The following is a 60,948-nucleotide window of genomic DNA, read 5'->3' on the forward strand; positions in this document are numbered from 1 at the left end:
CCTTCAAGTGTGTTTCCTGAATTTGGCAGGACTCTCAGAGCACCAGGCCTACATCTGTCACTTATCCACCTGTCACTGATCAATGTTCAAGCTAAAAATACTGGTCCAAACCCTGTCCCAGGCTCTGTCCCATTTATCCATGCTGCGCAATTATACTATTCGTACTCTGGATCAGTTGAGCGGTTGGAGAGTTGTGATGTGGGGGGAAACGAGGATAATTGGGGTGCCCCCTTTGAGGACTCTACTGTGTGTGATGTTAAGGTGGAGGAAAAGGAGAGGCCACTTGATGCAGTGCTTGCCATCCACTGGAACACATGATCTTTCTGGCCCTCATCTACAAGACATACCACTGGGAGGCTGCCAAAGAAAGGGAGTTGAAAAGCCTGTCCAGTAACATAAATGATCAGTTATCTTTGAATAGGACGAGCCAGTGTTTGTTCAGTAGAGCTTTCAGAAACATTACGACCAGTGGTGTAACTTGAAACTCATGGGCCCTGATGCGAAAGCTCCAACGGGGTCTGTCACGATATGGTATGAAATATCATAAGTTTAGTTCTCTTGTCAGCCCAGGATGTGGGCTAAGAAACCCCCCTTCTCTTTTACTTCAGAGTTGAGCTTGCTTGCCAATGTAGATGGGGGAAGAGAGTTTTATTGACGAAAGGTATTTACGACGGGCATAGCTGCAAGGGAAATTTGTACTAGCAGGAACTGTTAGAGAAACTTCTAGAACCATGCGGTCCTTTGTTCTGTTATTGTGAGATATTAGACAAACTATTTAGGATAGTAGAATGATAAATACATATTCTTGATCTCCATCGAAGCATCTACCCATCACTCTAAACACAGTCGTCTAACTCCATCGGGGAAAGAAGTAGGGATTGCTCTGTAAATAATACGACATATTTGATCTCATAAGAAAGCTCGTGTTAATACAAGCTGAATGCTGGGTGTGATATGATTCTGATATGTACTGGAACGGAGTTATAAGCATTAGACCAATTTGTATTCAAAGTACTCAGACTGAAAGGTAGGAGGATCTGGAAAAGCCAGCCCTTTCTGTGATGTCACTAGCTGTAGGTCTTAAGTTTGTGGCCAGATCCCCAGCTCACGCTTCTTGTCTTTTCCTGTGAGGCCTGAGCAGCACGACCAATGAGCTGGGATGTCTGGTTGCCTGCAATGCAATGATCTGAGAATATGTGAGTGTTATCTTTTCTTCATTTAATCCTTTTAGTTTCATAATTACCTTGTACATATTTGCAATTGTCTCATTTGTAACATCTTTGTAAAATATTTTATAAACACTGCCTAAAAATCATTTATGGGGTATCATATTTAATACTAGTTCGTTCTTCCTGCTCTAAATACGTACCCTGTCTCTGAAGGGAATTACGCTACTATTTTGGGGGTTAGCTCCGGACCTGTTTGATCGGAGCTGGTGGCAGCTTACCGTGTGCCGGCTTTTTGGGGGGGTCACTGTAGCGACTGCGGCTTGATAATTATTGTTCCTGCCTGAGTGGGAGTAGTTATCGCGTTGCTGCAGTGCGCCCAATAGCCAGTACATAGCAGGCAGCCTTTCTGGCGACTAATTACCCCAGGTGCAGTACCTAATCTGACCTGAGAGTAAGGGGGGCGCCAGAGAGCTGCAAGTGTTAAGTGGAACTGTAAGCGGGATAGACACAAATCCCTGCAGTTCATGGTATACTGAAGAGCAGTGGGATACCTAAAATAAGCCCCTGCTGTAAACTAAGAGGTCAATAGCCTCGTGTGTGTTTTTTTCATCACATTGTGGCAGTGGAGGGATAACTAGGATAAGCCCCCTGCACATGTGATAGCCGTCTGCTGGTCTCAAGTCACCCCAATCCGTGACATATTGTAGGCAGCGGCTAAGGGATCTTGACAATTGGTGACAGTCACGGTGTGAATCGTGACATATTGGTGGCAGCGGTGGGATATTAGAGCATTAGTGATTTGGTTTGAGCAATCATTCCTCTCACTAAAAACTTGCAGAAAGTTCTTGCGAGAACTCTGCGCAAATAAGTTTGGAGAACGAACTCAGTGTTTATTAGTTGTGAGACAATTGCAAATATGTACAAGGTAATTCCCCAAATAATTTAAATCTTTAATAGCATTAGTCTTTTTCTATAGGCCAAAGGGACTTTTAGAGCCCCCTAGACTCCAGGGCCCGGGTACGAATGCAACCCATGTGCTGTTGTAGTTACAACCCTGATTACTACCTACCCCACGTACACCTCGAACACCAAGCCAATTCCCCCTTTCACCAAAACTTCACTTTTTACCACTCTTATTGGATGTACCCTTCACCTCTTGTAACCAGCTGTTTCACAACTCTAGGCTCACACCTGTCAGCACATTAACAATCTGTATTTATTTACTGAGATAGTGTGGCTGGACCACACAATTAGCTAAAAGATTTAGATGCTGAAATGTGGACTGATGTCTGGATCACACAATTAGCACAAAGGATTTAGGTGCTGAAATGTATACTGCTTGCTGGTCACACAATTTGCACAAAGAATTTAGATTCTGAAATGTGGACTCTTGGCTGGACCACACAATTAACAGAAATCATTTAGATTCAGAAATGTGGCCTGGTGTCTGGACCACACTATTAGCAGAAAGAATATAGATTCTGAAATGTGGCCTGGTGTCTGGACCACACTGTTAGCAGAAAGGATTTAGATTCAGAATTGTTCCTGGTGTTTTGACCACACGATTATCAGAAAGAATTTAGATTCAGAAATGTAGACTCCTGGCTGGACCACACTATTAGCACCAACTATTAGGTTCTGAAATGTGGACTGCTAGCTGACCCACACTATTAGCACAAAGTATTTAGATTCTGAAATGTGGACTCTTGGATAGACCACACTATTAGCACAAAGTATTTAGATTCTGAAATGTGGACTCCTGGCCGCACCACACTATTAGCAGAAAGGATTTAGATTTGAAATGTGGACTCCTGGCTGAACCACACTATTAGCACAAAATATTTAGATTCTGAAATGTGGACTCTTGGATGGACCACACTATTAGCACAAACTATTTAGATTCTGAAATGTGGACTCCTGGCTGCACCGAACTATTAGCACAAACGATTTCGATTCTCAAATGTGGACTTCTGACTGCACCAAACTATAAGCCCAAACGATTTAGACTCTCAAATGTGGACTTCTGGCTGCACCAAACTATAAGCACAAGCTATTTAGATGCTGGAAGGTCAATTGACACAGGATCCTATCTAGCTGAACTAGCTGACAGTAAATTGCCTAGCTAGCTATCTGACTACTTGCAGCAGCAGGAGCAGTCTTTCTGTGCTATTACACTGACAAAATGGCAGAAAAACAACAAGTTCGCTTTTAATATGGAGAGGGACATGTGACTTTGGCAGCCAATGACAAAAGCCCTTGTGTCTGGACATTGTGGATGGTTTCTGTGCCCTGATTGGCTGCCGAAATCTTCACACATTAAGTTAATTAAAAAAAAAAATACAGTGTGCCGCTACTCTGACATCTCCCCACCCCCTGCTCATCATACAGCTCCACTATCCTAACAAAAGTATTAATGGCCACTCGATGATTTACCAAGCACTGGTCAAATTTTACCGATTTTGAGGAAAATGCTTGGGAATCCAAATACAAATCCGAATGTGCAATGTTCGTGCCGAATTTGAGATTGGCGAATATTTTCTGAACAAATTCGCTCATCTCTAGCCCATGCCCTCCAACCCAACAGCACTAACTATGTAGGACTAAATTCCCAGCCTAACCAGCCTTTTATAAAGTTATTCAGTGAAAACAAGGTTTAAAAAAAGGATTTATAATGTCTCTGTTTACTATGCTAATTAGGGCTTTGACAAGTGGATGGGCCGTTGTTTTCCCCAGACTAGTCGGCCCTTTTTCTATGATATCGCACCCCTCTGGGTGTGATAACATAATTTGCAGGAGCTGACATCATCGCCAGCTCCTGCAAATCTCACACATGCACCGCTCATTTCGCCAGCGTCACTGCACCTCTGTAACTGGGTGTACGCTTCCTGGCTTCCCGCTAAGAAAATATAATGTCCTGTCTTTCGTGTGGTTCATGTATAGTGCACAACACTCACTTTTGGATTGGACATCTCCACGGGTTCCACGGTCCCGGTGCAGATGCCACCACACAATGACTGACAGACTCCAAGTCCATTTTAAACATATTAACTTTACTCAACAATTTCAGTTCAGTCACAGATATTGCTCAATAATTTTCATTGGCCACAGTTTCTTCCACCTGTGCTGTCCCTTGCTTTCCTGGCAGTCCTTGCCCTCAAAACGTACAATTCGATACTGCAGCTTTCCAATTTTCCGACTCAGCTTTTGCTTGGGCATCCCCACCCATTTTCCACTCTGAGGGCGAGATTAAGGATGGCTCTTCCATATCTTTTCCAGACTGTCTTGCATATCCCATTGAACCTAGGCGCTGCCGTTCTCATGCTGTTCCTGTTTCCTCATATTAGTGTGACTTTTAGCCCTTTGGCCCTGAACTGTTGCTCTTTCTGAATTCATTTCTGGAAAAAGTGTTCCTACTATAACTACTCCTTCCACTCCCAAATGGGAAATTCCCTATAGCTTAACTATTTCTGTCCTGAACTTAGCTAATTTCCTAAACTGCAGTACCCTCCACTGTACTAATCTCAATTCTAACCATTCTTACTGCTTTAACTAATTCCTACACTTGTACTCTAGTCTTATAAAAACACACAACTGTACATTACATATATGGGGACAGAGGGCAGAATGGAGACACAGGGGGCAGGATGGAGACACAGGGGGCAGAAATGGAAACACAGGGGGCAGGATGGAGACACGGGGGTAGGATGGAGCCCCGGGGGTAGGAATGGAAACACGGGGGCAGGAATGGAAACAGGGGGCAGGATGGGGACACAGGGGACAGGATGGAGACATTGGGCTGGAATATGGGACAGGATGGAGACAGATGGGGCAGGATGGAGATACATGATGCAGCATCATGGGGCAGGATGGAGACACATGGTGCAGAATCATGGGGCAGGATGGATACGATGGAGACAGATGGGGCAGGATCATGGGACAGATGGGGCAGGATCATGGGACAGATGGGGTGGATACTCATGAGGGCAGGATGGACGAAAATATGGCTGGAACCAGGAATGAGACACATGGAGGCCAGGATGGGGGATATTATTATCATAAGGGCTTATTAAGGGATAGTATTACTGCAGTTATGTATTTATTTTATTTTTTGAGGATACTGTTTTAAATGGGGGGCGGTCCTGTTACTGTGCAGAGCAACACTATGTCACCTTTTTTTCTTCATCTGGTGTAGTGTAGAAGTTGGGAAAAAATTAAGAAATGTGTTCTGCAAGCAGTGCTCTAGATAACTGTGTTATTTCCTGCAGAAACAAGCCCTGGCTGAAAGACGTGATTTTGGTCTGTGCTGGATGAAGATGAAAAATTAAGATGAAGGACTTCAACTAGAGACATCACAGGTGAGTTAGTGTGTTACCTGTACACTGACACTATACACTGTATACTATATACAGAGGTCCTGCGTGCAATGTCACCAGTGATCACTGTATTACCTTTACACTGACACTATATAAAGTGCTCCGGTGTATAAAGTCATTCATCACTGTATAATGTGTACACTGATACTGTATACAGAGCTCCTGTGTATAATGTCACCGGTAATCACTGTATTACCTGTACCAGGACACTGCATACTAAGTACAGTACAGTGTTTTTTTTTATTATTAATGATCAGTATTGTAGTAGACTGTGGAGACCTGGGTGTCGTAACCAGTGCCTTCCCCCCTCCCATCACTCCCGTAATGAAACACACACAGTCCTAGGTGGGTTGAACAGGTTGGTCACAGTTTATTAATTAAATAAGCAGAGAAAGGCAATTACATATCGTAACGGGCGCTCGCGCCGAGCTCCTGTCTGTGATCGACAGGGGAATCGGCCCAAAGAGTGGTTACGACCTTTGCCCTCCTCCGCTTCTTCCGCTGTGACTTAATAAAGATTACTAAGGTTAGTTATATCAACATACGTATATACATTTATTTTTTTTTGTATCTTGCAATAAAATTTACAAATTTACATTATCCCGTGGGTTAGTATCGCCATTAGCCTTTAAAAGGGAGGGAGGGTGGGACAAAAGCTTCCAGGTGTCCGCCGGGAGGAAAAGAGGAAGTTCCCGGCCGGACACCTGGATTTAACCCCCGTAGGAGTGGCCGTAGGACCCCACCCCTCTAGTGACCACTGGCCGGCCGGGGGTCTCCTAATTAGTGCATCACTAAGGGGAGTGATTCTAGGGGGGAACTGGCACTGACATCATTTTACTTATGCTTTCTCTGTGTGCTCCCCAGTTAGAGACGCGCACCTTATTCAGTACCGTGCCTGCCATTCAGTCACTATATGGTGGTAATATGTTGTCCGGTCATGGTGTGGCAGTATTTGTTCCTTGCATGTGCTGTTATTTGGTCACTGTGTGGTGGTATTTGTTCCTTGTATGTGGTATTATTGGTCACCATGTGGTGGTAATATGTGGTCTGGTCATGGTGCAATGGTATTTGTCCCTTGTTTGTGATATTATTGGTCATTTTAAAAATTTTAAAATAAATAAAAATATACCTAAATTGTATTGCATATTTTAACAAATGTTTAATAGGTTAGAGTAGAGTAGAGCTTGGCCAAAAGAGTCTACTTTGTTGTGGTGGCGGCTTAAAAAATCTTTTGGCCAAAACAAAAGCTGCTGGCTATATGTGTGATCTGGTGATGGGAACTGTAAATGTGTGATTGGTCAGGACGTGGTGCAGATGTGGAGTTTTTCCATGAGTGGGCGGTGAGACTGTGGAAGGTTTGAGGGGCGAGGGCGGGGCTGGGTGTAGCCTGGGTGGAGTCTCAAGGGAGCCCTCAAAATTTTGCCAGTATGGGGCCACGGAATTCCTAGTGGCAGTCCTGTATGTCATTACATAATAAACCATGTTACAATTAAAATGTACCCGTTTATCAGTAAGGGATGCAGGGTATGAATTGATCCTGACACACCCTTATATTGGCTTCAGCGGTGCTGTGCGCATGTTCAAAACATCCATGGAGGAGCCAAAGAACAGCCGGAAACAGCAGGAACAAGAGGAAAAGCTGGCAGTGGCACAATGATGTGAGTGAAAAAAGCTGCAAGCATGCAAATTATGTTATCACACCTACAGGGGCGATCACTTGTTTTATAGTCATAACATTACCTAATAAAGACTGCTCAACACAAGTTCCTCATGGAGCCACCCATTTGGGGGTCTGTTGCCTTATATTGTACTAGATGGTGGCCCGATTCTAACGCATCGGGTATTCTAGAATATGTATCCGCATAGGCAGCATCAATAGTAAAAAATTGGGGACACACAGGGTTAATAGCAGCGGTTACGGAGTGCGTTACCCACGGCATAACGCGGTCCGTTACCGCCGGCATTAACCCTGTGTGAGCGGTGACCGGAGGGGAGTATGCTGGCGCCGGGCAATGAGTGCAGGGAGTAAGAAGCGGCCATTTTCTTCCGGACTGTGCGCGTCACTGATTGGTCGTGGCAATGGTCGTGGGCGTTTTGACCAATCAGCGACTTGGATTCCATGACAGACAGAGGCCGCGACCAATGAATATTCGTGACAGACAGAAGGACAGACAGACAGAAAGACGGAAGTGACCCTTAGACAATTATATAGTAGATTATAAAAGAATTTGATGGTGATTTTAAAAGAATAAATAAAAATATAAAACCTTTGACATATTATGGTCAGTGTTTAATAGTTTACCTTATGTTTGCTCACCCCAGAAGAGAGCGCTGGCAAAGAGGACACCAGAGTCCTTGGCTATGTGGGTGCTGTATGCCCCGACAGTGAATCTGGAGGACAGGGAACTGCAAGCTCCTTGGCCACACTGAATGCCTGGAGGCACCGCAGCAGACCAAGAGCCGGGGCTGCCAGTGAAAAGGCAGTGCCCGTGATAGGCTCAAGCTGTCTGCCATACAGGTTAAAAGCAACTTGAGAGGAACTTGAGCAGAGCTTAAAGCAGCAAGGACCTAGAGAATAGCGCAGAAGGAAGATTTCCAAACCCACCTGGCTAGGTGGATCCAAAGTTGCTTCCAGGCTGCCCAGACCCCATCATCATGTTTCCCGTTCCCCCGACTGCACCTGCACTAACAAGTAAAGGTAAAAGAAACTGCAATCCTTGTGTCCTCCAGTCATTTCCCGCACCCTCAGTCCTGCACGCCATCGTCTACGATCCCTTACCAACTATACCGGTAGCCCTGGGGCCTCGCTCCACCTGTGAGGGCAGAACCATCCCAGCTGCATCACCATCGGCCCCAGCAGTGCCCTTAGGCAGCATCGGCCATCCATTGCCGAACACCACAGGTGGTGTCACAAACTAATCCCCCATAAACTTTATTCCCGTTGCATTTTTATTGCATGTCCAGGGCCACAGACCCGGTCGCTGCTGCTGTGACAACCACCTTAAGAACCGTCCGACCCGGCCTGAGTATCCCACAACCCTGGTGGGCATCGCATCTGCACCCATCCCCACTCACCATACTGTGTCTGCACCCATCCCCTATACTGTTTCCTTATATATGCCCCCTTTCCCTCATACTGTTTCCTCGTACATGCCCCCCATTCTCCAGTAGTGTTTCATCATGCCCTCATTCCCCATACTGTTTCCTCGTACATGCCCCCCATTCCCCCATACGTTTTTCTCTTACATGCCCCCCATTCCCCGTACTGTTTCCTCATACATGCCCTCCATTTCCCCGTACTATTTCCTCATACATGCCCCCATTTCCCGTACTGTTTCCTCATACATGCCCCCCCGTACCCTGTACTGATTCCTCATACATGCCCCCATCTCCCCCTTTGCTCTTCATTTTGTGTCCTCAAATCTCCCCCACACATTAAATCCCCCCATCCCCACTACAAATCTCCCCACGCACAATAAATAACCCCATCTCCACTACAAATCTCCCCCCACATTAAATCCCCATCCTCACTTCAAATCTCCTCCCACACATTAAATCCACCATCCCCACTCCAAATCTACCCCCACACAATAAATCCCCCGTCCCCACTCCAAATCTCCCCCCACACAATACATCCCCCCATCCCCACTCCCATTCTCCCCCACACATTAAACACCCCCATTCCCACTCCAATTCACCCCACACATAATAAATCCCCCCATCCCACTCAAATTCTCCCCACACACATTAAATCCCCCCATCCCCATGTAGGGTTCTAGCAGGAACGCGGGATGCAGTGACGAACAGGAGGCAGAGCAAGAGTTAATGGATTTTATCTCATGTACAGCACCATGGAATTAATGGCGCTATAGAAATAAATAATAATAATATATATGATTTTCTCAGCAGTAAATGCTCCACGCAGGGAGTGAGGGGTTGTAAATATATAGGCTCATAAAGTGTATATAACAATGAGGTAACTATAACGGGTGAAATACTAGGTTAACTTATCAGTCTTTGCTTCCTGGATGATGGTGGCTGGAAAATCCCATGATGGCGCCGCAGGTTGCCCAAGAAGTCCCTGAGCCGGTTTTGAAGGAATCGTTCACTTTTCACGTCTTTTTCATTTGGCCCAGACCGACATGAGAGTTTCTTCAAGCCAGGACATGGCTGCAGAGAATGCAGCAAATACTTATAGGGCAGAACAGTGGCTCAGTGGATAGCACTGCAGCGCTGGGGTCCTGGGTTCTAATCCCACCTTGGACAACATCTGCAAGGGGTTTGTATGTTCTCACCATGTTTGCGTGGGTGTTCTCCGGTTTCCGCCCACATTCCAAAGACATAGTGATAGGGAATGTAGATTGCGAGCCCCATCGGGGACAGTAATGATAATGTGTGCTAAACTGTAAAGCGCTGCAGAATATGTTAGCGCTATATAAAAATAAATATTATTATTATTTCACGTCTCACATTTTCAGCACTGTCCCCAATGGGACTATTCCCAACCTGCAGAAACTCCTCATCCTGCTGATATCCCAATACTGAGCCGTTGCTGCCATATGTGACCCTGTTACTGCACCTACTGTGTGGTTCTCTGTGCCCTCTAAATTCTAAAGCAACCCTCTAGAATATAGTAATTCCAAGTGCAAGTGCCCTAGAAAACAGTGCCCACATTTTTCCCCTAGAAAGTAATAATGCCGTGTGCTCCTTCACAGTAACCTGAAAGTTCCCCTATAACAATAAGCGCCCACTTTACATTTAATAATGTCCTGAGTCTCCCCCCTTTAAAGCTCCCCTCTATACAGTACAATATGAAGTTCTCTTATACAGTCTAATGCCCCTCACTACACATATATATATATATATATACAGTTAGGTCCATATATATTTGGACAGAGACAACATTTTTCTAATTTTGGTTATAGACATTACCACAATGAATTTTAAACAAAACAATTTAGATGCAGTTGAAGTTCAGACTTTCAGCTGACCCTTTAGTATTCTCCAGTTTGATAGCTCTAACACTAATCTCCACACTGTTTGACCCCCTAGATAGCCTCCATATAGTATAAGGCACCAGACAATCCTCAATATAGTATAATGCACTCCCCATATACCTCCTGTGAAGAAACCAGATTGTATCTTAATTTCCCAGACAACCATGTTTTTGCAAACCAAAAGAACTGGCTTTTTATCGGTATATTGGCTTGTGAATTTAAGTGTTTATGTCTGGTGGGTCAAGAAGACAGACTTGCCAACTGATAGTACCCTGACACAGTATGTTAGATAGTATGTCACACAGTGGCACTTTGATCGCTACGACGGTACGATCTGTGACGTTCCAGCGATATCCATACGATATCGCTGTGTCTGACACGCAGCAGCGATCAGGGACCCTGCTGAGAATCGTACGTCGTAGCAGATCGTTTGGAACTTTCTTTCGTCGCTGGATCTCCCGCTGTCATCGCTGGATCGTTGTGTGTGACAGCGATCCAGCGATGCGTTCGCTTGTAACCAGGGTAAACAACGGGTTACTAAGCGCAGGGCCGCGCTTAGTAACCCGATGTTTACCGTGGTTACCAGCGTAAAAGTTAAAAAAAAAACGTACATACTCACATTCCGGTGTCCTTCAGGTCCCTTGCCGTCTGCTTCCCGCTCTGACTGTCTGCCGGCTGGAAAGTAAGAGCAGAGCACTGTGATCTGCTTTCACTTTACGGCGGCACTCAGTCAGAGCGGGAAGCAGACGGCAAGGGACCTGACGGACACCGAAATGTGAGTATGTGCGGTTTGTTTTTTTTTACTTTTACGCTGGTAACCACGGTAAACATCGGGTTACTAAGCGCGGCCCTGCGCTTAGTAACCCGATGTTTACCCTGGTTACCCGGGACCTCGGCATCGTTGGTCGCTGGAGAGCGGTCTGTGTGACAGCTCCCCAGCGACCACACATCGACTTTCCAACGATCACGGCCAGGTCGTATCGCTGGTCGTGATCGTTGGAAAGTTGCAGAGTGTGACAGTACCCTAAGTCTGTAATAGTGACTGTACATAGAGTGTGTTAAGCTTTGTTTATTGATGTGTGCTGATATGCTAATAGTGCTACCTTGATCCCATCACCATTGTTTACCTTATCTTGATGTTGGACTGAAGGACCCTGGGTAATTCTAAAAATAGCTTACATGCCTTGGGTATAAAAAGACTCAGAGATCACATCCTGGGAGACTGAAGTAACACAGAGCTATCAGCCAGACATTCTGCAAACCACCCAAGACAAGAGAAAGGACTGCAGCCAATTCATCATGGCGCCATCACGAGGGACACTGATCTATGATTCTGTTGAGGGAGGATCTAAATTGATCCTTCACGGTTGACTCAGTGATTTCCAAATTAATCTACAGGGCGTTGCCGGCAACTGAAAATGACCAGACGGAGACGTGTGCCTCTGTATGGGGGATCGAGCAGATCTCTGGACCCCGTTTTATTGTGTATCGCTTTTCATAATCATAGAAATTATACTTCAACCAATCAGCATAAGAACACGCTCACAGTTCTTAACCTATAAGAATGCAGGAAAAACTTAACCCATGAGTATACAGAAAAACCGGAAACTACATATATGGTCATATCTTCTTGGCATAGAAATCACATACTAACAATTGCCTCAGTCTTGTATAGCAATACACCCCCGAATCTATTATCTGGCTCGAGTCAGAAGACTCAAGGTCTTTATACCAATTATGAACAATAGCCTAGTTGAATAACAGGCTTGTGAACAACAAGATAAAGTTACTTCATGGCAGCTATAACCTTTTTACCTAATTAAATAACAGAATTTATCTTTAAGCAACAGGAAAATGGAGTCGAAAAGCACAAAATGGAGAATCTTTCTTAATTTGTCCCTTCACATTCCCCCCTAGATAAATTTTGTTAATTAATGTCCGGCATCAGAGGTACTATCCCAAGCTCTAAGATCGAGGGGTGCTGGTCTTCACATGACTGGTGCCATGTTACCAGCCATGGCTGTTGCGGCGTACCCGTCCCCCCTGTATACTAGAATTTTTTTTTTTTACGAATAACAATTATTGATAACAGTAGGGGGGATCTTTTGAAAATAGCCATGCGCTTGGCTTCAACATCTTCATCAGGTAACTTTGTGAAATCGGTGTAGAGAAGAGCAGGGGTGGCAACGCTTTTGGTATCATCATTAGTTGTCTTAGTGCAGAGTTTCCTAATACATACAGAAATACACCAAAGAACAAGTTTTAGTAGTACATACATGACAAGGATAAAGGCAACAATATATAACAAACTTTGAAAGATTTCAGCTATCCAGCCCACAGGTCCCTCAAACCAATTGGCTGAATTAAGAAAGGAGAAGGTGTCTACCCACCAACTGTTCTTATTACGATCATTGTCTTTATCATATTATTCTCTGAGTCTTTGAATATCCTCTAACTTTAACTTCATAGTGCTATTGGGATCTATATAATAACAGCATGCGGGTCCAATAACCAGACACATACCGCCCTGTGCTGCTGTTAAGTAATACAGTATATTGATTAGTGACTATGATAAGTTGGTTTTGGACAGCAACAGTAGTATTAAGCATATCCAATATATCCCAAATTTGATCATCTAGATAATCTGTTGCCCTAACCAATTTATCCCACATTTGTGTAATCATAGGGTAAATGGAAATAGAACTGACAATTTTATTGGCTATACCCATCTGTACTACTAATCTTTCATGAAATTGTACAAACTTATTATTCAATTATATTGGGGAATTTAGGCTGTCCCATGCGGTTACCAATATTATTTTATAGAAATACAAAAAAAACAAACATTATGTCCCCTTATTTGCTACTAGCCTGTTTGACAAGCGTGCATCGCGATGCGTAGATCCACGTCGGCCTTCCTTCCAGCTTTACTGACATAGGAGTAATGAGGAGGACTTGGTAGGGACCGTCATACAAGGGTTCTAGTCCATGTTTTCTGACATGCCTTTTCACGACCACAAAATCACCAGACTTCAAGTTGTGACAAGTGTCGGTTTCTGCAGAATCTGGAAGGGAAGAAAAAAACTAAAACATGGGTGTTAGCAAGATTTTTACTAAGCAGAATAACATATTGAACAGCACGGTCAGTTTCCTCTGATAACTACTGAGGCTGGAAATTTGCAACTGAGGGCCTAGCACCAAATAATATCTCATATGGGGACAGGCCATGTTATGCCTTAGGGGTAGTACGAATGTGGTACAGTGCAATGGGTAGGAGCTCTGGCCATGGAGCCGTAGTCTCCTGCATCATTTTGGTCAATTGTCCCTTCAGTGTGCCGTTCAGCCTCTCAACTTTCCCACTGGATTGTGGATGGTACGGAGTATGGAGGGCTAAGTGGATCCAAACCTTGTCAAAACCTCGTGATACACATAAGAAGAACAGGCCGGGCCTTGGTCACTTTCGACGACTTCTGGAACACCATATCTGCATATAACTTCTATCACCAGTTTCTTCGCTGTGGTTTTTGCAGTCATGTTGGTAACGGGGAATGGCCAACTGGAGAACATGTCGACAACCACCAGACAATATTCATACCTTCCAGACTTAGGCAACGTGATGTGGTCCACTTGGAGCCTTTGGAAAGGATAGTCGAGCTTAGCAAGGTGCTTTGGGGGTACACGTTGAAATTGACCGGGATTGCAGGTCTGACAGATGTTACATGCATGGTTGAGTGCTGTCAGGACTGTAGAAATACCTGGAGCCCAGTAGAATGTTTGTACATTTTTTTCCTCAATGTGTGGGCCCATGTGCCCACGTGGCAATAGCAGGGTACATCCGCTTAGGGAGACACACAAGTTGGTCCTTCTTCCAGAGACCATGTCCAAACGTGCTCCATCAGCCTTCCACTGCTTCACTTCTTCCTTTAGAGACATTCTCTGCATCGTCATTAAGCGGTCTCGCGGGGTCCGAGAGAAAACCTCAGTCTGTCGTGGATCATCAGGTTCCTGTAGAGTCAGTGTTTCTTGTAACTGTTTACGCTGAGAGCGTGTGGTCACCATAGTTGGTATGGTCAGTTCAACGGGTAGGAAAGCAGCAGCTTTTGCTTGCATATCCGCAAAGGCGTTACCAACAGTGTATGGACTTTTCCTAGGACCGTGCGCCTTAATTTTGATAATGGCCACCTGGGTAGGTAATTTGATTGAGTCCATGAGGGTTTTAACAGCTTCAGCATTCTTCACTGGAGTCCCGGCGGTGGTAATAAACCCTCGATTGACCCATAGGGCTCCGAAATCATGAGCAATACCAAATGCATACTGTGAGTCCGTGTATATATTAGCCCGCCTGTCTTTGGCCAGAACACATGCAGTAGACAGAGCCTGAAGTTCTACTTCTTGTGCTGACAGTGAGGGAGGGAGTGCAGCTCCGTGCACTACAGTATCTTCCGTAGTAACAGCGTATCCGGTGTGGAATCTGCCAAAATCATCAGCATATCTTGAACCGTCTTTCAGGGTATCGTAGAGAAGTTGCATTATGCGGGATGCGTCCGGTATCCACTGACGACAATAAGTACATAGTCCAAGAAAACGCTGGAGTTCAGTCTCATCTTTTGGAAAAGGAAGGGAGCTGATGGCTATTTTTCTTTCTTTTGAGAGGTGTCTGACACCCTGAAGGAGACAGTGACCCAAAAATATCACTTGACCAAGGCAGAACCGAAGTCTCGAGGCCGAAACCCGACAATTCAGATCTGCCAGATACTTGAGGAGGCTAACAGTGGCAACAATGGCTTCCTGCTCTGTTCGTGCACACAACAAAAGATCATCCACATACTGAAGCAGCGTGACATAGGGGTGTTCTAACTGCCAGGGTAAAAGACACTCGCCCATATTTTTTTGCAAACTGATTGGGATTTTTTTTTTTTTTTGGGCCCCCTGTGGCATAACTGTCCACATCAATTGTCATCCCTGATAAGTGAATGCAAACAGAACTGGCAATCTGGGTGTAATGGAATGCTGAAGAAGACATTGGCAAGGTCGATAACTGTGAACCAAGCAGAATCCTTAGATATCTGGGACAAAAGAGTATGTGGATTAGGCACTGGAGTTTCCAGAACAGTAGCTGCATTAACTGCCCGTAGATTTTGTACCAGCCGGTACACAGGGGGTTGGCCGGGTGGGGTCTTTTTCTTAACGGGAAACAAGGGCGTGTTACATGGGGAAACACAGGGTACTAGGGCACCATTATCGAGTAACGTTTGTATTTGCCCCGCTCCTGATCATGTTTCAAAGGGTATTGATGGACTTTGGGAAAAGGGGCACCAGGTTTGAGAAACAGTTTTACTGGTTCTACAGGCACTATTGGGGGTGGATCTGGGCCTATAAGGGCCATCATCACTGTGGGAAGGGCATGTAGGATACAGATCTCATTGTGTTCATCTGCATAGGGGTTATATAACGTGAGGACCATCTGACCATCATCTTGGAATTATATTCTGGAGCGGAACTGTGATAATAAATCTGCCCCCAGTAAATGAACCGGACATGTGGGAGAGATTACGAACTGAGCAGTAACTTCAGGGAAAGGTACCACAGGGATGGGTTTTGTGAGAGTATATTTATTGGGTCTGCCATCTACTCTAATTAAAACAAGCTCTTGATCTGAGAATTGACATGGCGGGGCTGGGGAGGAAGATTCCCAGACATAGGGTTAAAAGGGATATTGGAGTATGGGACTGGATTTGTGTAAGGTGGGAGGAGGGCAGGAGCTGAAGTCTGTTACGTGGGCCCCTGATAAGGAACGGAGCTGCGTCCTTGCAGCTGTGGGTGGGGGGGGGCTGAGATTGGAGCAGGAATCGCTGCGGCTACTGGTTTAACCTTTAATTTCCCTGCTGATGCAGAGCGGGGTAAGTTCTTTTGAAAACTCTTTACCATTTTCAATGCATCATCCAGAGTGGAAGTCTTAATATCGGATCTAACTGACATTATTGCCTCTTTCAATTCAGATTTAAGGCCGGACATCAAAGATGCCACAAAAATGTGTAAATGGGCTTTATTATACAGTGAGAATCCCTGATCTTTAAACACTACCATAAGACGCCCATAGAACTTCTCGGCAGTCCAGGATATATTGGTGCCTTGGGGTTAAGGGGCATAGGGCTTACAGTCGGGAGTGCAGGCTTAATTTCCTGGGGAGGGACCATATTATCTAGCAGGGAGACCCCCTGTCCCAAATTTTTGATTGTTTGCTTTTCCGACACATTAATCTCAGTCACTTTCTCAGTTCCTTCTTGCACCACAAAACATCCAGTTTTTTGTCATAGTAATAGACAACTTTCCTTTTTCAACGTAATTCACTTTCTCTGTTGATCCTCAATTTGCTATATATCAACCACTCAACTTGAAGCAGGTGAATCTTTTACCAATCTTTCAATTACACTGATAATCAAACAATCTCTTACAAGTTTCCTTCTAAAACTAGGTACCATATTTCACTTTCAACTTACAACTTACAATATTTCTTTCTGCTTCAATACAATATTGTACTATTGTTTAAACACAAATCTCCCAGCGCGACAGAAAATATAGAGAAACTTAGAACGCAGCTACGTGCCCCCTCCATACGAGAGACACAGCAGAGATAAGAAAATCACAGCATTCCTCAACACAGAGAAAGCAATAACGCAGCTGTTTGACCCCTCCCATCGGGTATCTTAGAGATAACGCACAGAAACAGAATACAGCAGTTCTCAGACTTAATTAATTTCTACAAAACCTTAATCACACAATTCATATGCCAGACCACCTTAGAAAAACCCATAATTGAGAATATTTTTCCTGCATTCCTGACAGATGTATTTCCCCGTCTTTAGGCAAACAATATCAGATTCATCACACAAATTCAAAGTCTTCTTTTCCTTCCACGGAAACTGATTTTCCTTTAGAGCTAAATATCCTTACTTTAGTCGTGCACAATACCGAGCTGCCTTAATGGTTTTGTTCCACTGGGTCTCTCTGTCCCCCACTGGGACAACCCAAAAACGCAGTACTCAGTGAAAGGAGGGCATCTTAGACTTTCCCTCCGGACACCTCTGGACATATATAAATATATATAATTCCTGAGTTACGCATCCTACCCAATCTTCGATCACCTCACCGCGCCTGATTCTAACAGTGATCAGGAATTCAGGATATTTTGACTATAAAGAGAATTACATCACTGGTCAATCCAGGGTGTCCTTCCCTTATGAGGTACGGTTCAAGCACTGGGTTCCCAATGGAACTACACCTCTATATGATTCCACCCAAAAATCACCCCACCATCGGGGGCAAACCTCAGATCCTCTTTGCAGCAACAAACACTGGAAAACCACACCAAATGGTCAGTCTGGACAGTATAACTGCCAACTTACCGTGGTTGTTGTGGGGGATGATCAGTCCCTATTTTCCAGTGCCTGTGTCCGGTCCGAGGGTCCTTTGTCTTGTTGTCCTCCGGGGGGCAGAGGCGTTCCTGTTTGGGGCCCCACATTGGGCGCCAACTGTTGAGGGAGGATCTAAATTAATCCTTCACGGTTGAGTCAGTGATTTCCAAATTAATTTACAGGGCGTTGCCGGCAACTGAAAATGACCAGACGGAGACGCGTGCCTCTGTATGGGGGATCGAGCAGATCTCTGGACCCCGTTTTATTGTGTATCGCTTTTCATAATCATAGAAATTATACTTCAACCAATCAGCATAGAACACGCTCACAGTTCTTAACCTATAGGAATGCAGGAAAAACTTAACCCATGAGTTTACAGAAAAACCGGAAACTACATATATGGTCATATCTTCTTGGCATAGAAATCACATACTAACAATTGCCTCAGTCTTGTATAGCAATACACCCCCGAATCTATTATCTGGTTTGAGTCAGAAGACTCAAGGTCTTTATACCAATTATGAACCATAGCCTAGTTGAATAACAGGCTTGTGAACAACAAGATAAAGTTACTTCATGGCAGCTATAACCTTTTTACCTAATTAAATAACAGAATTTTATCTTTAAGCAACAGGAAAATGGAGTCGAAAAGCACAAAATGGAGAATCTTTCTTAATTTGCCCCTTCACAATTCTATAGGAAACAACCCAGGGGTTTTCGGCTCCGGTTGGAAGGACACAGATCTGATCCAGTGACCATCTCTGAACCATGGATATGTTTGGAGAAAGCCAGGTTTGGGACCCGCTGGTCACCTGGTTCCATGGAGATGGTCAGATAAGCCAGGTGGTGACTCTCGTGTCAACTGGCTTTGGACCTTGTATGGACTCTATGGACAGTTCTTGGTCATCTCCCTATGCTTGTCATTACCCCTTCTCTGTGCATGCATCCACAGATGGAGTAGCGACCCTGGGAGCTCTGACATCATGTCAACTGGCTTTGGACCTTGTATGGACTCTATGGACAGTTCTTGGTCATTTCCCAATGCTTGCCATTACCCCTTCTCTGTGCGTGCATCCACAGATGGAGTAGCGACCCTAGGAGCTCTGACATAACATCTACCATTATCTCGGCGAGTCAGCAGAAGGGTGAGGCCCTGTAATGTGCACCATCTTGGGGTAGTTGGTGGGATTGTTCGGTTTGCTATTGTGTGTTGTGGTTCAATAAAGTATTACCACACTGTTTTACCTTAACCCTGTGTTGTCTGTGTAGTGTATTGCCCACAGGGAGATAGATCGGGCGTTCAATGATATGAGCCGTGGTCCATGCAGTCTTGCTAAGGACAGCCGGGCCAACGGACGAGAGCACCCACTGACCCCGTTTCTCCACACCTCCATATAATACAATGCACTCCCCATAGGTAGACTGTATAGTATAATGCAGCCCCTAATATAATGCACCCCCATAGGCAGGCTCTATAGTGTAATGCAGCCCCTAATATAATGCACCCCATAGGCAGCCTCTATAGTATAATGCAGCCCCTAATATAATGCACCCCATAGGCAGCCTCTATAGTATAATGCAGCCCCTAATATAATTCACCCCCATAGGAGGCCTCTATAGTATAAGGCACCCCCATAGGCAGCCTCTATAGGGTAATGCAGCTCCATAGGCAGCCTATATAGTATAATGCATCCCCATAGGCAGCCTGTATCATATATTGTCAAACAAAAAAGGCAGTACACTGTTGTGCCAAAACTTGCAAACATGAAAAATGAAAATTAGATTGCATTACTGCACTAGAAATATGAAAATTTGAGAAAGTTTAGCTCATAAATTGGCCAATTCATGTGTACCTGGTAGCCACGATAAGGCATTTCTCGTATACCAGGACCTAGCAATGCCTTTCCTCACATAGAATAAAGTCTTCATCTGTATGGGAAAATGAATCCTCTGTTAGACTAAAATCTATATCTCTGTGGAGGGGGTAGTGGTCCTGCTGTGATTAAAAACACCTGTGGCTAAAAGGCGGAGTGCTCAGTCAGAAGGCTAATGAATACAAATTTCAAAAAACTAACGGTCACATCCAAACATAGACTAAGTGTGAACAGGTGCTGAACCTAGAGTCACCAATTCATATACACTCAAACAAAAAAGGCAGCAGACTGTAGCGCCAAAACTTGCAAACATGAAAAATGAAAATTGAATTGCATTACTGCACTAGAAATATGAAAAATTTGTATCATATATTGCACCCCCATAGTCAGCCTCTATAGTATAATGCACCCCCATAAGGCAGCCTGTATAGTGTAATGCACCCCCATAGGCAGCCTCTATAGCATGATGCACCCCCATAAAAAAAATAAATCCAATACTCACCTCTCTTCCTCCTGGTTCCTCCACTGCTCTGAGCGTCTGCACGTCTCCAGACAACGGGCGCCTAGTGGTGATGTCATCACGCCCGCTGCCAGTGTCTGCTTCGGTGACGTCAGACGTTGAGAGGGGGATGATGGGAGAGGGAGCGTAATGCTCCCTCTCTCATCAATGCGGTCAGCTGTATCGGCTAGATGCAGTTGAACCTGCTATGATGGGTGGGGGGCCCACTGCTGACACTGGGCCCCCCCCCCACTTAGGGGCCCCATAGCGATCGAGTAGCGGAGAAGGGTGATCGATTCTCCCTGTGCAGGGCTACAATTTTGTTTCTGGTGTCCTTTGACAGCTCTTTGGTCTTCACCATAGTGGAGTTTGGAGTGTGACTGTTTGAGGTTGTGGACAGGTGTCTTTTATACTGATAAGTTCAAACAGGAGCCATTATTACAGGTAATGAATGGAGGACAGAGGAGCCTCTTAAAGAAGAAGTTACATTTCTGCGAGAGCCAGAAATCTTGCATGTTTTTAGGTGACCAAATACTTATTTTCCACCATAATTTGCAAAATAAATCTTGCCAAATCAGACAAGGCGATTTTCTGGATTTGTTTTCTCATTTTGACTCTCATAGTTGTGGTCTACCTATGATGTTAATTACAGGCCTCTCTCATCTTTTTAAGTGGAAGAACTTGCACAATTGGTGGCTAACTAAATAATTTTTTTCCCCACTTTGTGTTTTATTTTTTCCTGTGTTGATCACTCAGAGCATTATTACTTTTTAAGGTGTCTAAGTTTTAGAGGATGTTAGGGCTCAAGAGATGAGCTGATGCCATACATGGGAGTTGCCAGCTGTGTCACACAAGTGGCATCTTGTTATGAAGCATTGACCAGAGCTGGCTCCGATTGCTGCAGTATAATCACTTAAATGTTGTTGTTGTCAATCACTAACAGTGACATTTAACCAGCGCAATAGTGAGTGTTCACATCTCCCATCGCCTTCCACATGTGGCAATCGCAGTAAAATACAGCAAAACATCATTATTCACCCCAAAAATGGTATCAATAAAAACTTTCAGCTTGGTCTTCAAAAATACACGCTCTCACATTTGCTGGATCAATGGGAAAATATAGAAATTATGGGTTTCAGAAAATGGCAACACAAACCAATTATTTTTTTAGGGTTTTTTTTTTTAAGAATTTCCCAAATTTTTTTTTTCACCACTTGACCTTTGTATAGAGATTTTTATTTAGTAACCGCATTGTAGGATTAGGGCGCACGTCTGCAGTTGTAAGTATGAGTTACCCAAATTGGGGGTGACAATTTGACCCACCTCCTACGAACCCCTGACTCTGCCTTTGAGTGGTACACAAATGCGGAACAAAAAGACTAAAAGGAAGAAAAACTGTCATACAAATACGCGGAGCTCTAGAAACTTTTGGAGCAACTCTTTAATTACAAATATCAATAATTTATAAAGGTTACAGTAGATTTATATAGTAAGAAAGTGTAAAAATCATTTAGTTCTAAAAATATTAACATAGATTTAACAGCATTATGTAGGTCAGACTAGAGCACCACAAAATTAACGCAGATTTAGGGAGAAAAAAAAAATAGAAATTTAAGAGTATGGTCCGTAACCTGTGCAGTTTTGTGACATACAGAGAACCGTAGGTTGATGGCCACTGATCTAAGCAATAAATAGTTCTTAATAGTTTTCAAGGGTTTATCTGAACATTTGAAGGACGTTCCCAATGCTAAATGACAGATATCTAAAGGCCCCAGACTGGGAACTCCGCCAAAAACTAGAACGGGAATACCAAGCCTTCCCAACTTCCTTCTCACTTCACAAATGCTGGCTCACTAGATACTAAAGAGTGGACACAGACAGAAGAGGCCTCTGTGCAAATATATGAGCCCTTTGTAGTGCAATAGCTCGTCATTCCACACAATTCCCCCTGCTTTGAAGGTGATAGTGGTTCCCTTACCTGTTACACGTTGCCCCAATGGTATGTCCACCCCTGCTAATTACTCTGAGCCCATTGGCCTGTCGGATGGACATGCATAGCAAAAAGCATGTATATTAGCAAGAAGAATGAGGAATGAAGACCAGAATGTATGCACTAATGCAAAATCTGCAACCTAACATGTGTCATTTAGAATACTGAGGTCTTTATGTGACAGAGGAACCTTAAGCCTCATTAGGCTCAGGGGTCTGGGTGAAATTGCAACATCCCAATCCCCGATTTTCCTTAATTACATTACCAACCTGCATTTAAAGTAGAGCTCTGCCACCCATCAATGGGTTCTCGTTTCAATTAAAAAAAAAAAAAAAATTGGTGACAGACAGGTAATGCTTAAATTATAATAATAAGAAGAATTAAAGGAAACCTGTCAGCAGGATTGTGCACAGTAAACTACAGACAGAGTTAGGTCGGTGCCATTATACTGATTACAATGATACCTGCTGATGAAATCCATCTTATGGCTGTTCTTTAATATGGTTATAATTTTATGTACAGTGTGTCCGTAAAGTCATGGTGCACTTTTGACCAGTCACTGGAAAGCAACAAAAAACGATAGAAATGTGAAATCTGCTCCAAATAAAAGAAAAACTCTCAGTTTCATAACTATTCAGTGCAATTCGATGTGGGCTCCATTTGATGCCCTACACCCATCCAAACGATAGTGAAGTTCTTGCCACACATGGGTAAGGACGTCTGGTGTAACAGAGTTAATAACGTCTGTAATTCTCTGTTTTAAGTGATTAATGTCGTTGATACGTTCAATGTACACATTTTGCTTCACATAACCCCAAAAGTCTAAGGGCCTCAGATCCGGGGATCGTGGTGGCCATGACTTGACAGAACCCCTGCCTATCCACCGCCGGGGGAATGTTCTATCCAGAAACTCACGAACAATGGTAGCATAGTGTGGAGGAGCGCCGTCCGGTTGAAAGATGGCAGCTTCTAGAAATTGTGGTACTGCATACAATTCCAACATGTCAAGATACGTGTTTGCCGTCACAGACCCCTCCGCGAAAAAAAAATGGGCCTATCACCTTATCATGTATCAGGCCACACCACACGTTCACTTTAGGGGTGTTACGTTTGTACTCAACGTAGGTATGAGGACATTCAGCAGCCCATATTCGGACGTTATGGTGAGGAACATGTCCGCCGATATGGAAGGTCGCCTCATCGCTAAACACAATCTTCTGCAAAAATCTTGCATCATTGTTGATCTCATGAAGCTTATCTGTAGCAAACGCGCATCGTTTGGGTCTATCCGCCGGTTTGATAACGTGCAACAGCCACAATTTGTACCCCGTAAAACAGAGACGTTTCTTTAACACCTTATGAAGTGTAGTCTTGCTTAGGTGTAATTGTTGAGCACATACACGCACAGACTGATGGCCTACCAGAACGGGGTTTCTCCACCAAACTGCCGGTTTCCTTCAACTGCTTTTCCCACCGAGTAATGTTATTCCTCTGTGGTGGTGATTCGTTATAGACGCGCCAATATTCACCTAGCACTTTGGTCACGGATTCGAATTTAGCGAGCCACAGAACACACTGAACTTTCCTCTGTACCGTCCACATCTCGACTGGCATGGAAAACCACACAGCTGGCATAAGCTTGTGGTTGCATGATGTCACAGACCTGGCAGTGTATGAATCAGAGTTCAGTTTATCAGGGGTTAATTTGACTGGGGGCTCAGCAACAGCTTAAATGAGTTTGTGTTGTTTGATTGGTTCTTGTTATCTCTCCTCATGAACAGGTCTGATATGATAGGGCCAGAGAAAAGGTGCCAAAGTGTAAATTATAAATAGATCCTGTGACTGGTCAAAAGTGCACCATGACTTTATGGACACTCTAATATATATATACACATATACACATACACACGGTACAGACTAAAAGTTTGGACACACCTTCTCATTTTAAGATTTTTCTGTATTTTCATGACTATGAAAAATGTAGTACATTCACACTGAAGGCATCAAAACTATGAATTAACACATGTGGAATTATATACTTAACAAAAAAGTGTGAAACAACTGAAATTATGTCTTATATTCTAGGTTCTTCAAAGTAGCCACCTTTTGCTTCGATGACTGCTTTGCAAACTCTTGGCATTTTCTTGATGAGCTTCAAGAGGTAGTCTCCGGGAATGGTTTTCACTTCACAGGTGTGCACTGTCAGGTTTAATAAGTGGGTTTTCTTGCCTTATAAATGGGGTTGGGACCATCAGTTGTGTTGTGCAGAAGTCTGGTAGATACACAGCTGATAGTCCTACTGAATAGACTGCTAGAATTTGTATTATGGCAAGAAAAAAGCAGCTAAGTAAAGAAAAACGAGTGGCCATCATTACTTTAAGAAATGAAGGTCAGTCAGTCCGAAAAATTGGGAAAACTTTGAAAGTGTCCCCAAGTGCAGTGGCAAAAGCCATCAAGCGCTACAAAGAAACTGGCTCACATGAGGATTGCCCCAGGAAAGAAAGACCAAGAGTCACCTTTGCTTCTGAGGATAGGTTTATCTGAGTCACCAGCCTCAGAAATCACAGGTTAAAAGCAGCTCAGATTAGAGACCAGGTCAATGCCACACAGAGTTCTAGCAGCAGACACATCTCTACAACAACTGTTAAGAGGAGACTTTGTGCAGCAGACCTTCATGGTAAAATAGCTGCTAGGAAACCACTGCTAAGGACAGGCAACAAGCAGAAAAGACTTGTTTGGGCTAAAGAACACAAGGAATGGACATTAAACCAGTGAAATTTTGTGCTTTGGTCTGATGAGTCCAAACTTTAAATCTTTGGTTCCAACCACGGTGCCTTTGTGCAATGCAGAAAAGGTGAACGGATGGACTCTACATGCCTGGTTCCCACCGTGAAGCGTGGAGGATGAGGTGTGATGGTGTGGTGGTGCTTTGCTGGTGACACTGTTGGGGATTTATTCAAAATTGAAGGCATACGGAACCAGCATGGCTACCACAGCATCTTGCAGCAGCATGCTATTCCATCCAATTTACGTTTAGTTGGACCATCATTTATTTTTCAACAGGACAATGACCCCAAAACACACCTCCAGGCTGTGTAAGGGCTATTTGACCAAGAAGGAGAGTGATGGGTACTACGCCAGATGGCCTGGCCTCCACAGTCACCAGACCTGAACCCAATCGAGATGGTTTGGGGTGAGCTGGACTGCAGAGTGAAGGCAAAATGGCTAACAAGTGCTAAGCATTTCTGGGAACTCCAAGATTGTTGGAAGACCATTCCCGGTGACTACCTCTTGAAGCTCATCAAGAGAATGCCAAGAGTGTGCAAAGTCATCAAAGCAAAAGATGGCTACTTTGAAGAACCTAGAATATAAGACATAATTTAAGTTGTTTCACACTTTTCTGTTAAGTATATAATTCCACATGTGTTAATTCATAGTTTTGATGCCTTCAGTGTGAATGTACAATTTTCAGTGAACCTTCCCCTTTAGGTTTTTCCTTTTTTTTTTTTAATAATACAGAAAATAGGAAATTTCCTTGAAATCAACTTAAGCAGCAGGAGCATGACTGGCGATGACACCTTTATTTTTATACATACCATATTTCTAAAATAAAAAAAAAAAAGAAGTGCAAAACAAATTTTTAATTAATAAATAACAAGTATGCGATTAACATCTGGTTAAGTTACCGTTATCGGAATAATTAAATGATTGTGAAAAAATATTTAAAAGAATGGTAATAACCGTAAAACATAGACATTCATGGGAAGTCTTGGTTCACACTTGTGTCCACAGTTTTTACCTGAGAAAATCTTGCACCACATTCTGTATTGGTTAGACATTAGTTAAAAAAATAAAAGTTATAACTCGGTCCCCAAAACCAAGCCATGCTCCCTATAACTGGAGACATGAGGCTATAGAGTTGAAGTAAAATATGCAATGTATTAGTTTATTAGCTGAACGGGGGGATACATCGGATTTGCTTTGAGGACCTGCGATAGCAGAGAGAAGCTACAACGGTGTCTATCCTGCTGGAGGAGTGGGTGAAAAAAGGAGTGAGAAAAGGAAAAAAAAAAAAAAAAAAAAAGAGTGAGAAGTGCAAAAATGAAGAAGAGAAAAAAAAAAAGAGTGAGAAGAGGAGATGAGCTCCTAACCTACCATACAGGATGACCATCCTGCAGGACACTGTGAATTAGGGGTTCATTATGTGATAACAGGTTCCTTTTAACATGTAATATTCAGACAGCCTGCAGCCACCACTAGAGGGAGCTTACTGTATACACAGAGTGAATTCGCTCTTGTGCTCCCCCTGGTGGTGACTGCATGAAGCCTGAATTTTACATTTTAAATTATGAATATGTACAGAATTTGAAATCTATAAAGATACATTAGGAATAAAATGTTGGGCCCTTAAAACAATACGATGATAAAAAGATTCACTTTAAATCTCTATGAAGCAATCTATAGAGCCTCACAATCGCTAAAAGCTCATAAAAGTAAGGTAGAGGGTCTAAGAATAGGTTCAGCGAGCTCAACCATTCATGTAGGTTTGGTATATGGATACTGCCCTTTCATCATTATTGAGTTTATACAGAGATGGAGCCTTCTCGGAAATTGGTTCTTCCAATGAGCACATTGATCAGTGCAGCTTTCCCCTTTCGGGACGTGTCTTGAGCCTCCTTGAGGATGTCAGCTATTCTGTCTTCATCTTGTCGAGTGATCAGGAAACCTTTACCTCCAAAACCGTCGGCCACAACATGGTAATCTGCACAGAAATAAAGTATGGTTGCAAACAGCTCCTTCACTCATAGATAAGAGAGTGGGGTCAGTAACGACCACCCGATATACACCGATCAGCCACGTGACTCATACTGTGTAGGTCCCAATTGTGCTGCCAACATCGCTTTGACCCATTAAGACCTTGACCCGACAAGGTGTTCATCCCCAAGACGTTAGTAGAGAGAGCTGTGGCCTCCATGGATCGGATTTCTTTTCCTAGAGCATCCTACACTAGCTTGATCAACCTGACACCTTGATCTTCTTGTCATATTCCTCTAACCATTCCCGTGCTTGAGTTTTGCAATGTAACAGGACCCATTATCCTGCTAATAGAGACCTCTGCCATTATGGAATGAAACTGCCATGGGGACGTGTGCTTGGTCTTTACAAGATAAGGGATGCCTGTCACAGTGTCAACCACATGATGCCAGTACCAAACATTGCCCCTACTATCTGGTCTTCTTGCTGATAATGTATACTGGTCCCATCTCTTCCCTACCCGCCATCTACATGATGTAAAAGAAAACATTGTCAACGTCTACCATTGCTCCATGCTCTTGAGCCCATTGCAGGTTCTTTTGTTGGGCACCATGACCGGCCTGCAGCTACGCAGCCCAACACTCAGCAAGGAGTGCAGTCTGACAACTTTCTATCACAGCCAGTAGTAACTTTTTAGTAGTTTCTCCTCCAGTCGCTCTTTTTGTTGGACCAGAAGGCTTAGCCTTTACTTCCCATTCACATCAGTGAGCCTTGCGTGCTCATAACCCTGAAACTAGATGTCCACCCATGGATCATTTTTGGTAGGTATGGACCACAACAGACGGGTAACACCCCACAAGATATGTCGTTTTCGAGATGCCTTGACCTAGTCAGCTAGCCATCACTATTTGGGCCTGGTCACAATGGAGGTCAGCCACTGTTTCCATTTTCCTTGCTTCCAACCCATCCACTTCTAGAACTGACTTCACCCTCCTGCCTTAAATCCCAGGCGCCATTATATGGGGATAATCAATGTTGGTAAGTTCACCTGCCTTTGGTTTGGCCAGTCAGAGTACACCTAATATGGCAAACCCTGGGCTGGCTGTGCAGACTCTTGACTGCTGCAGTCAGTCATTGGCACATTGGTCAGCACTGCAGTTAGTCACTTGCTGCAGTGGTCACATGGCTGTACAGAAAGAAAAATGATGTATGGAACCAATCGGGGGACCTGTGCAATGTTAGAGGAGTATGTTTTACTTTATTTACTCCATTGTACAACATACTCTCATAGTTAGGACTGAAAAAGAAACAGCCCCATGGAGGTCAACCTAAGTGGTCAGAGGATTTATAATATGGCTTAGTGGCACCACAAACAGTCAACACAACATACGCTGTCATGTGCTACAGCAGCAAGAAAAGACAAGACTCCGGCACATCTTACCATTAAAAGCCAGACCACATGCAACATTGCTCCCCAGCATAGGAACTTGCTCCCGAGAGATCTGGCTCCAGCAGGCATCATTTCCAACAACGGAAATAATGGGAGTCTGGAAGGCAAGAGGTCAGCCGTTACGATCGTATTAACTTTTTCAATATTTTTTTTTTTTTTTTTTTTTTTTTAAGGCTACGTCCATTTGTGCAACCATTTCTGTATTACAAATTATCTTCATTAAAGGTTTATTCCAAGCAAAAGGAAATTATTTACTGTACACTGGGTTCTGATCGATCCCAAGATGGAGGCTCTGGAACCCAGTTCTGCAGAGCCCCACCCTGAATGAAGCAGAGGTGCGCATGCTCGACCTCCGCCTCATTCATTGCCTATGGGAGAGAAAGCAAAGCACAAAGCTTGGTTATTTCACAAAGTCCCATAGACAATGAATGAAGCATAGGTCGAACCTGTGCTCCTCAGCTTTATTCAAGACAAGGGTCTGCAGAGGCGGGTTCTTGGCTTCCATTACTCAATTCTCAGGATCATTGGGGGAGGGTCACAAAGATTAGATCCCCATTGATAACATTTTCATGAATGAATAATGGACATGAAAATAAGAAACTTTGCAATATATATGATAAAATAAATCTGCTTCTTTCTTCTCCTGGACTGATTTTTCACTCTCAAAATTCTAATTTCACAGGTATGTTTTCAGTGACTACAGATTTTTTTTCCCATTAATGAGATAGGAGATGACACTTGGTGCTCATAAAGTTCTATGGAGAACTGTAACTATGGTTTTAGTCTTCCTCTAGCTCCTCCTCCATAGAATTTTAAATGTAGTAGTAGAAAGAATCAGATCTCTCTGATAAGATATTACAAATTTGCTTATTTTCATGTGCATTATTGATTGATGAAATAAAAATAATAAAGACGATTATTTTGACTGTAAACTATGAAGATCATATAATTTTCTAACAAAATTACAGAACACAGCTCACCTTATGACGAGTGTATGTGTCATACTCTACAATGCTGTATCCCAATGAGCCATCTCCAAATACAACCCAAACCTTAAAAGAAAAAAAAAAATTGTAAAAATAAATCATAAATAGAGTTATCTACGGGTAAAAATAAGGGCCTCAATTTATCATTTTCCTTCTTATCTTTTTTTTTTTTTTTTCCAGACTGTTCAGTACAAAAAAAAAAACCACGTTTCGTGAAATGGAGCAAAAACTAAACCAAAATATCTAACTTACATCAAATCCACGTGGGAACTGGAGTATATTGGCGACTTTTCAAAAAGATATGGAAATAACGAATCAGGAGAAAATATTTATAAAACCTATTAACAGTTGCAAACTAAAAAAAAACAACAAAAAAAAAAACCACGAACAAAAGACAAAAAAAAACTCCAAAAAAGCACAAATGGAAAGATGAAAAGGTGCAAAAAATAAAAATAAAAGTAGCAAAACACTAAAAATCCAACAAAAAAATGCACAAATTCAAAAATGAAATTGGGTCCTAAGACTCCGTGTAGAGTGTGGAGAGTTCTAGTACCTCTGATTCTGGCCGACAAAGTTTGGCTCCCAAAGCAAATCCTCCTCCAACTCCCAAAGTACCAAAAGCACCTGAAGTGAAAAGAGAAATCAGTGAGTTGCATCCGTGTCTCCATAAATCTGTCACTGATAGAGCGGGATAGAATAAAGAGATTGTTATATATCTGATGATTTGAATCTCGGCAGCACCAGGGAGGAGGGACACTGAGGAGCTGTCAATCAGGCTGAAGGGGTGAGGATTTTGTAAAACTTTCTGAAAGGATTATACAGCCACTCCAACATGGATTTTTAATAGAAATACAGCAGCCATATCAGGCCTAAAATCTGAGTAATAATGTACGCAGTTTGCATTGTGAAATCTGGGGACAGGTGAACAGCTAACTGTTGCACAGAAATAAATAGACTAGAGAGAGGTGGCTGGGATCTTAGGAGTTAACTCCTCTCCTGGATTTAAACTGCTTCACACTCTCATGCAAGCTCTGGTGGCCAAGCTTGATGGAAACATGCTGTACACTGTGTAAAATAAAAGCTCTAATTGCAGGATAATAACAGCAGCTAGAAAAAGAAGTCAACTGCAAACTTGCATATTTTTATGTTGTCTAACTAATGTAATTTAATAATATTAGAATACCCCTTTAATGACTGTAGGCAAAGCACAAAGGCATGGTTCTTTTTGACTAGATACCACCTTCATTCTTGGACTTATCCAGACATATTTGTCAATTTTATCATGTCTGTCCAGGAGAAACGTGAAGAATTTTCTTTATAGCCATGCCTCTTTTCAGAACATACCCCACAGGACATCTCTTCCCAGACCCTACTTACCTCTTCCATGCCATGCCCCTAGATGTGCATTTTGGCAAACATGTAATCCTCCCGAAACCTATTTTCCGTGAGGTTTCAGCAGCTTCTGGGAAATCTGACAACTCTTCAGGGACGTTTCCTGTTTTGTTTTTTTTTCCCCAGGAACCTCGTAGACACTTTTTGAGATTGGTCAATTATGGACTAGTTACTAATACCAGCATTAGACGTTGGGGTGCTTGTAGAGGACTTGAAAGTGACCATAGAAGTGTCCAAGGGACCTCAGTACCCAGAATTGTGAAAATTGCTATACCTAGTAGAAATGCTCTGAATTCTCAGGACCTGGTCCATTGGCAATGTCAATATTCTGTTGCTACTGCACAGGAGACCTGATCACTACCTCCTACCTGGAATCATCTGTGGTTCTTTCTTTGATTAGTCGGCTTGGCACGGCAGTCAAGTACGCCATGCTGCAATAATGATGCCGTGCCAGGCTGAACAATCAAAAAACAGGGGCTGTGGATGCTGGTGGAAAGGAGATGGCCACAGATTAGCGAAGATGCCTCTGGATCGGGTCATACAAATCGACCGGCACCATCTCCAATACCTGGCTCTTACCATATAGAATGACACTAAGGTACAGGGACTGTTTAAAAGAAAAAAAGGCAACCTTGACAAGACATGAATGGAAATATATAAAGTGATGGCAGCTTCGTTCATTAATATTACCTGGATCCAGCCAGCGCAGAGGTCCTCTTGGACGCAGAATGTAAGCAGCGCTGCCTACAAAGTCCCCACCATCTGCTACTATGATACTGTCTTCCGGCAGAGCTTCATCCACCAGATGCAGAACTTTCAGAGGATTTAGATGCCGTTCAGTTTTCTCTTCAGCCTTTTGTCTGCAGGTTGATAAATTAAAAAAAAGGAGCCATTGTTAAATAGGTATTCCAGTCTACACAGCTTATCACCTATTTACCGGATGTGCCAACTGTCACATCTACGAGCCATTACTGATCGAGAGCAGGTAAAAAAAATTCAAGTTGGAAGTGCTGATATCTCAGCTCAACATTGAATCCATAATAACATATGGAAAGAGAAAAATCCAGTGCACTTCCATCTGTAATGGTGATACATTACTCGTTTGCCTTCTCTTTACTGATGTCTCCAGCTTTAAGGCCTTCTGTCCAGTCTGAGGGACAGGTGTATCCGCGGAGTCCTTCTGCAAGACTAACTATGAATGATCCAGCATCTCCTAGAAGGGAAAAACAGTCTGAGAAATGTCTACTGAGAAGATAGTTATTTCTATACAAGAAATAGCTTTGAGCATAGCCAAATGCTGTTTAAGAATTTCACACTTGTTCCTCGGTAATTGAAGAGAAACTGCTATTTTGCTATGTGCCTACTCTCAAAGATAAGCTATTATTTGCTTTACAAAGCTGAATTGAATATCTTGTAAAATTATCTGAGCCTGGGGGCGTGGCTATGTAGTCAAGGAGAGAGGACGCACCTCGGGAGAGCTCCGGTCATCCTGAACTAAATCCTACCATAAATCCCCTGACTCACCTTCTGCACCGGCTGGAACGGTGCTCTTAAGACCCCAGGAGACCGGCGATCCCCGGAAGCGACAGTTTCGGAGCCCTGAGACGCCGGGAGGTGAAGTGGCCTGGACGGGCGGTAAAATCCCTGGGCTGCGGCGGCCATCTTGGGGCGCGTGTCCCAGCACACAGGACACAGCGCCGGCGGTTACCGGAGCCAAATACATCTCCCCTGGAGGAGGCAGACACCTGCGCTGAAGCGGGAGCGCTGTGGAACGCTGATATACAGGTGCTGGGTCTGGGGCAGCGGCGGCGCCTGGGGAGATGGCAGCCATCACTGCAGCGCGCTCTCCAGCAGTAAGTGTCTCAGATAGAAGACACCATCACCCCTATGGAAACTAAACTGTCAAAAGCCGCCGGGTCCGTGAACGCCTGGGTAACAAAAAGCAGACGACCTGGAAAATAGACTGCGCCGTAATAACATTCGAATTATTGGCTTGCCGGAGCACTCGGAGGGTCAGCAACCTGAGCAATTCCTAGAGGATTGGCTTAAAACCTCCCTGGGGGATGAATTCTCCTCAACATTTTCTGTGGAGAGGGCCCATAGGGTCCCAACGAGGCCTCTCCCCCCAGAACTCCACCCCGGCCCTTTTTGGCGCGTCTTCTTAACTGCAGAGACAGAGATGCGATACTCCGCCTGGCGAGGCAAAAGGGCCCTATTAAATTCAACAATGCTACTATATCAATTTTCCCGGATTTCTCCATGGAGCTCCAAAAACAACGAGTTCGATTTGTGGAAGTTAAGAAGCGGCTCAGGGATAAAAACATCATTTATTCCATGCTTTACCCAGCTCGACTCCGCTTTGTGCATGAAAGCTCTTCCTTGTTTTTTACAGATCCGGCGGAGGTAACCGAATGGTTACGAACATACAAGGTGTCTAATGTGCCGGACTCCTGAGCAATCTTTCTTATCTAATGGCAACACAAAATGGAGCTCTCCGTACAGGTGTTGAGCTTATCAACAATACCGAATGCTGATTCCAGTGAGGGTATCCCCTTTTCTATTTGACTGTAGGAGTGTAGGACTATACTCCTCCACTGTTCGAGCTTTGTTTTGTTTGGGTTTTTACACCAGTTTTGACTGCTTCATATGTTTGATAGTCGCCATTGATAATTCTGTGCTCTGCGTGGTGTCCCTGATCTCTACACGAGCTATGGTGTATATTATTCCTTTTCTTAAGTGTAGGTATGGGGTCTGAGATTATATGCATGACTTGGAATATACGGGGTATTAAGACTCCCCGTAAAAAAATCAAGGTATTTTCACAGATTAAACGGTATCATCCCCATGTTGTAGCACTTGTAGAGACACATCTGACCGGGGACACAGCTAAGTGTACACAAAAGCCATGGGTGCAGTGGTCCCTTCACGCATTTCATACCAGCTATTCAAGAGGGGTCTCTCTGCTAATCCATAGAAGTGTTAGATGGGATGCCAGGGAGACAAGACGAGATCCCGAAGGTCGCTTTGTTTTTGTGCATGCCTTTATTAACACACAGGAATACGTGATACTGTGCGTCTATAACCCACCCCCAGCTAATATATCGGTTCTCCGCATGGCAATGGGATTCTCCGTAAATTATCCTGATGCTAGTATTATTTGTATGGGAGATTTTAACTTAGTCATGGATAATTCCTTAGATAGATTGAGACTGGACGACGGGATGTCTGGGGGCCCTTCTACTCAATCCTCTTCTCAATTGGCACTGTTTATGAATGGTAGCGGATGGCTGGACCTATGGAGAATACGTCACCCTGAGATAAGGGATTACACTTGTCACTCGTCAACTAGACGGTCTCTATCTCGTATAGACTATATATTTGGATCTAGTGACCTGGCATTATGGGTGGATAGTGTTGAGCATGGCAATAGGGGGATATCGGACCACAGCCCAGTTATTCTTAAACTTAAATACGGTCAGTCAAATAATATTATACCCTGGAAATTGAATCCCTTTTGGCTGAAATTAATAGATTCTAGCGATAGAACGGTAGATCAGCTGAACTGTTTTATCTTTACCCACCCAGACCCCTCAAATCTTAGTCTGTTTTGGGATACTCTAAAAGCATATCTAAGGGGATGTCTGTCCTCCACAATTTCCTATATTAAAAGGATGACGGCGGGAGAGGATGACGAGATGGAGCGACGGCTGAAGGAATCCGAGGCCGCTTATGTAACCAATCAAACTAGTGGCAACAGGGAAGCATGGCTTACTTCCCAAAGGTTATATAATGAGCATATAGACACAAAATCAAAACGCAAATTATTTTTTACTCGTCAATCCTATTTCGAATTGGGGAACCAGGCCAGTAAACTATTGGCTTTTTTAGTACGCCAACACAACACCTCTAATACAGTACTACAGATCCGGGCACTTGATGGTTCATTGGTATCCTCTACTGAGGAGATCCTCCAGTGTTTTCACAACTACTATAAACTTTTATACAAGTCTGGGAGTGGTTTTGGTGTTCCTGAATGTGTAGACTATTTATCGGACATAACATTCCCCTCTCTGAGTCCAGCTCAGCAAGCCTTTATGGAGGCGGAGTTCACTTTGGAGGAGGTAGAGCAAGCTATAATGGATATGGCTACTGGGAAGGCCCCTGGACCTGATGGGTTTCCTATTGAGCTGTATAAGAAATATCGGGGTCACCTGGCACCACTCTTATTGAAGGTACTTCGGAGTATATGGGAGGGAGAATCCATGCCTGAAACATTTTATGATGCAAACATTATTGTACTTAAAAAAGAAGGGAAGGATCCTCTGGAATGTGGATCGTATCGCCCCATATCACTAGTAAACGTAGATTACAAAATTTTCACTAAAATATTGGCCACTAGACTAAATAAGCTCATATTAGACCTTATACACTCAGATCAAATCGGCTTTATGCCTGGGAAAAGTACTTCTATCAATATCAGGCAGGTCCAATCGGTCATTCAATATAGCTCCCTAGAGCCGGATAATAGCTGGGCGCTGGCATCGTTGGATACGGCCAAGGCGTTCGACTCTCTCGAGTGGCCTTTTCTCTCTGCGTGTCTACAGAAATATGGTTTTGGAGAGAAATTTATTAGAGGGATAGACACACTGTATAGGAATCCCAGGGCGCGTGTAATTGTAAATAACTCCATCTCTGATTCTTTTACCTTGCACAGGGGAACCCGTCAGGGATGTCCTCTGTCCCCGGATCTCTTTGCCCTTGCGATAGAGGCTTTGGCAATACGCATAAGATCCTCCACGGATATCAAGGGAATATATATTGGGGACCGTGTGGATACCATTGGCCTTTATGCTGATGACATGATAATATTCATGGATAAAATAGAAGAAACACTACCACAAGTGATAGCGACCATAGATAAATTTAGTAAATTCTCCGGTCTATATATAAACTGGGATAAATCTGCCCTGATGCCTTTATCTCATACTTCAGCTCCCTGTCTCGGGACTCTCACATCGCTACCTGTGGTTTCCAACTTCAAATATCTGGGTATTCATATGTCTCAATATAATCGGTTAGACCTACAACTTAACATTTATCCACTGTTGGATTTGGTCAAATCTAAATTTATAACCTGGAGCAAACTCCCTCTCTCTGTTGCAGGCTGCATTAATCTAATTAAAATGATATTACTTCCCAAACTTAATTACTGCTTTCAACATAGTGCTGTACCAATACCTAAGTCATTTTTTGCAAATTTAAACTCCTTAATCACATCCTTTATATGGGGGAAGACCAGGCCCAAACTCAAACTATCTATTCTACAGAGACCCAAAAAGGGGGGTGGGGCGGCCCTACCAGACCTCTATCTATATTAACTTGCCGGGCAGGCTAAGGCGATAAGCAAGTGGATACCTAATAGCTCCCTACCTAACTCCGAGAGTCATTTAATTCATTCTGCCCGGATTGATTGCCCACTGGGATTCTTGGAGATAGAGAAAGTTAGTGCTTGTCGTCTGTTACCTCTGCTCCGGCTGGCAAGATTAATATGGAGACAAATAAAAAGAATTATTAAATTTGTAGATGTCATAGCCGAAATGCCACTGTGGAATAATAGTTATCTACCAGAATTACTAAATCACCCATCTACTAAGTTCTGGATCTCCTGTGGTGTTCTCTCGTTAAGCGATATACATGACCAGGGGTTTTTTGTAACCTTTGAACAACTACAGAATAATTTCAACATCCCGAGGTCTCAATTCTTCTGTTATTTACAACTAAGGTCAGCTTTCCAATCGCACATACGAAATGTAGGTACGGGTCGGGCGATCTCTTCTTTACCTTTGATAGGCATCCTTAACTCACAGGGTCCTCAAGGACTCATTTCCTCTCTATATACATATTTACTATCCGTGGGAGATGGATCTGTCATCAACTCCGTCAAGGGGAAGTGGGAGGGACTCCTTCCCGATGTACTGGGTGAGGAATGGGAAGATATTCTAGAATCTCCAACTAAATTTTCCCCATCAGTCAATAATAGGATGACCCAGTTATATATCATATATCAGACCTATTTGACCCCGACACGACTCTTTAAAATGGGTCGCCTACACTCGTCAGATTGCTTACGGTGTCATACGCATGATGCAGATTTTATCCATATGATTTGGAGGTGCCCTGTAGTTCTTCATTACTGGAAAGAGGTAACGACATTACTAACGTCTTTACTGTCGATCCCTGTCCCGCTTGAACCATTGACCTGTTTGTTTGGGGTGTGGGATACGGAGACCTGGGATCATTATACTGGGATCTTTCTCCGAGAGACGCTCTTTTTGGCACGGAAGGTACTGGCGTTAAGGTGGATGGGTGGTTCCCCCCCGACCCTTAGAGTTTGGATTGATCTGGTGAATTCGATTATCCCATATGAGAGAACAATGTATCAAAATAGAGGTTGTCCAGGTAAATTTGAAAAGATATGGGGTGGATGGAATTCCTCTTATCGTACTCTATAGTCTGCACTGACTGAACATTTACATAGAAGGGTGGGCTTGTGGTTTTTGGGGGCATCACTTGTAGAGCAGGATTTAAATCTGTTTTCCTTTTGGCGACTCACTGTTAATGGTTAAAGTTGTTAAAGTTGTATAATAGGTATTTTCTTATAAAGAACTAATGATTTAACATGCACACTCCATTTCCTTTGTAACCTCTGGATATGACGATACTTTGCAACTATTTGTATTCCATGGTATAATTAATGATGATAATTGCAAATGTGTGCAATGTTTGTTTTATTCTGTACTAATAAACGAATTTAAAAAAAAAAATTATCTGAGCCTCACTGATTCTGCAGCTCTTTTACAATTTGCGCTGCGTCGCTCCATTGTGGAGATATTCACAAATTTTGCTTTTGGAATGCAGTATGTGAAATCTGTTTGTAGCCCAACTGGGCATTTCTTCAAAGTCTTCTCAGGGTACGTTCACTTTTGCCTCACCCTCCAAGATTCTGCGGATAACAATTCGGTACCATCTGAAACAGCTGCAGAGCTGTAATTGGCAGTGTCTAGGAGGGAGGGATGATGACCCCAGAGAAGACTCTAAAGAAACATCCCATTGGAACATCAAGCAGAGATTTCACATAGTGCTCCAAAAGCAACAAATGTGAATGTCTCTGCAATGGAACGACGGGGTGTTAAATGGAAAAGTGCAGCAGAATCAGAAGCGCTCATGGATTTTTACAAAGTATTAATTAGATTTTTTAAAGCAAGTGACAGTTCGTCTTTAAAAATATAGGGTCAATATAACATAGGGCCTAATGCAGACAGACCTAAATCTGGGTACATAATACAAACTTGTTTTATTGACTATGCGTCTTAGTGTGGTTCTGTCACATTATTAATAAATCTATGGAACAGTCTGTGAAACATCCACAATTTCATTTTTTCATGGTCTTCCATCTTTATAAAAAAAATGTTGTACCAAGTTTATAATTTATCACATATCCAATGGATAGGAAAAAATGCATTAATCACTTGGACCCCCACCAGTCCCAAGCACGGGGATCTGCAGAACCCTACATGATCCATTCATTATAGGACTGTCAGACAGATCTGGAATTATGGGAGTACCACCAATGGTACCGTATATACTCGAGTATAAGCCGAGATTTTCAGCCCACTTTTTTGGGCTGAAAGTGACCCTCTCGGCTTATACTCGAGTCAGTGTCGGCGTGGGGTCGGCGGGTGAGGGGGAGCGGCTGCTGTCACATACTCACCTGCTCCTGGTGCGGTCCCTGCATGTTCGATGGTCTCCGGGCAGCTATTCCTGTGTTCAGCGGTCACGTGGTACCGCTCATTAAAGTAATGAATATGCACGCATATTCATTACTGTAATGAGCGGTATGTGACCGCTGAACACAGGAAGATGCCACCGGCTCCCGGAGACCATTTGACAGTGAGACGCTGCCAGGGACCGCGCCGGGAGCAGGTGAGTATGACGGGGGAGGTGAGCATTGCGCGATAGTCACCTTTTTCGTTCCACCGCTGCGGGCCGCTCTGTCTTCCGTCCTCTGGCTGTGACTGTTCAGGTCAGAGGGCGCGATGACGCGATTAGTGTGCGCGCCGCCCTCTGCCTGAACAGTCAGTGCAGAGGATGGAAGACAGAGCAGAGCGCAGCGATGGAACGTGGAAGGTGACTATCGCAAGTGCCGGGGGCCTGAGCGAAGAGAGGCGAGTATGTTATTTTAATCGCAGCAACAGCAAATGGGGCAAATGTGTGGAGCATCTTATGGGGCCACAATGTATGGGGCCACAATGTATGGAGCCGCAATGTTTGGGGCCACAATGTATGGAGCCACAATGTATGGGGCCACAATGTATAGAGGCACAATGTATGGAGCCACACTGTATGGGGCCACAATGTATGGAGCATCTCATGGGGCCATAATGTGTGGAGCATCTTATGGGGAATAATGTTTTGAGCATCTTATGGGGCTATACTGTATGGAGCATCCTATGGGGCCATAATGTATGGAGCATCTTATGGGGTCATAATGTGTGGAGCATCTTATTGGGCCATAATGTGTGGAGCATCTTATTGGGCCATCAACCTTTATGCAGCATTGTATGGGGCAAATGTTTCTATGGAGCATCTTATGGGGCCATTATTAACCTTTGTGCAGCATTATATGGGGCATATTTTAATATGGGGCATATTTTAATATGGAGCATTATATGGGGCGTATTTTCTATGGAGCATCTTATGGGTCCCATCATGAACTGTATGGAGCATTATATGGGGCTCCTGATTCAATATGGATATTCAAAAACACTTAACCTACTGATGTCTCAATTAATTTTACTTTTATTGGTATCTATTTTTATTTTTGACATTTACCGGTAGCTGCTGCATTTTCCACCCTAGGCTTATACTCGAGTCAATAAGTTTTCCCAGTTTTTTGTGGCAAAATTAGGGGGTCGGCTTATACTCGGGTCGGCTTATACTCGAGTATATACGGTAAGTCCAACAGTGATCAATAAGTCATCTTATATATTGGGGATAACTTGGAAGAAGTCCTTTACATTTATATTCTCAAACCAGAAAAAAAAAAGAAGAAAAGAAGAAGAAAAGACTCCTTCTTGGACTTAGAAATATTACCTTGAATAGCAACGGTTGGCTTCCAAAACATATCAGAGTTCTTCAAGAGCTGAGAGCGGTCTCTGTTCACAGCGATGATCTTACTACGTCTGTTCAACACACGGCCATAGGAAAGTCGAAAATCACACACTGTACCTAAATTATTAATAAAACGAGAACGATGAGATGAAGTTACAAATGAGAGAACTTGTCGTAAAAGTCAAAGATGTCCATTTATATGGTCAGCCATATGGTCCTATGGTTTGAGCTGAAATCTGACTGCAAGTTTACAACTTCAGTGACCTTCATTTATCTCCTTAGACCTCTCCCAACATTGATGTGTCCCAGTTTGGAACTTTATCATTATGCACAAAAATATCTGTCTGGAAGTTAAATTTTTACCTGAACATAAGTAGTTTCACCAAAGACGATTAAGGATAACCCTTAAAAGTGTAACTAAAGTTTTGTTTATTGTTTAATAATTTTGTCCAGCATGGAAAGTTATAAAAATTTGTAAATCACTTTATTAATGGATTTATCTTTTCGATGTTTAAATAAAAAAAAATAAAATTGTAGGTAGTTTCCAAACCCCTGCCTTTCCCCAATTTGGAGTACAGTTGATGGCAGTGATGGGTCAGCTCAGGCACTACGTCTCATTAACTCTGGAAAGAAGCTGGTGCAGAGGATTGGTCTGATAAAGCAGGAGGAGGAGACAGGGGCTGACCCATCACTGCCATCATCTGTCCTCCAAATGAGTACGTTCTGATATAAATGCAGCTGAAGTCAGAACGTACTTATGTGAAGTACAGATGATGGCAATAAAAGGGTCAACACCTTCCTCCACACCTGAGTGTTCTGCTTACCCTAACAATCTCCTTCAGTAGCTTAACCCCAGAGACAGATGCTGAGCTGAGCCTCTCACTGCCAGTACCAGTACTCCAAAGGAGTATGAGCTGCTTGGAAGCAACTTCCACGCATTTTTTTTATATGGAAAGGAAGACATAGCCTAATAAAGTGGTTTGGAAAGTTTCATAAATTTTCATGCTGGACAATATTATTTTTTAAAAAGTAAAAGTTGAGTTACTCTTTAAAAATAATTAGCTGGGTGCAGCTCCTTACCAGCCAGAATTACTAAATCCGCCTCCTTAAGAGCATCCCTTCGGTTCTGACGTATATGTATGGGGCTGTCTCTTCCCAGCATGCCTCTAGCCATTCCACCCAAGAAAGACGGGATACCCAAAGTTTCCAAGGCCTTCCTGAAGGATGAGAAAAACATTAATTTAGGGAGAAATGCTCTAATGTCCCGATACCTTTTCTCTGGATTTTTTTTTTTCATTTTTCGGACCAGCCTTATAGTAGGGCACTAAGGTGTAGTACCTGAGATTGTCCACAGGTGTCGGGGGCAGAGTGCACTGACTGCCCAGGATCAAGACAGGTTTCTTAGCGCGGCTCAACAGTTCCACACACTTCTGGATCTGCAGAACCAAAAAGCACAAGATTGATTTGAATCGATATCGGACATCACAAGCTACCATATATGGAGTTTTTTGGAGGGGGAGATATATCAGTGATTTATGAGAAAACCCAAATAGGAAGCAAATGGCTGAATCCCCAATAAGTGACCCACATTCATTAATTACAAGCAGTTATTACAAAATAACAAAAGTATTCAACCCCCATTGGGGCTCCAACTCCCTGACCTGCTCAGTCGTGGCCTTGGGGATGGAGACGGGAAGAGGAGAAGTGTCTCTTGGCTCCCAGGCTCCAGCAAACAGGTTATTCAGATGATTCTGCAAGTACCTATGGGGTGGGAAAATTAAATAGTGATAGTTATAATACTGACCCATCTCCATTCCTACTAATATAGGATCAAAGAACAGTTCCTACCATCACTTATTTAAAAAAAAATAAATAAAAAAAAGGGGGTAAAATTGCATTTACGAATATGGAATTTCTGTGCAATTTTCAGTAGTGGTCTACCATTTCAATGTGCTATATACTAGTCTCAGGGCCATGGGTGGTAGTACAAATGAACATAAGAAACTTTGTGATATATCTAATTTGAGAAATCTGATTTTTTTTTTCTACACTTATAAGCCTTTTCTTTTCTTCACTCTGCCTCCTGAACTCATCATTCATCTTGAAAAAAAACCCCAGCTCAAATCCATCTTGGTGAAAACAAGATGATCTACCAGCTTAGAGAGAGATCACATCACAGACGTGTATTGAGGTCTATGGAATGGGGAGGAGAAAAGGAGAAGCAGAGAGACGGGTGCACTGCTGTTTTCTAGTAAGTGTTACTCTCATCCCAGTGCTAGATTTACAGCGATACTGTTCAGTGCAGATGCTGCTTCTGAAAAATGTGCTGCATAAAGACAGGAGAGTAGGACTCCCTCATATAGGGCATCTCTACGAGACATCATTGCAGCTAGTCTCCACCCACTAACTCAGAGACAACTGAAAATTAGAGTTAAAGGGGTTGTCCACTACTCGTGCCAACCCTTATCAATCCCAAGTAAAACAATAACTCTTACACTCGCCTCCAATACTGGCGTCATTCACTGCCTCTACCGGGGATTGCGTCACATTATGTCACGCGATCCCTGCAACCGCTGAACGCTGCCTTCACTGTTCCCTCCTACAGATGTGATCAGATATCCGGAGGAAGAGGAAGCTGCAGCTGTTCTCACACTTTCTCCAATGACGCGATATGTCCAAAGGAGGGAACAGTGAAGCCAACAATGACTGGCCGCAGGGATTGCATGACATAATGTCACGTGAGTGCAGCACCCCAGAGTCCTGGTTGTTGCAGTACTGTGGCTCCGCCACTATGGGGAGCTATGGTACATCTGATTGCACTAAGGAGTTTCTCTGACCAGGTACACTCACACCACACTTCACACTCCGGCCACCAGGGGGGGTGGTCCTATCTAGTAGGCCACTCCTCACAACTCTGGTAAAACTGGGGGTTGGACAGGAAGACAGGGAGAAGTAGCTGGGAAGAGCTAGTGAGAGGACCTGTCAGGGATGGGATCCTGGTAGACTCCTCAGAGCAGAACAAACCAGTGAACAACGGGAATACAGTAAAGAGGAATTAGAACCAGAAGGAGTCGTGCTGTTAGACCGAGGCAACATCCTTCTGAGGCGCAAACAGTCGGTGGCCGGAACGCCGAGCAAGTAAGAGACTTTAAGTACTACTGCAAACCACGGCCGGACAGCTAATTACAGGTTGGCTGTCTCACTTAACACCTAAGCAGACAACGGAGGCAGCTGTGGGAGAGGGGCGACTCTAGGGTCCCGGAAGAACTCCAGGCCTACCCCGTCATACGGGTGCGTCCTACCATATCATCTGGGGGACGGAGAAAGCGAACATCAGAGACAGACAGAAACAGTTGTGAGGACTATCCCGGGAGCTCAGCAGGGAAGAACTACAACACATAGCGCTAGAAGGTAGACACTGATTCCCACCTGTAAAGAGAACTCCTGATGTGCCTTTGGACCGGCCGGTCTCTGACAACCCAGTTAACAGCGCTCTGGACTGAGGTCTCCAAAACCTTCAGTAAAGAGGTAAAGAGACTGCAACCTGGTGTCCTCATTATTTACCGCGACCCGCACCCCACAACTGCACTGTTACAACACCACTTATTGCACCGGACGTCCCCCACTGACAGACAGGGCCACGGACCGGGTCTAGCCACCGTGACAACCCCAGGACTGAGATCCCAGAGGCCCGGCTCCGGGTACCCCTCGGCCCTGCGGCGGTGTGGGGGCGCTCCAACTTGGCGTCACGAACAGGATCTACTTAAGCCTGAAGAATCAGGTCATGTGTGCCTTGGAACTGTGATTTATTGCGCTTGAATTGTACTTTATTGAAAAGACTGTGTATTGCCATTTACCGCCAAAATTCGCCATTGCCGCGCACGGAGGGAGGAGCCTTAGCTACGTGGGCGGAATCAGCCAAAAGAAGCGCGGAACGGAAAGCGCGGTAAGGCGCCAATCCCGGAAGAGGAACTCCGACCTCCAGCAGGTTCGTGGGAGGAAGGGACAGCCATGTCTGAGTCGGGAGGAGAGGAGGTGGCGGTCGCAGCCGCGGACGCAGGGGCAGCTCCGGTCCCCGCAGCGGACGGAGCCGCGGCCCTAATACCACCACCGGTAGCCGCAGAACCCGCTGTTCCTCCCAACCAGCCGGACGCTGCCGCTAACACAAAAGCCATAATGCCCTTCTCTATGCCGTACCTGCCCGGAGCGGCTTGGCTTCCGCGATACTCTGGGGAGTCGCATACGTTCACTGACTTTAAAGAGGGGCTCTGCAGCCTGCTCGAGTTCTATCCCCTAACCGAGCCTCAGAAGGTCCATATGATAACCGGCCAACTCTTTGGGGCGGCTCTGAGAGAATTGAAATCCTGGCCCGCTGAGGATAAAGAAACTGCACAACAGATTTTTGCCAAGCTTAAAGCCACCTTTGATACTCGCACTGCTACAGAAATTAAACTGACTTTTTATGGATGCAAACAAAGGCCACAGGATAGCTTACGGGACTATGCCCTTAATCTCCAGGAAGCGATGCGGGCCATTAAGCAGAGTGACCCCGGCAGCATGCAGGATGAGGATAAAATCCTGAAGGAGCGGTTCATTGAGGGGCTCCCGTGCAGTCACCAGCGGGGCCAATTGCACTTCCTGGCCATGCAAAATCCAGACTTGACTTTTGCGCAGTTTAAAGATAAAGCTATCCAGGCATTGCAGGAGCGACAGCCCAGCCGCGCAGTACCACCCAGGCGCCCCGCTCTCACATACCACCAGGAGGTGGCATCGGATACCCCAGTTGCCGCGGAGGCCGACGCCCAGAGCTTCGAGGACGACTCCCCTGCAGGACTCCGTCTCCAGATGCAAGAGCTAACCAAGAGCGTTGCTGCCCTGGCCCGGACGGTGCAGTCCCTACAGGAGGCCCCCAAAGAGAAGATCCAGTTGGCTTCCAGCCCGGAGGATGTCCCTTGGATGCGACAGAGGAGGACTCCGCCGACCAGGAGCAGGCCCGACGATCGCTTCCACCAGGATGGACGACCCATCTGCCGCCGCTGTCACCAGGTGGGCCATCTTGCAAGGTACTGTCCTTTAAACGAGCAACCCCTGGGGCAAAGGGCCAACCCCCAGGAGTAGGACGGTCAGGCCCGCAGCATTGGAGAACCAAGTATATTGGAGGACGACCAGTTCTCCCTGTAGTGATTGATGGAATCCCCTTGAATGCTTTGCTGGACACCGGTTCTCAGGTGACGACTATACCTTACGTGCTCTACAAACGGTATTGGGAGGACGCTGATATTACTCGTGGCCCTGACGATGATTTCACCATAATCGCCAGTAATGGTCAGCCGTTGCCACAAGTGGGGTATAAGGAGGTCACCATCAAAGTGGGGCGGGTGGAATTGAAAGCCCAAGGGATTGTGATTGTAGATATTGATCGTCGAGAATGTAATCCCATGATGACTCTTGGTACTAATGTTATAGAAAATGGTCTTGCAGAAGTGATTGTTTTGTTGCAACAGGTGGCAGAAACCGCTGGCCACAGTGAGCAACGTGCCCTGCAGAAGGAAATCAGAGCTCTGATGCAGAGACAGCAGGTAGAGCTGACTGGTGGTGAGATTGGTCGTGTCACTGTGAGTGATTCAAACCCCATCGCGATACCCCCCAAGAGTGAAATGTTAATATGGTGTCGAGCAGCCATAGGCCTCAGGGGTAAGGACTACCAGGCCTTGGTGGAACCTGTATATTCAGACAATAGGCCTACTGTTCTGACAGCCCGGGGGGTGGTCGACGTCCGACAGGGGAGAGTGCCCGTACGTGTCCTCAATTGTGGGGAGGAAGAGGTCCACCTAACCAAGTATACCACGCTTTCCAAACTGTTCACTGTCAATAATAGTGTGATACAGACACCTGAACCCTTGGTCCCGTCAAACGTGGCGGAGAACAAAGGTTCTGCAGAGCACTCGAAAGACTGGTGTCGGGAATTGCATGTGGGCACTGACTCTACCCCATCTCATCAAATACAGGGGGCTTACAGGGTGGTACACGAGTACGAGCAGGTATTCAGCAAACACCCCTCAGATTTTGGGCAGGTGAAAGGGATCCAACATCACATCCCCACGGGAGATCACCGACCCATAAAAGAGAGATATCGCCCTGTACCCCCAGCTCATTACCAGTGTGCCAAGGACATGTTACGGGAAATGAAGGAGGCTGGGGTGGTGAGAGACAGCTGTAGCCCCTGGGCAGCTCCGTTAGTCCTTGTTAAAAAGAAAGATGGTACAATGAGGATGTGTGTTGATTACAGGCAGTTGAATCGCATTACACATAAGGACGCATACCCACTGCCCAGGATAGAGGAGTCTCTGGCTGCCTTAAAATCTGCTAACTACTTCTCTACCTTAGATCTCACCAGTGGGTACTGGCAGGTTCCTGTAGCGGAGGCGGACAAAGAGAAGACGGCCTTCACGACGCCAATGGGTCTCTGTGAGTTCAACTACGTGCCCTTCGGATTGTGCAATGCTCCCGGAACGTTCCAGAGGATGATGGAGTGCTGCCTGGGACACCTGAACTTTGAAACCGTGCTGCTATATCTGGATGACGTCATAGTCTTCTCTAAAACCTACGAAGACCATCTGAAGCACCTGGCCGAGGTGTTTGAAGCCTTGTCCAACTTCGGCCTAAAAGTGAAACCGTCCAAGTGTCATCTGCTGAAACCTAAAGTGCAGTACCTGGGCCATGTGGTGAGCGCTGAAGGAGTGGCCCCAGACCCCGACAAGGTCACAGTGATCAAGGACTGGCCAAAGCCCAGTGACCTCCACGAAGTCCGGCAGTTCCTCGGGCTGGTAGGCTATTACCGGAGGTTCATTAAAGACTTCACCAAGAAGGCCGCACCCTTGCAAAACCTGTTGGTGGGCCAACCAAAGAAGACCAAGGGGAAGAACACCCCCTTTGACTGGAACGGGGAGCTGGAGGAATCCTTCACCTGCTTGAAGTCGGCGCTGACGGGAGAAGAGGTACTGGCTTACCCCGAATACGACCAACCGTTTGTGCTGTACACAGATGCCAGTAATGTGGGACTAGGAGCCGTGCTGTCTCAAGTCCAGAAAGGCAAAGAAAGAGTGATCGCTTACGCCAGCAGGAAACTCCGTCCCACGGAAAGGAACCCTGACAACTACAGTTCCTTCAAACTGGAATTCCTTGCCCTTGTCTGGGCAGTGACAGAGAGGTTTAAGCACTACCTGGCCTCCGCGAAATTCACCGTCTTCACGGACAACAATCCGCTAACGCATCTGGATACTGCCAAACTCGGGGCTTTGGAACAGCGGTGGATGGCCCGGCTGTCCAACTATGATTTCACCATCAAATATCGGGCAGGACACCAGAATGCCAATGCTGATGCTCTGTCCCGAATGCCCAATTTACCAGAAGTGGGAGAAGACCCGGAGGCACTTGAAGAGGTGGAGCTGCCTGCCTTCCATCGCCCCAAAGCCACTCAGAACTCTCACCATGTGAAGAACAGGCACAAGAACCAACCGGATGCCACGCTGAATCCCCTGCCCCACCATGGATGGGCAGAAACCCAGGATAGTGACCCCGCGGTCCGTCAGGTGAAGGAACTCTTGACGCAGGCTGGGTTGCACCCTGGCCCAGATGATCCACAAGAAACCCAACAGCTGTGGAAGGGGAGAAGCAAACTGTTTATCCATGATGGCAAGTTGTGCAGGAGGAGCATCGACCCACGTACTCATGAATTGGTGTGGCACATAGTGGTGCCAAGGCGAGATGCGCCCATGGTTCTGGGAGCCTACCATGATGGAGCCGGACACTTCGGATGGAGGAAGCTGGAGAAGCTGCTCCGAGGGAGGTTCTATTGGATTGGCATGAAGAGAACCATTGAGAAGTGGTGTCGGGAGTGTGGTCCATGTAGTCTGCGCAGGAAGGACCGTGACAGTCAACGGGCTCCCCTGCGGCCTATCATCACCAAACGGCCGCTCGAACTGGTCGCGCTGGATCATGTGAAGCTGACACCTAGCCGGTCGGGCTATATCTACGCCCTTACCATCGTGGACCACTACTCCAGGTTTTTGGTGGTTGTGCCTGTCAAGGATCTAACAGCTAGGACTGCCGCCAGGGCCTTCCAGCAGCACTTTTGTAGGCCCCATGGCTACCCAGAGAAAGTACTGACCGATCAGGGGCCTGCATTCGAAGCGGAAGTGTTCCAAGAATTCTGCCAGTTGTACGGATGTAAGAAGATCAGAACTACACCGTACCACCCTCAAACCAACGGGATGTGCGAGAAGATGAACCAGGTAGTAATCGATTTATTGAAGACCTTGCCTGTGGAGGAACGGAACCTGTGGCCGACAAAGTTGCCTGACTTGGTGGATATGTACAACCACATCCCAGTAAGTTCCACCAACTGTACTCCAGCGTACCTGATGCGAGGAAGGTCTAGTCAGTTACCCGTTGATCTGGACATGGGGGTCCTAGTACCCGAAGATACCTCGCCGGATGCAGATTGCGATGCAGAAAGGCAGCGAAGGTACCGCGAAGTACAGGAGTGTGTAGAGAGAAGTCTCGCCCAGGCTAGGCAGAAGCAAGAAAGGGACTACAACCAACACGCTCCTGCGATTCCCCTGTCACCTGGTGAGCAAGTACTTAAACGAAAGAGGAGATTACACAAGCTCGATGACCAATGGGAAGCAGAACCGTATACCATCCTGCCATCCGACTTCGACAACACAAAGGTCTGTCTCATCAGCAAGGACAGAGGGGAGACCTCGACAGCGGTATCCAGGGATCACCTTAAGGTCTGCCCCGATAAGTTAAAAGAGAGGGGCACGGCCCCAGAAATCTCCCCGCCGGTGGAAAAGGAGAAGATGTTCCATACTGTCCTTGGTGACTTTCCCCAGTCCTGGACTCAGATAAACCAAGCCGTCGTGGTACCTGTCATAATGTTTCAACAGCCGGACCCGCCAGAAACGATGGTGGTACCAGATCATCTGGCCCCGCTACCTCAACAAGCCTTACCTGATGAAGCCATGCCAACCATTGAGCCGGCAAATCCTCCCTCTGCTATCAGTGAATCTGCTGTACCCACTGTTGATAACCGCAGCTCTGGGAGCCCCAACCTGCCAGTGCTACCCAGACTCACTAGAAGTGTAGTTAGAAGACAGTGCACTACACCAGCGGTAGCAAGCATAGCGGGCCCTGTTAGGCCAATAGCAACCCCTGCGCTGCGAAGGTCCACACGCAGCACTCAAAATCAAACTCCCCTCCGCTACAAAACTTGGAGGTATTGATAAGGGCTGCTATTTAATTGAAAATGTTTGTATGCATATCTTTTTGTTACAGGTTTTTAAATGGACACTAGAGTAATGGACGGTGAATTGCTCAAAAACTTTCATAAGGGGGACCCCTTTGTTTACCCGGGGTCCCCGCTGTTTCAACCACTGAACTGAGAGTCATAAACTGTGCATGACCTAACTTTTGCAACGTTCAAGAATCCTCACCTCCCGTAAAGGGAAGCATAGTTATGTTCAATTGTTATGCTATTTCAAAAATTTGTGTGTTTCCTGTTAACATGTATTATTGTTCTTGTTTTCCCAGTCCCGGAGTACTGGATTTAACCGGGGGGGGAGTGCAGCACCCCAGAGTCCTGGTTGTTGCAGTACTGTGGCTCCGCCACTATGGGGAGCTATGGTACGTCTGATTGCACTAAGGAGTTTCTCTGACCAGGTACACTCACACCACACTTCACACTCCGGCCACCAGGGGGGGTGGTCCTATCTAGTAGGCCACTCCTCACAACTCTGGTAAAACTGGGGGTTGGACAGGAAGACAGGGAGAAGTAGCTGGGAAGAGCTAGTGAGAGGACCTGTCAGGGATGGGATCCTGGCAGACTCCTCAGAGCAGAACAAACCAGTGAACAACGGGAATACAGTAAAGAGGAATTAGAACCAGAAGGAGTCGTGCTGTTAGACCGAGGCAACATCCTTCTGAGGCGCAAACAGTCGGTGGCCGGAACGCCGAGCAAGTAAGAGACTTTAAGTACTACTGCAAACCACGGCCGGACAGCTAATTACAGGTTGGCTGTCTCACTTAACACCTAAGCAGACAACGGAGGCAGCTGTGGGAGAGGGGCGACTCTAGGGTCCCGGAAGAACTCCAGGCCTACCCCGTCATACGGGTGCGTCCTACCATATCATCTGGGGGACGGAGAAAGCGAACATCAGAGACAGACAGAAACAGTTGTGAGGACTATCCCGGGAGCTCAGCAGGGAAGAACTACAACACATAGCGCTAGAAGGTAGACACTGATTCCCACCTGTAAAGAGAACTCCTGATGTGCCTTTGGACCGGCCGGTCTCTGACAACCCAGTTAACAGCGCTCTGGACTGAGGTCTCCAAAACCTTCAGTAAAGAGGTAAAGAGACTGCAACCTGGTGTCCTCATTATTTACCGCGACCCGCACCCCACAACTGCACCGTTACAACACCACTTATTGCACCGGACGTCGCCCACTGACAGACAGGGCCACGGACCGGGTCTAGCCACCGTGACAACCCCAGGACTGAGATCCCAGAGGCCCGGCTCCGGGTACCCCTCGGCCCTGCGGCGGTGTGGGGGCGCTCCATGATCCCTGGGAGAGGCAGCGCCGACACTGCTGAAACGGCGCAAGCAACAGAGGCGAGTATAAGTGTTATTAATTTTTTGGGAGACATGGAAATTGAGAAGGGTTGTCAGAGCAGTGGACAACTCCTTTAAAGTCTACAGAGCGAAAAACTATAGGATGCAAGTCATATAATACACATTTGTACATCACTCTTATACCAGATAGAAGGGCGCAGCTGTATCTGAATACCAAGCCAGCAAATATTTCACTTACCAGCTGATTATTTTTCCCATGATTCCTTTCGGGGCTCCTTTTGGGGCTAGCTCTTTTTGGATGACATGATACGGATATAGAATATCGATAGGAAATTCTACAAAAACAGGGCCTGTAAATGCAAGAAGGAATTAGGCGAACATTCTGATTTCAACAAATCTATTAAAATTCATGATACAATTTTTGCAGCACTTTAATTATGTAATTTTGCAGCTTTTTTTTTTTGCTGCCACCGTAAGTTGTACAAAGCATCTTCCTATGTCTGATTAAGGCTACGTTCACATTTGCGTTGTGCGCCGCAGCGTCGGCGACGCAACGCACAATGCAAATGTAAACGCATGCACAATGCAGCGTTTTGTGACGCATGCGTCCATTTTTGCATGGTTTTGGCCGCAGAAAAAACTGCAACTTGCTGCGTCCAATGCGCCACAGTGCGTCACAAAAAGCAAGTGCAACGCATGTCCATGCGCCCCCATGTTAAATATAGGGGAGCATGACGCATGCGGCGACGCTGCGGCGCCCGACGCTGCGGCGCAGAACGCTAATGTGAATGTAGCCTAAATCCCTATCTGCTCCAAGACAATCAACAAATCAGAGATCTGGTCAGTTGACTTTCTTGTGCTCTCAGCCTATCAGAGGGTGTCCTGCTGGAATCTGGCAGCAGGTGCTTACTTCCCGATGCAGCGCCTCCACAGGTGAAATAAGGTATTACACAATTCCTACTGAAATCTATGGGCAGCATGTGTAGTGCAGCAACATGAAAGGTCCTCCAGCAGGGCTGTAGCTATAGTGGATGAAGTCGGACCCTCTGGTCTAGAGGGTCTGTTTGGTCCATATAAAAAGAGCAATATTATTAATTAAGGACCTGGCATAGTTGGGAGATTGGTGCCCACAAAAGTCAAGCTACAGTTGCAACATTTTCCCTTACAACATGCAGCCTTACTCACCAGGAGTTCCTGACTGGGCCTCAGCTAGAGCTTTCTTTAACACCGGGACAATGTCACGTATCGTCCTGACAGATGCACAAAATTTACAAATGGGCTTGAAAAGGGACAATTGGTCTATATCCTGGAGAGCTCCTCGCCCCTAGATTAAAAAAAGAAAAAAAGGAAACATAAAATATACCAGCAATACTAAATATATCCATAAATTGCTCTTTTCTTGGTGGAGGGCAAAGCACGTTCATCCTGGGCCTCCTGTTTCATATGGCTGTGTGCATGTTACTGCAGGTTAGAGGGCGGTGAACGATACAGGTTCTCTTTTCCTGACTCTTAGGACCCTGGTGTCATGCACCGTCTTCCCCTCCTTTGTATTAGCTTATACTTTACCTGTAGCAATGTTGCGGCTGCTCCACCGATCAGCAGCAGGGGAGACTCCGCCATCTGAGCATTTTTAACAGCAGTCACAGTATTGGTTAATCCTGGACCGGCTGTCACTGCTGCCACACCGACCGTACCTGCACCGAAATAACGTGTATAAGTAACTTTACTATAATTTGTGGGGGGAGGGGGGCGCACAACCATTATGCGGTACAAGGACCACCTTGTAAGATTTTACCCCTGCCATGGTCATCAATGATCCCAATAAGGCTAGGATCATTCCAGTCTTAGACATTCCCAGTGCAGGGCACAAATGTCTGATTGGCCTAAAAGTGGAACCTTTCATGCGTACCGTAATATGTTACGCGGCACAATCCATGCCGTTAAACGGCAGTCGATCATCTGAAGACAAGCCATTGGACGGTCTTTTGCTGGGTCTGTATAGGCAGGCTGACGACCATTCTATACCCACAGAACGACTGTTAATATGATCGATCGTTCTGTGCACATAGGATGACATAATGCACTGCAGCACTTCCTGTTTACACAGGATAATGTGCTGCCGAGAATGCTGATTTTTTTTTTCCTTAAAAAATAATTCCAGCCAACGTCCATACATTTCGATCATTCATCTGGTGATCAGCAGCCTGTTTAGTGTGTCTGATAGTCAGGAACAACTCAAGCTCATTTTAAGATTATTGTTTCATCTAAATAGGCCATAAGTCTGTAAGACAGAAGCATCTTTCCAAACCAGCGACACACGTGACCCCACGATGCTACACAGAACAGGGATTGCAACTCATCCCTCCCAAAGTAATACCACACATAGCCTGAAGACAGGTGAGGCACTGTTTTCAGAAAGAAAGCAAAGATTTTTCTAAACACAGATGGAAGGAAAGGTAAGATGTACAGAGTCATCACTCATTTATTATTTTATATCCACATTAATAATGGAGATTTTCCTACCGGAGAGTCTGGCTACTGCATCTGCAGCAAATACCGCTGTGGCCTCGTGCCTCGTGTCAACCACCCGTATTCCCAACTTTTCACTTGCAACCAAGATGGGCGAGATATGGCCGCCAACTAGGGTGAATAAAAATTTTACACCGTGGGATTGAAGCACTTCAGCCACCAACTCTCCTCCATGACAGGGACTTTGAGTTTCCACCTATGAATACAATAATTTTGGATGTATTTAGGGTCAGACGTATCAGCCCGGATACAGTTCATTACATCAAGCTAACAGAGTTCCCGGAAGAAATACAGAGGAACACTGATCTGTAACTGCAGTCTGTTCAGAAAAAGATGGCGTTATAAGATAGGGGAGCATATAGAACTCCTAGGGCCCCATAGCAAACATCCGAATTGTGAACAGACTTCAGGCACTAGATGGCAACAAGCCCCTTCACCCAACTCAAGGAGCCCATAGCCTTCGTGTAGGTCACCATATGTGGTATAGGAAATTCATATATGAGACTTGGGTGACTAGAGTCTAAAAGCTCTTTTGAATGCAAGGAGTAAGCTTGCTGCCTGTCCAAAGCAATAGCAGATACATGACAAAAAAAGTAGTGATTTTCCTCAGGTTATTTGATTGGCATTTTTCTAGAACATTGAAGCATAAGAAGGAGATTGAGGCTGAACATACATGTCCATTGATTCATTCTCTCCCCTTGCTCCCCAGTAAAGTCAGGCCTTGTCATCTTCCATGTTCTTAGATACGTGGGATAAGACAATTCCCAAAGGGATTCTATCTAATTTTGTTGGTCCTTTGACTATACTTTTTAGTAACTAAGCGTTCCAGCTTGGGGTGGACTCTGATCGCTCTCTACGCTGGAACGGCTCAGAGGATTTTCACCTGTACCACATCCTGAAAGATTCCCCGCTCTTTTCTTTCTATTCCTAAGGAGGGCCAACCCCGAGACTCCTCTCTCGTGGCCAACTCATTTACTAAATGTGACTACCACAGACTCTCACTTTACTGCTCCACTTTCTCCACAGGAGGCATATTTCCACCAAAAGACAACTCTAACCCATACCTTGTGGGGACCTTAAGATCACCTGTTAGAAGACTTACTATCAGAAATAAATGTCACCCTGGGAAAGAGAACTTGGCGCCCAGTGGATCAATAATTTTTTGTGGTGGATTGGATCAGAGATTGTGATTATGCATGTACCCATTGTTTTTTCCCCATCCCTTGGTTGAACTTGATGGACATTTGTGTTTTTCAACCTTATTAACTATTACAGGATGAAGGGCTTAATTCCTTCAATTCATCACATAAATTAATTTGGGTTAAAGAGAAGAACCATAAACTCCTCACCAGGGAGTAGAGGAGTCTGTTTTAACTTCTTCCCTTCTATCTCGGAGAAATGTAGGAGATGTGGGATGAGCAGAAGGACCATGCGTCATGTATGGTGGGACTGTCCAAAATCGAAATCTTTCTGGAACATGGTATTCATTACTTACTGTAAAGTCAGTGATTGTCCTCCTGTAGCTACTCCTCAAATATCCCTACTCTCCATTATGCCTGGCTCATTTAAATACCATTACGCCATTTTTTCAAGGAGTCATCCCCAGACAATGGAAGCCCACTGTTGTACCCAGAAAGGGAGAATAGTTCCAGGAACTCACTGCTATGATACGGATGGGGGAGCTATTAGCAGAAGACACTTTGACTAATGACAAATTTTGGGTTCCTTGGCAGCCGCGGTTATCATTCTAGGACTCCCTAAAGTCACAGAAACATCTTTCTTATTCACTTCATATATCACCCTCGTTTTTTTTTTTTTACTTCTTTTCCATTTTCTTATTACAGGGTGTCTGGAGTAAAGGGCAAACTTTTGATTATTCCTCTTAATTAGTAAATTGATGATCAATGATTTATGACAAGTTAATTCAATGTCTTGTAAGATTCTTTCCCCCTGGAGATTCTCTTGCTTATACTTTTTTTTTTAATTAAAAAAATATAAACATCAATAAAAACTTATAAAACATAAAGAACAACCCAAGACCATATTTTTGGGGGCATGAATTTATGGTTTCGCCAGTCTAAAATGGCAGTAGGAGCATCGACAATTTATCTAACCCACCTCTCTATGAAATAATCACATATGTCCAGCTGCAGGAATGGTAGAGCAGGAATCATGCAAGTCTTTAGTGAGAGTTAATTTATTAGACATTAAATACCTGATGGCGGAGCTCATTTGCCCGGTTAGGCTATAAATATGGTTATGTGGTTTCAACATAAATAAAAGATATTTTGTAATACGGGGCGGTTATTAAAGCGAGAAAATATTCCAGTTGTGGATTCATATTGTGTAATGCAAAGTTTCCATATGATTTACCTTATGAAAGAGCTGATAGAGGACACCCAGACGGTGCCCCAACCACAGCAGTACAATGGACACTAATGCTCCAAGGGCTGCACCCACAAGGTATATGCACTCACAACCGTGATCCATTGAAGTGCCTGAGAAAAAAAAAATTTCTTTATTAAATATGCACTTCCATTTTACTACTGCCTTTGTCTAGGCAAGTACAAATCCATCAGAACTTTTGCTTGGTTTTGATTTCTCGCTTTTTTTCTTCCCCATCCAGCTTTGTATTAGGGTGTGTTACCGCGGTCAGGAAACGCTGCGTGTTTGACGCTGCGTAGAGCCGCAGCGTCAAACACGCAGCGTCCAGATGTTACAGCACAGTGGAGGGGATTTCCTGAAATCCCGTCTCCACTATGCGTTAAAACACGCATGCAGCAGACCCGCGTAAAAGGACATGCGGCGCCTCTTTTCAGAACGCAGCATGTCTGTTTACAATGCGGCGACGCTCCGTCGCCGCACCGTAAATTACCCGTAGAAACCACATCTAATGATTAGTCACATGCGTAGTAACTGCATAAACGCAGCTTACTACGCATGTCTCCTAATTTACATGCCAGGCTGCCAGCTCACCTGTCCTGCCGCCGGAAGTCCCTCGTCCACTGCAGTTCTCGCGATAACCGCCGTGCACGTGACCGAGAGGTTATCTCCGGTCACTAGGCTGGCTCTCACGGTCAGCTGATCAGCTGATTGTGCGAACGCTGCAGTGTAGGTGATCGCTGGAGAGTTACCTTCTGCGATCATCTACAGGCACTGCTACATCTGGATGTCAGGCATACAGATGTAGCAGAGCTGGACTCGTCTAGACTGTGTACACATACAACACACAACATACAACATTGAACATACACCATGCACCATACGACATGCACTATATACAAATAGACATACAGTACATACATATAGACATACAGTACATATAACAGAGTACATACTCACCATCACCTTGATCCCCGAAGCCATTGTCACCTGTAAAAAATATTAAAATAATAAACAAACAATATACTCCCTGATCCGCAGATATCCAATTAAAACGAGTGTCCCATGACGATCTCCCGTGGAGAGCAGCCACATCAGCTGATGCGACCGCTCTCCAGAGGCTCCAGGAATACAATGACAGAAGGTAATCTTCAGCAATGTATTCCTCCGCCCCTGTGAGAAATAGTCCCTAGTCTCACTTGTGGCACTGCTGAGTGGGAAAATTCCCACGCAGCTTTGCCATAAAGTGAGACCCTGAACTCAGGTAACCTCTTCATTGGTGCACTGCAGGAGCCATTGTCTCCTGTCAGTGTGTCACTGGAGGTCTATAGAGCAGTGACATCACCCGATTTTACTGTTCTATAGGGGAGATCATCGTGGGACACTCATTATTAATTGGACTACGGCGGACAGGGAGTATACGGTTTATTATTTTAATTTTTTTGCAGGCGATCGAGTATGGTAAGTAAGGTTAAATTAAGAAACATTAAAAAACTTTTTTCAGGGTGTGTCTTTATTTTTTTTAACCCTTTCACTACTATAGGATTAGTAATGGATAGGTGTCTTATTGACGCCTCTCCATTATTAACCGGGCTTAATGTCACCTTACAATAGCAAGGTGACATTAACCCCTTATTACACCATATCCCACAACTACAGGGGAGTGGGAAGAGAGGGGCTAAGTGCCGGAATTGGTGCATCTTACAGATGTGCCATTTCTGGGGCGGCTGGGGGCTGGTATTTGTAGCCGGGGGACCCAATAACCATGGCCCACCTCTAGGCTATGAATATCAGCCCGCTGCTGTCTGCGTAGCCTTTCTGGCTATAAAATATAGGGGGACCTCACATCATTTTTTGGGGGGTGTCCCCCTAATTTAATAGCCAGTAAAGGCTACGCAGACAGCTGCAGGCTGATATTCATAGCCTAAAGAGGGGCCATGGGTATTACCCCCTTCCCAGGTTACAAATATTGGCTTCCGGCCGTCGGCTTTCCCCCTCTGGCCCAGAAAATTGCGCGGGAGCCACGCCATTTTTTTTCCCGTTTTTTTTTTTTTTTTTAATTAAACGTTCATTAATAAACATCAGCCTTGCTAATATATATCTACTAGATGGTGGCCTGATTCTAACGCATCGGGTATTCTAGAATATGTATGTAGTTTACTTACGAAGCGGTGTTTAAATTCCGCTGCAATATCGCTGATTGGTCGCGGCCTTACGGGAGTGACCAATCAGCGAAGCGTGGTTTAAATCCCGCTCCAATTCATGGCCGGACTGCGCCTGTCGCCTGAGATTACAAAAACACACACAAATCCGCATAAAAAACGCGTCAAAAAATGCATGAAAAATGCAGGTGACCTGCCAGTGACCTCAGGTGCAGATTTTACCTGCGTGAAATCCTGATGCAATCCTGAACGTGGAAACATACCCTAAAGGTATGTGTCCACTTTCAGGATGGCCGGCGGTTTGGACGGAGCAGCAAACCCGCTCCGCCCTAAGCCCCGCCCCCTTCTGTGACGCGATGATGCCGGATGTGTTCATTGCACACATCCGGCATCATCGCACCCCACACATAGGGCCCTGTGATATACCTTGCGACGGCGCAGCGTCGCCACAAGGTATACGGACATGTTGCGATCTAAAAAGACGCGCAGCATGTCCGGAATCGCAGGGCAGCCGGGTGCGTGTTACCACGCATAGTGGATACGGGATTTGATAAAATCCCCTCCACTATGCTGTAACATCTGGACGCTGCGTGTTTGACGCTGCGGCTCTGCGCAGCGTCAAACACACAGCGTTTCCTGCACGTGGAAACATACCCTTAAGGCTGTCAGGACCTAGTCAGGAGACCTGCGGTCAGTCCGTGACAAATGGATGTGCGAATCCAGCCTTAAAGATAGCAGCAGGGAGATGGAAAGTGTTACACACAGATTTCTTCAATTTGGAGAGAGGAGAAAGTATCTATGGTTTCAGGGAGGGCAGGAAAAAAAGCAGTTTTAGACAAGGTGGAAAGCACAATTCAGAAAAAGTACATACAGCATAGAAGCTGTGCTGATAGTTGAAAACAATTAAATACAGCAGTACCCCGAATACACATGTATCCAGCATGCATTACAGGGAGAGACACTCCCACAAAAAAAAAGAAACAAGGATCAGGCTTTGAAAGGCATTTCACTGAGTCTTAAATCAGAGAACGAACAAAGATTGTAGACTGAAAAGGTCACCTCTAACATGTAAAAGTATTTTTTTTTTCCCCAAGTCAAAAGGTGTCCATAGGCTTTAATACGCAAAGACATGAGACAGATATCATTTGGCTAACAGCCATCTCTCCCGGTTTTCCCGTATACATACAGTTCTGCCAAAATCAGCAGGTTCACGCGACATTTGTGTGTATGAAGACCTATAGATTACATTTCTACCTTATACTGACTGAAGTTTGGTTCACAATTGCCAGGGCAATAATAAAGGAGCTGAGTGGAGGAAACCGGACTGCGGATTTATTGTGGTGAATACCGTATCAATAAGAAATACTGTAGTATGTGGCACAATATTCACTGTACAACCCCTAAGGCTATGTACACACGCTGCAGATTAGGCTTAGGAATTTTTGGTGCGGATTCTGCATCTCTTGGCAGAAAACGCAGGTGCGGATTTGTCGTGTTTTCTGCGCGGATTTTGTGCGTTTTTGGTGCGGATTTACTGCGTTTTTTACCCCTGCGGATTTCTATAATGGAATGGGTACAAAAACGCTGCAGATCCGCAAAAAAGAAGTGGCATGCTACTTCTTTTAATCCGCAGCGTTTCCGCACGGAATTTTCCGCACCATCAGCACAGCGGGTTTTTTTTGCCATTGATTTACATTGTACTGTAAATCACTTGCGGATGATCTGCAGCGTTTCTGCACCGCAGGAAATCCGCAACATGTGCACATACCCTTAGTCAATGGTGGCGTCCCTTCAAGCCTGATATGCTGGGAGGGTGTATGGCCGCATAACCCCTATAAATCCCATACATGCACATACTTGGCCTGGGTTCGGACGACCGTATTTCCCTAATCTGAATTTACAGCTTCATTGGGCATATGCAAAGTTGTAAATTCAGGTCAGGAGACCCCCGGACTGTATAAACCCAGTGTTACCTACTATTCCTTAGCCCAGGTGTTCGCATTTATGTTATACACATATGGCCTGAATATATATGTGCCCCTACATAGGGAGTCAGAAGTACACCGAAAACATCACAATAGGAAACTCTAGTTCTCAGCGAAGCTTCGCGCAGACTGCATAATGCAAAGATTTACATTTTGCCCTAAAGAACTTTTTCAGGACAGCATTGCACAATCCGAGACTTACCGTAGAAGTGGATTTCAGCTCCTAAAACCCCTGCAGACCGTCGACAGACTCGTAGCAATAGATATATCATATTTACATGACATAATGGTATACGGATTCATCACACCATTGTTTGGTGCTCTTGAGGGACCTTCGAGCACCCACCAAGGACCCTGCCCCTTACCTGAGTCAAGCAGCAGCCTTGCAATGAAGGGGACTGGAATCACAGGCTTGTACTTCCTCCCTCTCCCCTGATCTTTACCCAGACATCCTCTCTGGCTGCTGCTCACGTGATCTCACAGATGTCACATACAACTCACTGCTGAGGCAGCAAGAACAGCCAGTAATAATAGGGTTAAACATTGGGACTGGGACAGGGGTTACCCAAGGAGGAGCTGCATTATGATGCTCTTTTAACTCTTTGTATTCCAAGGCGTATGAATTACAAGGGTTAGGTTACCGTCCTAAGGCTAAGTTTCCATAATGAGATTTTCTGGCATTATGTTACTGGTATTTTTTTTTCTTTTTTCATTACTTTTTGCATGAGTTTTTAACAAGTTTTTTTCAACTGCAATTTTTGTTTCTTTTCGGTATGTCATGTTTTAAATAAAACCGCTTTTGTTAAATATCTCCGGTGTTTTGAGAGGATCACATGGGTTTTCTTATCTGCGTTTTTTCCTCATCTCATTCAACTCTACGAGGAAAATATGCAAATAAAAAGTACACAAAGTACTACAAGAGATTGACTTGCAAATTTCACAATTGCACCTCAGGTCACTTTCTGCAGGGGTAAAAAAAAAAAGTGAGTGTGAAAATTATATTAATTCCATACACTTTACTGAGAGGCTATGTTCACACATTGCATTTTTTCTGCGTTTTTTTTTTCTGCAGCATTGCTGCGTATTTGCTGCATTTTTATTGTATTTCGTGCATGCTGATAAAGATAAGTGCCCCCAAAAACCCCATGATGCAACTTCTTTAGTTTTTTGCATAAAAAAATGCA

The 60,948-nt window shown here is 44.9% G+C and overlaps 1 protein-coding gene across 2 annotated transcripts; it reads right to left on the reverse strand.

The window, feature by feature from the left end:
* Positions 1 to 25,883: 25,883 nt before the first annotated feature.
* On the reverse strand, positions 25,884 to 60,320 carry HACL2 (2-hydroxyacyl-CoA lyase 2). Of its 2 annotated transcripts, none has more exons than XM_077250193.1 (16): positions 60,130 to 60,320; positions 55,609 to 55,733; positions 53,230 to 53,431; positions 52,273 to 52,400; positions 51,892 to 52,030; positions 50,945 to 51,056; positions 41,733 to 41,832; positions 41,410 to 41,507; positions 41,152 to 41,288; positions 40,054 to 40,188; positions 31,999 to 32,113; positions 31,591 to 31,760; positions 30,062 to 30,132; positions 29,503 to 29,574; positions 28,514 to 28,619; positions 25,884 to 27,079 (listed from the first exon to the last, which is right to left on the reverse strand). In XM_077250193.1, the coding sequence occupies exons 2-16, from the start codon at positions 55,723 to 55,725 to the stop codon at positions 26,901 to 26,903; spliced, it is 1,881 nt and encodes a 626-aa protein (XP_077106308.1). In that variant the 5' UTR covers positions 55,726 to 55,733; positions 60,130 to 60,320; the 3' UTR covers positions 25,884 to 26,900. The 2 variants fall into 2 exon arrangements, with proteins under 2 accessions (XP_077106308.1, XP_077106307.1); XM_077250192.1 differs by having other exon boundaries at positions 59,967 to 60,136.
* Between the last annotated feature and the right edge of the window lie 628 nt (positions 60,321 to 60,948).

The sequence above is a fragment of the Ranitomeya variabilis genome, chromosome 4 (genome assembly GCF_051348905.1).
Source record: "Ranitomeya variabilis isolate aRanVar5 chromosome 4, aRanVar5.hap1, whole genome shotgun sequence".
Classification (NCBI taxonomy): Eukaryota; Metazoa; Chordata; class Amphibia; order Anura; family Dendrobatidae; genus Ranitomeya; species Ranitomeya variabilis.

Coding starts and splice junctions, on each gene's coding strand:
- HACL2 (XM_077250192.1), bottom strand. CDS start 60,036: ATGATATATCTATTGCTACGAGTCTGTCGACGGTCTGCAGGGGTTTTA. Junction 52,031..52,272: donor CAGCCGCAACATTGCTACAG/GTAAAGTATAAG, acceptor TTTTTAATCTAG/GGGCGAGGAGCTCTCCAGGA. Junction 32,114..40,053: donor GCCAACCGTTGCTATTCAAG/GTAATATTTCTA, acceptor TTTCCCTTCTAG/GAGATGCTGGATCATTCATA.